The 72,089-nt window shown below is 45.1% G+C and overlaps 1 protein-coding gene across 2 annotated transcripts; it reads left to right on the top strand.

Moving 5' to 3' along the window:
* The first annotated feature begins 17,195 nt into the window (after positions 1–17,195).
* Positions 17,196–44,863, top strand: LOC144097290 (uncharacterized). 2 transcript variants are annotated; one of them, XM_077630036.1, is made up of 5 exons: positions 17,196–17,310; positions 30,988–31,139; positions 33,839–33,912; positions 43,469–43,558; positions 44,696–44,854. In XM_077630036.1, the coding sequence occupies exons 1-5, from the start codon at positions 17,212–17,214 to the stop codon at positions 44,815–44,817; spliced, it is 537 nt and encodes a 178-aa protein (XP_077486162.1). In that variant the 5' UTR covers positions 17,196–17,211; the 3' UTR covers positions 44,818–44,854. The 2 variants fall into 2 exon arrangements, with proteins under 2 accessions (XP_077486162.1, XP_077486163.1); XM_077630037.1 differs by lacking the exon at positions 17,196–17,310 and adding an exon at positions 17,898–18,016 and having other exon boundaries at positions 44,696–44,863.
* The last annotated feature ends 27,226 nt before the right edge of the window (positions 44,864–72,089 follow it).

The raw sequence follows: 72,089 nt of genomic DNA, 5'->3' as shown, positions 1-72,089 counted from the left end.
ACAAAATCTTCGATTATTTTGCCCCTAGAGTCACAGCGTTCGCTTCCCCAAAACGGGGAGTGAGCGTTAAAATCGCCAACTACCAGATATGGCTCCGGCAATTCATTGATCAGGCCTTCTAAATCTTGTATTGTTAATGTGATGTGTGGGGGGAGATATAAAGAGCAAATTGTTATTGTTTTGTAGGTAACGACGCTAACTGCAACTGCCTCAAGTTTTGTGTAAAGTTTGATTTCTTGAGCAGGGACGCCGCTTTGAAGGACAATCGCGACGCCTCCCGAGAGTCGATTTGCCTGCTCGCGATCGCGTCTAAAAATGTTATAATGTTTAAGGATATGCACATATTGTGGACCAAGATTGGTCTCCTGAAGACATAAAACTGTGGGTAACATTGACTCTAAAATATGTGTTACGTCGCTGTAGTTCCGCATAATTCCTCTACAATTCCACTGAATTAAGAAAGCCATGTTTATTTTTGGGGTGAGAACGCTAAGGCGTTTACTTATGCTCAGGGCCTGTTATGAGGGGTCTGTCTTTTTTTCGCTCAAGAGAGCTGTTCCGCCGCTGCATAGCGGGCAGACTGGGGGTTGTATCCATCACCTCGCCAGAGGTGCTGGAGGACCGCGCAGCCGCGGTTGTGTTAGTTTCAGGCCTCCCCTGACGGGGGGAAGTCCTGCGGGATGCCGACCCATGGACCGGCGCTCCCTGCTGTGAAAATGGCAGGGCAGCTTTCGCTGACCCTGCCTGGGGCGTGGATGGCCCTGCCATAGGCTCGGTGGAAGTGGCCTCGGCAGGTGCCGGAGTGCTGTGTGGTGCTACGCCCCTGGGCACCACATCAGCGAAGTTTGATTTCGCTGTGAACGAGAATGTGTTGGTTAGTGCAAAACGCCTCCTGGCTTCTTTAAATGAAATGTTTTCTTTGGTCTTTATGGTGATAATTTCTTTCTCCTTTTTCCAGGACGGAGACGCCCTGGAGTACGCAGCGTGGTCTCCTTCGCAATTTGCGCAGCGCAGTGCTGCGTCACATTCCTCTGAATTGTGGTCCTTAGAAGCGCATTTCGCACAGGTTTTGCGGCCGCGGCAACTCTGAGAGCCGTGCCCGAATCTCTGACAGTTGAAGCATCTGCGTGGGTTAGGAATGTAGTGCCTGACATTAACTTTAAGATATCCGACTTCGATGGTTTCAGGTAATGTGCTTGTGCTGAATGTGAGTACCAGGTGTTTAGTATCTATTTCTTTGTTGTCTTTGCGGATTTTAATTCGATAGACATCTGTGACATTTTGGTCGCTGAGACCTTCTAGCATTTCTTTTTCTGTTAGATGAATGAAGTCGTTTTCTGAGATGACACCACGGACGGTATTGAGGGATCTGTGGGCTGTTATGGAGACTGGGATGTCTCCAATAGAGAGAATGTCTGAGATCTTGGAGTTTTGGGTATGGTCACGGATTTGTAGTAATAAGTCGCCACTGGCCATTTTCGATAGCTTATATCCGGGGCCCAGTGCATCTGTTAGGCACTTTGACACAAGAAAGGGTGATAGTATTCTCGCCTGTTTTCCTTCTACTGTACTATGTATGACATGGAACTTTGGGAAGGTTGTTTTCTTTTTCGGGAAAAAGTCTGTTGCTTCGTTCCGCCCTCTTTTCAGAGAGCGATCAGGTTTTGAAAAGGGTGGAGCCATAAAGAAAATTTAGTTATTCGGTCATGGTGCCAGCCACCCACCACGGAGACCAACAAGGGGACGGGACCGGAACTTGAAAGCAAGTCCTGCCCACGCCAGCTGTACACCTCAACTATACCCAAATATGACTCAACTCAGGGTAGTTGGTCACACAAGGTTAACCCTCGCCGCCAGGAAAACAGGAAAAACCAAGGAGTGAGTAGGATATAGGAGAGTTGTGAGACAGAGATAGGAAGTGAAAGATGGAGAGGAGGATAGGAAAAGGCTACTGCCGATTCCCCCCGGTCGGGTCAGGCCGGAAGTGCCGTCTGCAGGAAGCTGGGGCCAAAGTGGTGTGTTGCCTTTGCCAAGGGGCCTTAAGGGTCCAAACGCTCGGCATCGGCTCAACCACCAGGATCCCCTTTTCCCCGGACACGGCGATGCCACGCACGGCGAGGCGCGGGTGCTCGGGTCCGTGGTGATGCACAGTTCACCATCATCCCCTTGCGGGGATGTCCCTGCGGATGCTCGGGAACCCGCGGTGTCGCCACTCACCGTCGCGACGCCTGCAAGCTGCAGGCGCCCCCCTGCGGGGCATTTTGTTGTTTGGGTGGGCAGACATCGAAAGAAGCTGGACGCTTCTGGGAAGGACTCGCCATATCGATGTCCGAAGAGCAAGTGGTAGAAAGGTGGGTATCTCCAGCAACATATATTGGCACTGACGAGGACGCAGCGGGAATAGGAGTCTCGGAAAGTCACCAGTGACGCTATGGGAAGGACTAGTATGTGGAGTTCGATGACCAACAGCTGAACGAACGAACTGACAAGAAATAACCTGGTAGAGGGCTTCCCTAAAGGTAGTCAACATGCGATCCACAACGCCTGCGATCGCCTTCTCAATAGGTGAGAACACCTATTGAGAACACATTGTTTGCACCACCTCTACATGAGACGCAGTTGTCCTAGCAAGGCCGGCATAAGAGTGCCTTTTCTTGTGTGATAGTTCATGAGCATCACCTTTGGAACACCTTCTGTGCTGGATGACATCCAGAGCACTCTGCTCGGCAGAAAATTTGGATAGCCTGCATCATCAGCCGGGTGATCGTCGCAGCAGAGACTGCAAGTGGGCAGATGACACCTAAAGAGGCCTAAGGAATGGATGTCCCGCAATGTCGGCAACGCGTCGCTGATTTCCAAGCTGTACCGCTATGTCCAAAGCGCCAGAAAGTTCTGTATTGCAAAGGTCGAGGTTGTAGCGGGTCGACATGGTACACCATGGGCCAAACTTTAAGCAAAGACGGCCACGAAGACCCGGCAAAAGTTGCGGTCACGGACTTTGTCGGCGCACGATAGCCATCAGCATCTCTAGTAGAGCGAAATGCTGATATCACGACAAAACCGGCGTCCTGAAAATCCTGACCTATTTCCGACCAGAGGCCGATCGGTCTACGCCGCGGATCATGCTTTTGGTACAAACAAGTTGCACAGGTATACAAAACTTTATCAAGAAAAGACGTGAAGGATGTTCAATGCAGCAAGTCCGACACCCACTTGCACATCCGAGGATCGGCACAAAATGTCCCTCCTGCCGAAAGGACGCACCTCAGGAATTTCTAAGTGGCGGCTGCTCACAGCTTTCAGCTGCTACTGGATATTTTTGAGATTTTGAGCTTTAGGGCTCCGTCTCCAATCGGTACAAGGGCCACTGGAATCTCATTGGCGCCATTCCGTCCGAATGAATGCAGTGGCAATCTTTGGGATGACAGACTGGCAAACCAGGGTACCGGAGCTCCACACGGGAAAGCTGAAAACATAACTGGAAGCCTAAAAGAATGTTAGGACTAAATACCGCTTACAAAAAAAAACATCTGGCCCAACTACCAAACCCCAGGACGTGCAACTGCCTCACCGCTGAAGAGTGAAGATTGAGTCCGGAGGAGTCAACAAGCTAGAAGACAGGGACCGTGGTATCAACAGCACAAATGTGTGCTTTCACACTGATTGAAATCAAGTAAAGACTCTCTATAGGTTCCAAAATTCTAAAAATTGGCCCTGTCCGCGCCCGAAATTTAACCTTGGCCTATTTTGGCCATAATCAATCTCCCAACGAAATTAAGCATGCCCGACACGATGACGACCTCCAAATTTGGTGCCGACTACAAAATGCTATCGCTCGGCCTTTATGTATACAGCGGTTAAACACAGCATAACTTTTGTTTAGTTCCCCTGGTCACTTGACATCCGAAGTTTTTTCTCTCAGTGGCAGGTACGCGAATATAACTCTTTTTAATGATGAGATATTAAGTTCAAAACACCGCTACAAATTTATCTTACTGTTTTAAAACAAATAACGATTATTCAATGAACTCGCGATTAGGTCCTGTTATTGGATGAAACATTGCAGAAAGGTTCAACATGAAGAAACATCCGCGACGCTTGCGACCTGGACCCCATACTGCCGAGATTCAGGGCGCAGTACTGTACCAATGGATTTGAGCGGCGGCTTTTTCGTCATTTACATTCGAATACTTTTACCTTAAACTGCCGATTCTTAAAGCTTCCTCTTTTGAGCATCTTGCAGTGCCATCCCGATCACCACTGCTGATCATGAAACCTCTTGTTATACCGAACGTACCTCGTGTAATGTAGTTCATCGGGGCAAGCAGAATCTGTCAGAGAACGCTCTTATTGTCCCTAAGCTATGATTTGTACCTGAGGCAAAGCCCTTGCTACTGTGCAGGCATGTCACACAGAATCAATTTTCGACTGTTGGCTCTACTGATAGCGTTTCGAGCCTCCTAGTTATGGTGATTCCACGGATATAATCCAAGATGGCAGCCTCCATAGCAACATTCTATCCCAGTGGTTGCCACGGTAACTAAAGTGGTTACAGAAAGAAATAAAATAATAACAGGCGGCTGCGCGTTAATATTTCCTACAACGCCACCACAACTCAAAACTAAATTATGTCGGGTTATGTCGATTGGATATATATATATATATATATATATATATATATATATATATATATATATATATATATATATATATATATATATATATATATATATATATCCCTCGCTGGCAGGCTTGAAAGTCGGGCACCATAGCACCAACATTCGTGGACATTTTGTGGGCCAACCGTTTACCACAGAATGTTGCGAATGGTGTCATACGATTCAGCGTTTCCTGCTGCATAAACTGTCTTGTTCACTAATAATCTAGCCAGCGGAAGAGATTCGAACCAGCGGCATATGTACTCCCAACTCCACGTCTTTACAAATCTTCGTATGAAAATTGCGCCTCAACCGTTTGTCGCAGTGTGGGGGGGGGGGGGGGGGGGGGGGGTGGCTTAATAATAATAATAATTGGTTTTTGGGGAAAGGAAATGGCGCAGTATCTGTCTCATATATCTTTGGACACCTGAACCGCGCCGTAAGGGAAGGGATAAAGGAGGGAGTGAAAGAAGAAAGGAAGAATAGGTGCCGTAGTGGAGGACTCAGGAATAATTTCGACCACCTGGGGATCTTTAACGTGCACTGACATCGCACAGCACACGGGCGCCTTAGCGTTTTTCCTCCATAAAAACGCAGCCGCCGGGGTCGGGTTCGAACCCGGGAACTCCGGATCAGTAGTCGAGCGCCCTAACCACTGAGCCACCGCGGCGGGGCTTACGATTTACGTTTCGTGCAGCATAAACCGACTAGTTAAGTTAGAGACATGTTCACAGCTGGCATTCGAAACGGTGACCTAGGTTAGGTGTATTATCGCTCGATGTTCGATCTCTGCATCAGCGTCGGCTACCCGACGCGGTGGCTTAGTGTTTTGGGCGCTCGTTTACTGATCCGGAGTACTAGGGTACGAACCCGACCGCGGCGGCCGTCTTTCGAAAGAGGCGAACACAAAAGACGCCTGTGTGCTGTGCGATGTCAGTGCGCGTTAAATATCCCCAAGTGGTCGAAATTATTCCGGAGTCCTCCACTACGGCAACTCTTTCTTTCTTTCTTCTTTCACTCCCTCCTTTATTCCTCCTCTTTCGACGCGGTTCGGAAGTTCAAAGAGATATGTGAGGCAGTTCCTGCGTTATTTATTTTCCTCAAAAACCAATTTTTGTTTTTAGCGGCGGTTCATTTTTGCAAGTATTTGAATATGTAGGACGCAGTCAGCGATTAAAACCGAATAGAAGCTCAAATAAATGTCGTTGTTATTCTAAACTGACAAAAGTTGGCCAGTGAGTTTAGTAGCTGGTTCAAGGGGATATTGTAACTTTTTAAAGCGATTTGAATATTCACGATATCGATTTATCGAGCATATTAAACAGGGCATGTTAAAAATTGTTCCAGGAAAATCAGATATTTTCGCCCTTTCTTTAATTATTTTTCAATTGTTAGCGTAAATTTCAAATAAGACACGTTGTAGCGTTCTTCGACGACTTTTTTTGAAATAAGGTCATCCCTGCATTTGCGCATTCTGCGCAAGGTTATGCATTCCGTTTTGTGACATGGGCTACTCTAGTCGCAGAATTTGTAGTGCTCATGCATGTCCTCTATCATAGGATAGCGGGGCCAGGCTCAGGAAGGTTCAGGTTCAGCAAACCTGCACAACACCTATGTTCGACCTCGGAGGCCATATCTCATAAGTACGTCTCGCTCCTGTCATCTAGTGCGATGTGGAATTAAATCATGTGATGTCCTTGTCAGTACGAAAGAGAATTTTTTATGTGTGTAATTTTGTAACGTAAGGATGTAGTCTTGCTTTGTGGGTATTTTTTTGTTTCCTGTGCCACGATGCTCGCCTAGTTAATGTACTGACTTTTGCAAGAAAGAACTTAAAATGTCATTGTTGTACAAGATTTCAGTTCAAGAAAACGTGCGCAAGTAGCCTGCGCCTACATGCTAACACATTTTCTACGCATCAGTTTCGTTTATCTCTAAATAACTTTTTTTATTTTGGTCGGCTTCCACCTGTGCACGCGTAACATGAATAAGCAGGATGGTCGTGGCTGAGAGGTTTATGGAGGCCAATTCACTGAGCGCGCCATCAGCTAGCGGTGATTCTGCCTAGCCTTCATTTTGAACAAGGCTGTTGTATGAAGGTACAGAAGTGTGCTTCCAGGTGTCGTTCACTCTCTATGTGGAAAATAATTGTGCCGCAACAAGGTAGTCCGAGTTATTCAACTTCAAAGTATACGTATTCCATTGCGGTGGACCGATTTTTAAGGAGAGTATAAATAGTGAGGGTTTCAATTTAGCTTTTGTCAAGTCTATTTGATTACAAAGTGTATTGCAGCCATTGCTTTTTTTATAAGACTCTCAGAGAGAGGAGCGATCGTGGCCCGGAATTTTTGATGGGCGTTTCTAGTCGCTCGCTTTTGTGCAAGTTGATGGTTGATGGAATCGAGAAAAAAGGTCAGGAGCCACGTTTCGTAATGTTTTGTTCTAATTAGTTGTGATATCGATAGTGACAAAAGAACCAAAGTGGAAACAAACCACACTAACAGGCACGCCCTTTCTGGACGCGGCACCATCACCTACCAAACTACCGCAACCACATCTATTCCGGCCGTGTGAGCCGAATCATGTTCTGCCAGTTCGCCGTACAAGAACAGCTCAGGTTCCTTTGCTTAGGTGATAGTGGCGCAAATGAAGCTTATCAGGCGTGTCAGATGCCTCGTCTTGTTCCGTCATTCGTCTGGTTCAGCGCCGATCCGTCGGCGCGGCATGGTTGAGAGCAGCACTTCGTAGAGTAAGTTACTTCATGGGAGTGTTTCTATCGCGGCAACTTCACTGTGAAGAAGTGACCAAACGTAGATGAGAAGTGGCGAAGAAAACGAAATGAAATGTTACAAACTAAATACCGTATTCTCCCGAAAAGCTGCATATTTCAACTCTGGGGCACTCGCCTCTCAATCTAGAAAGATTTGGTATTCCACTTTTGTGTGCCTTGAAGTTATGTGTCTGCAATGTTCCCAGTGGCCCGGTATGCTGCTCGCCTTTGACACTTGTATTCGCGTCGGTATAAAAACAGCATGAAATTCACAGGCAAGCAAATAGACGAAACGAGCGCTATGAACTGAAGGAATAATTCGAGTAGAACACATGCAAAATTTTGTCGCAACCAGGTTAGCATGATTGTTGATAAGATAGCAAGCACCCAAGTTCATTCAAGCTCGTCAATTTATGATATTTCACGATTATGTATAACATCAGATGGAATGCCTACTTATATGTAATGATTCTTGTGGGTCAGGAATGCATCTTTCAGCTTCTTATTAACATATCCTTTTGCTTGTTGAACATCGAAGCCACGCTGTACAGGAGGCTGCAAAGGGGTTCGTAGAGGCACTCTTTACTATGCAGTTCGCAAGAGATCTGAATGATGAATTTCCTGTCAGCAATAATCCTGGCACCTGCGTACGCACCCCATGTGCTTTTATTTATAATCCTGAAATTTCATATCTTGACGAGCCTGAACGAATCTTATCTGCGATCATGCGCGCCTCTTTTCGTGAACATTGTGTACATTGTGTTCTGCTCGAATAAATCCTGCAGTTGGTAGTGGGCGCTCGTCTACTCAATTTGCTTGTTCGTGACTTTCACAGTGTTTTATAGCAATATCCCGTACCAACTAGCTCAACCTCGTATTTCGTATTGGGGCTGCTTTGTCACCACCTGGAAGCATTGAGCGCGTGCGAGTGCTTGTAATATAATTAATAATTCATTGCCGTGAAAAATTGTATCTAAAATGCATTTTGGCAAACGAATGAGCCTGTGTATCCGAAATAAAAATTCATGGAAGGCGCGTTTAACGAAAACATTTATTAGTGCGCTTGCACTTACAGTAGCCATTCTCTGCAACTAGGCGTTGTCTGTTTGTATGAAGCCAATTTTATGGCAGGCTGATCACCTGCCCACCGAGTGGTGACTATGTGGGCAGCCTGCCCATCGTGTCAGGCGGCAAATCAATAAATCATGAGATGCTCCTCGCAAAGAGCAACCTGGATCGCAACCCAAACCAAGCCACCCAAGTCCCACCCATTGTAGCACCTGCCATAGAAGGGCAGTCGCACATCGTTTGACCGCTGCATCACTGCTCTAGGAGTAGTAGGAAGACTCCCCAGGGATCTGTGAATGCAAAGAATGAACAATTTTCCATATATAGACACCAACCCATTAGCGCTGGTACCGATTTGAAAAGCGAACTGATAACGCACCTAATTCGTATTTGGAATAACTACGCAAATCGAACATCATTTATTTATCCACCCGGCCGCCTCGATTAGGACTTACTATGCGTTTCGAGCACGCAAAACAAAGCCTTATATATAGAGGCTGTTTAGAGGTTACGCCAGAATTTATAAAAAGGGGCTCGTCAAATACAGCGATCGTTGCTTCACTATTTAATTACATGTTCTGGCGGATATCGGAAAACGGGTGAACTATGTTGGCTAGTAAGGTCGGTAAATTAGAAGAACTATTATATAATACTCCTAGGCGCTTGGTTTTAAATGTAGCTCTGTAGCAGGCCGCTAGTAGCAGCCGTATCGCCTTTTAGAATTTGCGAAACGTGAGTACCGAAGTTGCTGTCGCAATTGGAATTTTTCTGTCGCGCACCGTTTGCGAACATCATGCGTCTGTTTAGCACGCAGTGCGGCGTCTACCACTGCGCCGCACCCCAGAGCGCATGCAACACAAGGCATTCTCTCTCCCTTGTTCAATTGGAGCAGTGAGCCGAGGCGAGCGCTCTTACACGGGCGGGACGGAGAAAGAAGCGGAGCACCTTCGCCCCCGAGTGACGCGTAGTGGCAGGCGTTGTTTCGCGTGTGCAAGGGCCGCGTGCTTTTTGAAAAGGGTACGCAATGGCTAAAATTTGTCGAAACATTTCTCGGCGAAACTAGACAGCGCATTTAATGAGGGTAACTTCACTTTCCAGTGTCTAAAAAGTGATATCGCGTAACACCAACGGCTGCCTAGAAATATTTAGTAGCAACGAAGCGTATAACTGTATTAGTCAAAAAGAACCATTGCAAACCAATTCCCAGCCCACGAGTAAGCGTGTTTCACCTGTTTTCTGTAGTGCACTAACACTGCTATTGCAGCTCCCAAGCGGTTACCTCTGTAGCTCAAAAATATATAATTTTAAAAGTCGGATTCACCTTCCCTGAAGCATCCTGTGTCCTGCACCGCGCGTGCAAGGCCGTCGCTCTAATGCATTTATTTTTATGTTCACTTCCACAAATTTTTCATTGTGATTGTGATTGAACAGATGTGCGTGGCTGCCATCGTTTGTGCTGCTAGGTTTGCGTCACAGAGCATGATAGCCACACTATCCGTTTGGCTGTGTCGCTAATATCCGAAGTTTCATTTAGGGTTGTGAACGAAAGCGCGCTTGGAATGCCACCATGGCTGTCAAATTACAATTTGGAGTAAAATAATTGCTGTTTTTGTGAGGACTTTTTTTCTTCTGGCAGCTAGGCATCCAGCTTGTATCGTCACAACCCTCGCATAGTTGATACTTCTTTCACCGCACGGTACCCGGCGGCACTGGGGATTAAACCCCGCAGCTGCCGCACGCGAGGCGGATGCTCAACCACTTAGCCACCGCTGAGGTCCCCATTTAAGTGCTGAGATCCTGTCAATTGTTACGCGGCCGTCCCGCCGACCACCTCACTCAGAAGTATTTCAGTTCGGTCTCCTCTATGCGCTTCGGCGCTCTACACACGCTTCGGTGCCTTAGTTGTGCCTTGCTGCTCATCTAGACGATGCGCCTGTCTGGACGGCAGCAGTGTCACAAGTACTATTTGTGTTCCCTCGACTTCCTGTTACCTGCTCGTTGCGAATCGATGCCAACGTGAAATACAATCTTGTCTGCCTCTGGTTCTTATTCCTCTTTACACCTTTGGTCCCGTTCCTCCTCTTTCCTACTAGTCTCAATAACCCGTGACAATGTCGCAGTTTTCTTCTTGACATGACTGGCGTGCCTTACATAGACACTTTACGTCCAAGACATCGCTTGGCGGGCCGCCGCGGTGCCTTAGTGTTTATGATCTCCGGCTTCTGACCGGACACGCACCGGTTCGATCCCGGCCGCGGGAGTCACATTTCACTGGAGGCGAAATTCTAGAGGCCCCTGTACTGTGCCTTGCAAGCGCACGTTCAGAACTTCAGGGGGTCGCAATTAACAGGAGGCTTCCACTACGACGTCCTTCATAGACGGAGTTGCTTTACGACGTAAACACCATAAAACCAAACCAAACGATTGTTTGGGTGTGGACAGATCCTTTGTTCTAGCTACGGTGATATTTTTCTGAAAAAATGTAATTTTTAATGAGATAGCACTAAAATCATATCAGAGAAAAACTCTCGGGGTGCCTGGTGCCGTCTGTTATAAATGTCGCTGATTTGTAGACGGGGTGGGGTGTGTGACGTCATTATAGCTCCTGGTATGGCCTAGTTGTCAGGTGCTGTGGTGGTTGGTAAGTGTACTGATTATGTGACGTAGACGAGGATGTGGCCTTATTTGCGTCAGTTGACAGCTGGGCTTGGCTGCGTGCATACCTGCCCAGACAGGTGCGCGCATTATGCCGGAATAGAGCTAGAATCAGCGGCGCGTGTCTCGACCACGATGGAAAATCTCTGTAAGTATATAGGCTGACCACAAAAGTATGTCGCTGATGATCGAGTATCGGCTGCACTGGCTAGTCGTATGAAAATGCAGAAATGACGGGGGTTGAGAAGCAGGCCGAGTGAACTTCAGATTTTATTGCTTTCAGATTTCAACATGCAATGTCATTAAGTGTACAATAAATTTTTGCTCCTGATGAAAATGAGAGGTGAAATTTTGCTCCTAACAAGATTCAAACGTGTGACGTCGCTGCTGTTTTTTATTCCGTGACCACCGTATGGAAGTGAATAGTGCTCAGCACCGAAATCCATCTCGATTGATCCCAATGTAAAAGAGCGCCATTGCACATGGAATTTCTTCTTCTCAAAGTGGGGTCAAAGACCCGTTTCCAAAGTACTTCACCCTGAATAAGCCGATCACCAAACCAGGGGAAAGCGTGCACCAATTGTCTCTCCGGTGGGTATCCGGTGGCAGTGGGAATCGAACCTCGCACTTCCCTCATGCGAGGTGGACGCTCAAACCTCTAGGCCACCGCAGGGTTTTTTTTTCATATTTTATGTTTTATTGAAGCTGTCTTCTCTGTAAAAGTAGTGCCATTTTCTTCCGTAAAATTCTGTTATCTGTCCATGCAGTACCTACCCGCCGCGGTGGCTCAGTGGTTAGGGCGCTCGACTACTGATCCGGAGTTCCCGGGTTCGAACCCGACCGCGGCGGCTGCGTTTTTATGGAGGAAAAACGCTAAGGCGCCCGTGTGCTGTGCGATGTCAGTGCACGTTAAAGATCCCCAGGTGGTCGAAATTATTCCGGAGCCCTCCACTACGGCACCTCTCTCTTCCTTTCTCTTTTCACTCCCTCCTTTACCCTTCCCTTACGGCGCGGTTCAGGTGTCCAACGATATATGAGACAGATACTGCGCCATTTCCTTTCCCCCCAAAACCAATTATTATTATGCAGTACCACATTAATTAGCCCTCAGAGTTCCTTTGTTGTAAACGTAATCCATAACAGCAGAAGTCCTGAGGCTCACGGGCTAAGCTCACCCTTTCATCTAGCCCTTTTTGAACTCACGTTCAGCCGCGCCTATGCATTCTTTGTCGACTAGTGCAAGAAGCGATGTACAAATGTCCAGAGCTGTCGTCTACTCTCAATGAGGCCGAAAAACGTCAGCCAGTGGGATGGCCCGAGAACTCTCAGTTCGCACTTTTGGCATTCGTGAGCGGTCGTGAAGTTTTGCGCATCTCTTCACTCATCTGCTCAAAGTATTGGCGGTCAAACTAGGTCTGGTGCTTTCTCTCTGGGGATCTGTGTTTTCGGTGCGCACTAATAAACAATGAAATATAACCTCCAAGGCGGTTTTCTCTGAATTAGTGAAATACGAAAAACCCAGAAATTGAACAATCCTTCAAAAAAAAATGCCAGCTTTACGTAAAGAAATATAATATAAAAATTGTACAATTGTTATTTAATTTTCGCCCAATATCGTCGTAATTTATGAGACAGGTATGACAAAGCCAGAATGACGTTATTGCATCATACAACTTTTTTCAGCATGGAATGTTCGACGGTGCCACATGAGGATCATTCGCTGCGTCAGGTTGCTTCGCTTTTCTATTCCGGAATGATACGAATTCCTCAAATTTCCCAGCGACAGCACTATGTGCGCAAGACTCTGGGTATAGATATGTGTTTGAACAGAATTACAACCTGAAGCATGCTCCTATGCTTCCGAAAAATTATCGCAAGAACAGGCAGTTGGCCTTATCGACTGACCAAGCCTGCCTTCTGAGATTATTTCAACTGATCATATTGAGATGAGCACAGTGCATTATATGAGGGCCAAAAAAGCCTGCAGCGCTGAGAAAAAAATTTCTGATGGCTTAGCTCTGGTTAAACCTGGAGTGACGCGATAGCTACAGCATGCCCAGTGGAACTTCCTAGTTGAATTGCAAAGTCAGTCTTTAACCGCTCCATTTCGCTGGGCGTTTCTTCTGCATCTTCGTCCCACTTCACACGGCGCATGCTCAAAGCTGTGGCAGCTCGGTTTCGCCAGCGCGCCGCGCCGCCGGCAGTAGCAGCTGCTCCGCACCACGTGGCTGGTCATGTGGGGCCACTGGTACCGTAATGTAGCTATCGCTACAAAATGTCGAGACGCTGCTGCAAAAGTGGAGAAGAATGGACTAGAGGTTCACTGAGAGCTTCTTGGACCCCCAGCTTCGGCGGGGTCATGCAGTGGGCCCCGAAAAGGCTTGCGTGTTAAGTACTGACGATTTAGAGTACTTTGAAAATGCATTTTTTTAAATTATTGTCTAAATTTGTAATAAAAAAAAACATATAGTCGCTGATACCTTCACGCAGCACAGAAAGCAGCTCTTCAATAAACATTTTGCGGGAATGAATTGTGCTTTAATGTGATTAGGAACATTGGTTTCTATATAGTGTAAAAAATGTGACCTTGTCTTTGCTCCAACGCCATGTGCAAATTTTTGTGTGGCAAGTACAGTATCTTTTTTCACTACTTTCTATTCGGGAAGCTAGAGTCTCATTTCATGGGGCTGTTTGAATTACCCGTGCGAAGACATGTGGTTTTGACGTCATGAAGGGGTCGAAACAATTTACGCTATTAATCCGCCGTTTATAAATACCACTAACGAAAAAAAATGCATTCCTTGTGCTCCTTAGTTTCGCTGACTGTTGGCTTTATTCCCTTTAGCCCCTTTATTCCGTTCCCTTGTATGCTCAATAGCGTAACGAGGGCCTCGATTCTGGCTCTCTTGATGCTGTAGTTAGTATAAAGGGTTCTCGCACAGTTTCCACCCTCACCGTTCGATCACTTAAAAACGCGGAACTCGGGTTAATACAGGGCGTACTACATGCGCCGCTATATACGATGCTGGCGCTGGTGAACACTATCGAAGTTCCGTTACACTGCACATAAATGACCCCGAACACAGCAGATTGGACAGCTGTCGCCGTACCTCAGTTGATAGAGCACCAGATACAAAATACGGAGGTCGTGGGTTGGGACCCAACTGGAGGCATGTGGGTGTTTTTTCTTCTGCTCTCTAATCAATTATATTTAAGCGATAAACGGACTACGGTATTCTCTCCTCATTGATCAACACCACAAACTGAAAAAAGAAACATGCCTTATGCTCCTTGGTTTCGGTGATTATTGCCTTGCTTCACGAATGTATTGATGTGGCTACTCGAGCGAATAGCAAACTATTTAAAATAAATTCATGATGGGTTAAGATAAACGACATTAAACTAGATTTTGCGATTGCAAGGTTGTTATATCTCAATATCGTCACGAATATGTCCAACTGCCCAATTTTATTAAACAATACCGAAGCTGAAAGCGCAAAAACGTTTATATCCGTAGGCGCGCATTCCTACGAAAACATCACATGGGATGGGCATGTGAGCTACATTATTAAGCAGTCTTGGGCGACCTGCCTTATGTGCCGCCGCTGCTATAATTTCTCTGCGTTTGTTAACATACTCTTATACAACTCTTTGTTTTCGTCTTTATTAAACTACACGCTTATTGTATGCTCCACATCAACAGCTGGAAAGATTAACAAACTTGCCGTCTTGCAAAAAAGAAATGTTCGCCTCGCCTGCTAAGTCCCAGGTCGTTCCCACAATGGAGACTTTTTGAAAAAAACACAAGGCTGTTCTCATTACAAGCATGTATGATTACAAACTATGCCACCTATAATAATTCTGATGATAAAAATGCTGACGCTATAACTATTCTAGCAATAAACCCTCCGCCTGAATTTCCCTCTCCTCTACAGTCTACATACACAACCTAGAACCCTGGAATGGAACCAAATGCAGAAAAAATTACGGTACATCATGTTAAATTCTCTATTGCGTATGCTGCTCAAAAAAGCATTTAACCGCCGCGGTGGCTAAGTGGTTATTGCGCTCGGCTGCTAACCCAAAAGACGCGGCTCGGTCCCGGTTGCGGCGGTAGAATTTTGATGGAGGCAAAATTCTAGATGACCGGGTACTGTGCAATCTCAGTGCCCGTTAAAGAACCACAGAAGGTCGAAATTTCCGGGGCACATCACTACGGCGTCCCTCATAGCCTGAGTCAACTTAGGATGTTAAACCCCCATAACACACCAAAATACTTAAAGAAATGAATCATTTCTTATCCACAGCACCGGCAAAATATTTTTGCGTATATAGGTTGCAGTTCCTTACTTCTCGCATGATGCAGTTACACTGGCATATATTTCGAATGAGTATTGCTGCTTCCGTAGCCGCACGCAAATGTATCGCCATGTGTGCGGGAAGGGGGTGGGGCGAGGATCTAGAAGCTGTTCTTAGAGCATCTACCTGGCCTCCCCTCATTATATTTTTTGTTGCTCCGGAATACATTTAAACTTCAATTACCGATTACCACAGTCCTACTATGAGCTATTTTTGCGCTAATTCGCATAATTTAAATATTTATTGCCGACTGTACTCGACACGCTGGCATGCGTGCCTGCTTTTGATGTTCCGAAAATTCTGTGTATCCTGCCCGTCATAGTTCGTAATAACCTTTCGCCTATGAAGCTAATATATGAGATGGTACGATGGCCGCTAACCAGAACAAAGCTCCTCTTCTCTGTGTTAGGCAACCAATTAAAAATCGGAGTCAACACTACGTTTGAGAGAAATATACTCGTGCTTGCAACGGGTCCCGCATCTATTGTCGCAAGCGCCATGTGCTGCGCAGTTAATCAGTTTCAAGAAAAGCTTGCTTACGCGACCAGACACAGGGAGAGCAAAGTAACCTGCCATCTGTATTAAACAGTTTTGTTGGCGAAAGGAAATGGCGCACTGTCACATCTCGGCGCACAGCTTAACCGCGCCCTAAGGAAAGGGATAAAGGAGGGATCGACAGAAGAAAGGAAGAAAGAGGTGCCAGAGTGGAGGGCTCCGCAATAATTTAGACCACATGGGGATGTTTAACGTCCACTGAGATTGCACCTGCAGCACACGGGCGACTTTACGTTTCGCCTCCATCGAAACGCGGCCGTCACAGTCGGGTTCGAGCCCAGGTACTCCGGATCAGTTCCCGAGCACTCTAACCACTGCGCCACCAGGATAATGCCCCTGCTTGTTTTTTGGTACCAGTCCATCTAGCTCAATAAATAGAGGATTTTGGGCTTTCATTACCAATCATGCACCGCAAAGCGGCTATCTTCGTTTAACCATACAGTGCACAGGCAGAGACTACATTTAGTTTTACCATAAGCTAAGGTCTCCGTGTTTCGGGTTGCAAACACAGCTGATATTTTAAGCGATGCGCAAGGTGGTAATGAATGCAGAAAGTTGCGTAGGACTACTTAGAAAACTCTGGACACCTTGGCCAGAAATTCCAGACAAAAGCTTCTAGTTGCCTCGGCTGCCAGCACGCGGTGCATAGCTTTGAACATTACGTTGACCTAGTGTGTGCCGTAAGAAAGGAAGGGAATGAATGAGTGGCAGCATAGCAGACGTTCATAGGCATAGGGGCACTAGTTAAGCGCTGTCCCGAATTCCTGATGAGGTCAGGCAGCAAGAATTTGAAATAGAAAAATACTGAACTTCTGTTCATTAAATGATACTGACTGGATCAGCGCATATGCTCTCCCTCTGTAGCCTCAAGCTGTCGGAACGACAGGGGCCTTGACTTCACCTTGTTTAAAAACAACGAAATAAATTACAGGGAGACAGACGCGTGCTGTACATCAGTCTTGTGTCAGAACCGGACACGACACGTGCTCTTTTGCGACAACTGTACTCCCTACATGCTCCACTCTGACCTCCCTTCACTCAATTCCACGCGGCACATCCGGTGCATATGACGTTGCAGTGCGTATTTCGTACATCAATATCGAGTGAATAAAAACAGGCTGACACACTTTACGTGAACCTCTTGCTATGGCACGGACGGTAGACTCTAAAACCGCCTTGGCTTCGCTGTTGGTCGTCTTCCTGGCGGCAGGCGTTGCAGGCAGCGAAACGTATTCATTTTGGCGGGTGAGCGTTACGGCACTGCTTTCTGTGTGTGGCTCTCTCAAGGGGGTACTTCACCGTTGAACGCCAAGTAATTGTCTCCTGTTTCACGCATTAGGCTTAACTTGTCTGGCTATCTTGTTGCAAATGCCAGAAATCGTACACGAGGTGATCCACCTAAAGTGTTCGGCAGTTTTTAAATATAGGATTTTAGAGTTAGACGGGCAATTTTTCGGCATAGCATCGCCAGCGGTGTACCTCATCAAAGTGCATCTGATGCTTGCCTACTAGTGGCGTGGTTAACTAATGTTGGGTAGTTGTTCTCTCGACGCCTTCCACAAAAAACGACACGAGGTCGGGGTTCCAATTTTTAATGATACGCCTAGTATACCCAGGCAGCTACTTAAATTCGTTAATGATGCTGGCTTTAACGCCCAGATGCTTCGGAAAGACACCGTTAGGGAAAAAGCCGGTTAAAAATCGACCACCTATTTTACACGCAAACTGCATACGACGAGCTGTGTGGCCCCGCGCGCAATCTCCAATCGCGTTTATATTCCTGTTGGTACATTGGTTTTGCAGACTAACACTGGACAGCAGTGACTTCAACCCCTCGAACGACGTGTTCACCGTCTATAGTTTCTTTGGTTGGGCCCAGATCTCCATGAATTGTGTAATAGTGTGGGGTGAGCCAGGCACTACCAGGACATGTGTCGGCGGATTATGCTGGGTGCATGAGATGTAGTCTATTGAGGTTTGGAAATGAATTCTGTATCTGCCACCAGGAGACAGCGCCTGAGGTGTCTTATTCCCTATGAGGTGGGGCGAAGTGTCTACGCTAAAGACGCTGAAGCACGAGACGTTCGTTATATGTGGAGGTTAAAAGGGTAAATGCTGGCGCGGTGCATGTCCCCGCTCGGTTGACGATGCCTCGAACTGGAGCATGTGCGCACTAGTCTTCCTCTATTTTATCGTGGCCAGGGTTACAGATGATTAGGCGGAGCTTGGGGAGGAGTGTAGTTCCCATGAGTTGGGTCATGTGCTTGGGAACTGGGCCTCGCTGGTAGTTTTAGCAAGCGCGTTGCAAGTCAATGATCAATTGTGATTCGTAATGCCTAATGGCAGTAGCCACAGCTCTGGGGTTTAGCGCATTAAGGGGTTTAGAGCGGGTTTACGGTCGCCGCTGGGGTTTAGGGTGTTCAAAGGCAATGAAGAAGGTCGAGAAGCGGCGGTCCACTTCTGCCACTGCGTGCGCTGCGCCATGGCCCGGGTATGCTGTGGCGGCCACGTACACAGCACGTGATGCGTGTGCTTTGAATCTAATCACTTGCAGCGCTACCTCGCAATGTTGACTCCCGTTCCTCGCACGTGGTGTATTGCTTAATTTGCCTTCTTTTGAATGGCATCGTCTATATTAACTCTGGTCCTCCGATTAAATATCCTGCTTATAGTACATGCCTGCTGATGAGACTTGGAGCGACCGATGCTTATGCGCCAGAGCCAGGCACCATGACAGTCGATGTTGCTGATATTGGTATTGATAAAATAACGCCTTAATTAACACAAATGCAGGAAGTGTTAGCGGGCGACGTTCCAGACAAAGTCATTTCAAAAGTCGTTTGACGAACGTAATAGACGTTCATTAATCTCAAGTGACATCGCTCGAGTTTGCACCGCCGGAACTGTGCGAAAGGCTAAGCGCTGATATTGATTCTTTAACTTTTGCCGTAGCACAGCTAAGAAAAACCATGACCCAGAAAACAAATTTCAGCGCAGTAACATAATCCTGCACAAGCTCCCTAAAACTGAAAAGAGAATGGCGAGGGTTTTTTGGAAAAGCTGTCAAATCTCATTTCCGAGAAATTGAAGATTAAATCTGAGAACAAAGCGCTGTCATACGATTGGTTTAAAACGCGCTGACAGACCGCGTCCTGTTATTCTGAAAAATTTTAACTACTCATAGAGAATCTCTTTACAAAAAACAATCAGAAATTAAGAAGCCCGCATTACTATATAGCCGAAGACTTCTGCAAAGCTCGCTTACGCCGTACAAACTTTGAGAAGCGCCCCAAGTATTTCTTGACAATAGTTCTAAATGGGGCTGAACTTGAATCACATTCTTATTCACAAAGTTTATTGCGTTTGGATTGCTGATCCTGATTCTCTTGAGTTGACTGTAGGTACACCCTAAGCATATCGCCCCGCAGCCTGTACCCGCTCCTTCCCCCGTCACCCCCCCCCCCCCCCCCCAATAACTTCCAAAATGCAGGCATGAACATAAAACGCTAGAAGTATTACAAAATAATTTCTGACTACTGGTCACTAACTTGTTCGCATCCCCGCATTGTTGGGGGTATCACGGAAAGAATATTTGCTCGGCTCAGAGCTTAGAAATCTGCTTAAAGCCAATCCCCGAAAATTTTGGAGCTGTGTCTTACTAACAGAGTCGGCATGGTCTTTGTGTGTCATCATCAGTAATGACACTACAATTAACCCACTAAAAATGGCTGACGCTTTGAGTGCTAACTTCAAATCTGAATTTACATATCACCCTCATAATGAAGCAACCCCATTGATTGACATTACCATTAGCGGGCACGGTGGACACAAAAAAATGATCGGTCATTAACGCATACCCAATTCGTTTCTGGTAACAAACTTTTCTTACCTAACTACAGACCTATTTCATTAACATCATATTGCAGAACGGTGGTTTGGTCTAGTTGGTTTTCCTTCATTATTATGCCACAGAGCTACAGGACGAAGGCAAGAACATAAAGGGACAGACTAAGATTCATGTAGGATGTTGGAGCGCATAGTCCACAAATATATGATTGAATTTCTGGAACCTAATAACATTTTTTTTCAAATTATTTGTTCGGCTTAGGACACGTCCCACCACTGTAACACAAATTATTTAATTTGCACACGATATTTTCTGCGCCCTAGATATCACTGGCCAGGTGAACGCCGTATTTGTGCATTTTTCTAAGGTTTTCCACATTGTACTACATTCCAGTCACTTATAAAAAGTAACGAGATTTTGAGATATCCTGACTTCGTTAGTTGGATTGCTAGTCTTTTTTCAAACGTGTTGCAATTTGTATCTTAGAAGTCAACTAACTCTTGTTCTGTTGACGTGTCATCGGGCGTCCCTTGAAGTTCGGTGCGTAATCATTCAATATTCTTAATATAACACAAATGAGTTACCTCTCAATATCACCTCACACATACTCCTTTATGCGGTGACTGCTTAATGTACCAGATTATTCACACTACGGCAGATAGCCTGTAACAAAGTCCTTCATTTGCTAGCTTTTTTACCTGGTTTAATACCTGGCGAATGGCACTAAATTTAAGAAAACTGCGGTTATGCCTTTCACTAACAGCGCATTTCCTTTACTGGTTAATTACACTTTCAATGACTGGTCACACTATGGGGATTTACATAAAAGTATCGTGGCGTAATATTTATTTTAACACATTTCCGTCGATACAACTTGTTTTAATTCACATAAAATCGATTAACAAGGTTGAGTACTTGAGATGCGACCTCACTAATGTTTCAACAGAGACTAGGATAATAATGCATAAATAATTCGTCCTGTACTAGATTATGCATCTCCCGTCTGGAAACCTTACCCACCGCGGTGGCTCAGTGGATAGGGCGCCCAGCCACTGATCCGGAGTACCTGCGTTCGAACCCAACCGCGGCGGCCGCATTTCGATGGAGGCGAAACGCTAAGGCGCCCGTGTGCTGTGCGATGTCAGTGCACGTTAAAGATCCCCAGGTGGCCGACATTATTCCGGAGCCCTCCACTACGGCACCACTTTCTTCCTTTCTGCTCTTAGTTCCTTCTTTATCCCTTCATTTACGGTGCGGTTCAGGTTTCCACCGATATGTAAGACAGATACTGCGGCATTTCCTTTCCCCAAAAACTAATTTTCATTTTTTCCAACGATATATGAGACAGATACTGCGCCATTTCCTTTTCAAAAACCAATTATTATTATTAATATTATTAGTTTTTCAATTTCTGGAAGCCTCATATATTCTGTGACATAAAACTCGCTGACAGTATTCAAAGAAAATCAATAAGGTTCATATATCGTCGCTATGGTAAACATTGTTCCCGATCCGGTGCTTTGCCTTCTAAGAGCTTAACGCCTATATCCGTTTACCATAACATCGAGTCAGTGAAGTTCTTCCAATGTATCCTCAGTTTTTCTTACTGTGCATATCATAGTCTATATTTTTCCACATATTCCCCGATCAAGTAGGATTCATCATAACCTTAACATTATTACGCACTTCTCTCGTACTAAAAATTTCAAAATTAAGTTTTTTACGTGCATAATTAAATAATGAAACTTTGATGCCTGGAATAATAACGCCTTTCACCTTAAACTTGTTCCTAATAGAAATAACGCCACATCATTTTCTGTATTTTAGGTGTTTACGATCCACTGCTTCAGTTTATTTCATGTTATTACAATTCTGTTATATTTTGTTATATATTTATAATCATTTCTTTTGCTGTACCGCATTCTATGTCACTTTTGAATTTATTGTTTGTTGCTTGTGTAGTAAGTTTATTGCTCGTTTACTCCACTCCTGCATTAGCCCCCTATAGGGCTGCAGTTTGCATAAATAAATGATAATACTAAGAATCCAGTCGACCAGTATTGAGAAAAGCGGATGGAGCATGCAGGTTTTTCTAAAGTTGTAGTTAATTTAATTGGCTGTTCTGACTGTCTACACAAAATATATTTGTGTACCGGATTCTAACCGCTTCTTTTCGGGTTTTACACCGTCGGTGTAGATGGTATGGCAACTCGAAGATAACTTGACTCAAAAAACACTATCAAAGCGTTCTCACAATCATGACGTCTTCAACATGTTTGTTACCCACGTTACTCATACAATACTCATTACTAATTCTCCAAATCACAACGTCATCACGCACAGGTCACTAAGTGATCACCAGGGGCATATAAACCAACGCCGCCTCCGTCTGATGTCAGCGCCATAGAACCGCACATAGGAGCCAGTTAGTGTGCACCGAAATTCCAGCGCACAGAAGCTGAGTATCGACGCCGTCAAGTTGTAGATTTATATGTTGGTTCATACAAGCCAATATAATAAAATTTCTTCGTCAATTCACAGAACTCAACAAGAAGTCTTTCTCTGTAGTAGCGCATTACCTATTATCGAAATCATCTTGAAAGTTTTCATCTACAAACTCGCTTCATTTTAACTTTTAGAAAGCACATTCCGGACGCACGCGTGTCAACTTATAGCAAGCAATTTAAATCTTAATCGATAATCAGTTTGCAATAACTGCATATCTCGCGCCAGCTTCGCATCCAGCTTCTCAGATGTTTACAGACAAAGCACGTAACAGTCGGTTGCAATACCAATTAGAGCAATGCAAACCTGCGGTTGCTACCACTTTTCTGTATTGTAATGCGTTGCTGTTATTTCAACCTTAGAGAATTTTGTGTTGTCCGTATTCACGAACCTAAACATAGCCGTCTCTTTTAGGCACACAGCGCACAGGAGTAGACCACTTTTAGTTTCAACATGCGGCGAGCTGTCACTATCTCACATCGCGGATAGAGCACAATTTTTTTTTTGTGACACGAGACAGAAGGCGGCAGCAAAGGTTTATGTAAATTCAGCAAAATATATCTAACTTTTAGAAACTGTGGACGCCGCAGGGAAGTGTGCATTTTAAAAGTTCAACAACAGTTCTATTATTCCTAAAAAAGTAGTTCAACGCTCCGTTTTGAAGAGAAGCACAAAGACAGACAAAACAGGAAAGCATCCGTTGCTTCACGTCCCTCTGCGTGCTCGTTTGAAAAAAAGTATCGCTGCAATTTTATTTTGGAAACATTGCACAACCAACTGGCCTCGCAATGTATTTTTCCCAGCCAACCCTTAGGTTAACTAGACGTACCTGACAGAGTCAGAACGTGTGCGCTCCCTCTAACCTTAGCGCTGTAGGAGCGGATAGGGCATTCAGTACCGCTAACAAAAATGTCCGAAATAGCCGGTTTCAATTTCGTGCGACGCTAAGGCGCCCGTGTGCTGTGCGATGTCAGTGCTCGTTAAAGATCCCCAGGTAGTCGAAATTATTCCGGAGCCCTCCACTACGGCACCTCTTATTCCTTTCTCCTTTCAATCCCTCCTTTATCTCTTCCTTGACGGCGCAGTTCAGGTGTCCATCGATATATGAGACAGATACTGCGCCATTTCTTTTCCCGCCAAAACCAATTATTATTATTAAATTCGTGCCCACAGGAAAAAAACATGCTATCTCGTTCTTGTTATAGATATGGGACGGAAATGAGCTTTTCGCGACAGTTGTTCGTTCCTGGCGGCGGGGCGACGCAGCCAGCAGAACATATTCAACGAAACGGATTCTCTATGCGCCTCTCCCTAGAGAGCTTACGCAATTTTTAACACGAAACAACGGTCCCCAGTTTTGTTCGTAGTAGGCTTAAGTCGTCTGGCGCTTGATGAAAAGTGTTAAAATTGGTTTCTGCGGCAATGACAGGTTACTGAGATTCTCTTGGGTGCGAGCACCAAGTGAACGCTAGCGTTCTTTAAAAAGAACGCTAGACTTAAAAGTCTCTTCTTGATATATTACACAGCAAAGCGAGAGGTGCTCTAAACTAAATAAAATACTTAGTTATACGCATCCTGTATTGTTTGTTTTCGTGTTACTCACGACGTTTTAATGTCAGAGTACAGTAAAAGAGATCGTGATTCGTAATTCAAAGCCGGAAATGTTACGTCATAGATATGCACTGCCATTCAGTGAAAAAAAATTGGATGGGACACTTAAGCTCTGCCTTAAGGATGTGACGCGGCAGCGTAACGTTTTAATTTATATATTTGCAGAAGGTCATTCTGTATAGACACTGCCCTGCCACTGCCGCATTGCCACTGTCCTGCGATGGTAGGTGCTCCAACTGTGGGCATTGTGCGGCCCGTGTTGCTTCCCGAGCGACCAATTATTAATTTAACCACTACCTGCCACGCTGGACAGCTTGCTCACTATCCTGGGTGCAGGTTGTGAAGGATCCGCAAAGTCGCGCATGTCCAGCATGTCCAGTGAAATTTCAAGTTACGCAATCTTCATCAACTTCCCTATGAGCTGCAGCTATTCTGCTTTTTAATGCGTCTGCTTCTTCTAATGTGTTCGGCCTTTATAAGGAAACTGTGCAAACGGGCGTCCGTAAGGAAGGCTCTGATAACACAGGGCTGTAACGTTTACCTTGTTTCCCTGAAAATAATGCGTTCTCACCATTCAGGTAACATTTTTTAAAGAAACTGGTCCTTCCTAATCAACAATTAAGACTCCTTATCTGGCCAAGTGTTACAACGACGAAACCATGCGATCTGCGTATATCATACTGCGCTTGTATCCGCCTCAACTTGGATATATCATGGATATGAAACGCGTAAAAAATGACGTTAAATGCTGACTCTGCTGCCGTTCCAGAAAATTGCCTCGCCTTCGCGACACTTTAGTGCTAAGCTAGAAGCTGCTCTTGCTCGTCCTTAGCAAGGGAAAGTGAGAAACACGAAACGTTTGAAGAATGACGCTTGTTATTTTGTAGCTCATGTGATCATTTCCTGAGGTCGTACGAATGTAAAGGGTCAGGATTACCGATAACGCTTCAAAAGGTAAACAAACAACACGTGCCTTCCCCGTGCATAATATCTTGTCTTTCAAGCTTTTTTCCTGATTATTGTAATTTTTTCCTGATTTTACATTTTTTTTTGCAGCACCTGCTGCTGCGTTTCTTAGCATTCCTGTCCTTGGTTACACCCACAAGAACGGCTATTTTTATTTTTTAGCTCGACAGCGTAAAAGCTGCTGTTGCGCAGAAAACACGCGGTGCAGAGGTGTCACGAGAATTTGAATCGACGAAGAGGGTCATGACGTCATAGCCATAAAAGGAACTCAGGTAATTCACATAATTGCCCTCGACCACGGAGGAGTTTGATTTAAGGGCAGCGTTAAATTGGTAATAATGTCGCAATTGAATAGACCATGCCGGCGAACAACCGCAAGACGCGGCACTGGTTGCAGTGGTGCCGCCATGCGGTAGCTACAGGAACTACGAGCGCGGCGCCAGATAACGATTTCGCTGCTGCACACCCGCCGCGGTGGCTCAGTTGTTAGAGCGCTCGGCTACTGATCCGGAGTACCCGGGTTCGAACCCGACCGCAGCGGCCGCGTTTCGATGGAGGTGAAACACAAAAACGCCCGTGTGCTGTGCGATGTCAGTGCACATTAAAGATCCCCAGATGGTCGAAATTATTCCGGAGCCGTCCACTACGCCACCTCTTTCTTCCTTTCTCCCCTCAGCCCCTTCTTAATCCCTTCCCTTCATCAGGCCGCCGCGGTGGCTGAGTGGTTACGGCGCTCGGCTGCTGCCCCGAAAGACGCGGGTTCGATCCCGCCCGCGGCGGTTGAATTTCGATGGAGGCGAAATTCTAGAGGCCCGTGTACTGTGTGATGTCAGTGCACGTTAAAGAACCCCAGGTGGTCGAAATTTCCGGAGCCCTTCACTACGGCGTTCCTCATAGCCTGAGTCGGTTTGGGACGTTAAACCCCCATAAACCAAACCAAACCTTCCCTTTATCTCATCCCCTCCAAAGAGACCACCATTGAAATCGGGATCGAAGCCACGTCTTTCGGGTCAGCAGCCGAGCACCATAAACACTGAGCCAGCGGCAGAAGGGGGAACCACCTGCGGATGAAATAGCAATGATAAACCAGAATTGCGTATTTAAAAGAACGTCATCTTAAGCTAGAGGGTGCATACAAATTGAGGCGGAAAATACAAGCGCTGAAGGTAGACAAAGAGAAGTAAGACTGCACAGTAAGTGCTGCGCAGGTGTGCTATACGAGATATCATTGGCCCGCGGAAAATCCTATGTGGGCCAAACAGGGCGGTGCGTAAATGACCGTGCAGCTGAACATGCACGATCGCTAAATGAACTGGGAGGCGCACAGCTTTCACAGCTTTGCGCAGAATGCGTCGTGAGTTTCCGTGTGGCAGAACATGTGCCAGGGGAAAAAAAGATGCATTCACTACAACAAGTGTAAACCACAACTTCAGGAGATAAGGATTCTGGCCAGGAGTAGAGATACGAAGGTACGGGAGGTTATGGAAGCGTTCCAAATAAAACAAAAAAGAGGAAAAGAAAGTGGGAGGGATTCTTGGGGCGCCTTTTCAAGACTGTAATGACAATCTTGAACGGATTGGCTGATGCCTGGTGCTCTTGTTTTCTGCTCATGTCTTGGATTTTATTTACATTTGCTGGCCTTGCAGTGAATAACGTTACATGAAGTTAGCGCTTGTCCCGCGTCGGTCGTACTTCTGTTTGTCCATCTTAAGTGTTTGTGTTTTCAGACTCACAAACAGCCTGCGCGGAATGAAATTCCTTTAAAATCGTCAGGAATCTCTTGTTTTAGCATTTTTTATTAAAAAAGAGTTGAACAATATTTTTCTGTTCACGGTATCATAGACCAAAGCTTTATGCAGTCAAGAAACTGCCGTGGCTTGTATTCACGCAGTGTAATCTTAGGCAGCAAAACTTATAGGAACCCCTAGATTAGCGGCAGTTTCTGCAGTCTATATTTCCTTTCTATCTATATATAACGGTTTTACCAACTTTAAGATAAGAGCAAATGGGCAGGAAGGGCCTTGGAAGGGTGCGTTCCCACATTTTTGCTATTGTAAAAAAATCCTGTTTTAAGGTTAAAGTAACTTTTCATAAAAAAGCTTCTCCGTCAACAATCAAACCTTAAAAACTTCTTATTGAAAAAAGCCTGAAAAGGGCCAAACCATGCTCTTTGTGTTTATCAGGCTTCGTATGTTCTTGCTTTCAGAGTCACCCTTCGTTGAGATAATTGGACTGCAAATATAATACATTGTTTTACGCAAATATGGAACAAGCGTAGCTTCGTGGGCCAGTTGGTGCATGCTTACGATAAAGAAACAACAGCAGAAAATGACGCGTTCGAAAGAATAAGCAGTAGACAGGACTACGCCCCACCGTCGTCCTGCCTGCTGCTTCATCTGAACGCGTCCTTTTCAGCTTTTTGTTTTCCTAATATACACAAGCATACCTATGAAATGAAGAAAGTTATGTTTATATGTTGTTTAGATGACGAAATATATTATCCGGAAGTTTAAAAAGAAAGTAGAAATAAGATATATTTCACGATGCTGTAAAAATAGTTTTCATCTTTTTAAACGTTTTCCACATTTTGTTTGCAATTCCGCACAGGGAAGCCTCAGAACATGTTCCATTATTATGACGCTGTAATAGCTACATATTTTAAGAATCGACCCTTACGTAAGGCTTGGCACGGCTTAAAAATTTGAGCTTTCTGTCACACCCAACAATTCTGAACAAAAGCATTATTGAGCGGGAAACCGGTTTTTAACGCAATTTTCTAATAGAGAGCGGTAGTAGCCGGAGCCGCCATGCAGCACTAACCTTTCCTGTATTGTTCATGTAAATAAATAAAAACAGATTTCACTATAACAATAAAGGCACCTGCAGATCGCCAAACGGCAGTCATGCTTTTTTTTCTACTACCGCTTTTGCTATCGCAAAAGCCTTCCCCATTCGTTTTCTAGGAAGTCTTATCTGTTCGATGCGATCAGTATAAAAAGTTTAAAAATAATTTTGCTGCATATCAGAACAATGAACCACTGGCTTCAATACTTCTGAAACAGTATCCTAAAAATTTTAAAATTTCAACATTTTTTCTCGGAAATCAACGGAGACGAATGTAATGTGTACTATAAATTTTCTCTTTTGGTAACAAGTAGTATATGGTCTTTAGTGTCCCTATACTGCAAATGAGCTCTTTAAGACGCAGTAGTAGACTACTCCGGATTAATTAAGACCACGTGGGGTTCTCAGCCAGTATTAACTTCTCTCTGTATAGGGGACTTTCTCGCAGTTCGTCTCCAACGAAATGTAGTCGGAATTTGATACCGCGACTCTACGAGCACAAAGCGAATTTAAAGTAAGATACATAAACAGATTTTATTAATTTGTGAGTGAAATGAACCAATTGAAGTAGCGCGTGGAAAACTGTTGCATTGAAAAGCATAGGTTTGTAGGCTGCAAAGGTTTGTTCGACTATTTTCACGAACCACGACGCCTGATTTCCTGCACACACAGGGCTCCTTTTATGCAGACCAGGCTGTGTGTGCTACGTAGCACTGACAATGTGGTTCTCTTCATGAAGTGAACAGTTGGACAGCAGTTTCAGTAACGTGCACACACCACACTGCCTTCCACTCTCTCTTTTTAAAGTCGCAGAATGCAGCAACTTATTTTTGCTCCCCGGCAGAGAGAACGCAGCAAACCTTTTGTTTCCAGTGCTTGCTGTCGGGTCGTGCAGCACTGCATATCATTTGACGAGTGTTCCAACTCCCCTGGATGCTTTCTTTCGATTTGCATTTGCGCAGAATGCCCATTGGATCAATCGCCCTTTCAGGAATGGCGGCTTCGGCACAGGCATATTTTACCAGAGTGTAATTTCAGAAAGGGTGACGGGCGGACCGGTCCTAGTAGGCGGGCTCCTCAGCCCACGGCTCCTTGAGCTTCTGCTATCCTGCGGGCCCGCGCAATAAGGCGTTGGTGGTCACTCAGTTTAGAGCTGGACAGGGAAGTTCTCATTGAGATGAAATGGGGTGGGCTGTGGATAGTTGCAAGTGAGGGGGGTTTGTTTGGGGCACTTCTACAAGGAGCGGTATGAAGCAGGTTCAGCACTTTTGCATTACGGACAGCGTACGAAGTATTATGACGGAAAGAAGCTCGGCATGTGGTTCACCCGCTCTATTGCTCTTAAAGCAGGTGCAAGGGCGTCATGCCGAAATCGTCCCCGACCATGGCGAAACTGCACGTCGATTTGGGCGTCGTGACCACAAATGGAAATATTGATATCTGTTGGCCTGAAATGAACCTGGCCGGGAAGCACATGAGCAGTTTTCAGCAGTCTGATTGGAATGCAATGCTTCCGTGGTGTGCATATTAATCTTTCTAGTGGATAGCTTCACCTTGTCTGTTCTTCACACCAAACCAAAGCTGTGATCTAGTTTTTCATGCGCTCTACAGCCGTCAAAGACAAAGAGTGTACTCACTGCAAGCGGTGTGTCGAGCCTCGCGCAAGGGTATCTTTGAAGGGGATGTACGCACTACAACGTATGCTGCATGCAAATAGTATTGAAAGGTTTTGAACATAAATATAACACGAAGGTCGTGTGCCCAAGGTTTGGAAAAAAATTAAAAGCTTTCCTTTTAACTTTCCTCAGCAATCTGCTCTTGAGTGTTTATTTTCAACTGCACCCCATTATATCATGTTATCTATGCCACTTCCAAAATGAACTTTTACAATTTGATCGACACGTATAGAGCCCTAGTATAATAATGGCATCTCTGCCACAGTAATTCCTTATAATAAAAGCGTGCAAAGTAAACAAGTAACGTTTATTAGGCTACGTTAGGCAGACTGTACAGAGAGAACTAAACTTTTTAACCATACAAAGTATAATGCGCCGACTAAACCTTCCAGAGTTTGTCTACAATTTTCCGGGTACTCTCTATATCTGTATTTATTGAAAAGCTTAACCAAATTTTGGCCGAAACAGCGGAGCATGTCCGCATGGACTCAGCCCTTTCATGACAAAAAATTTTGCGTGCTTCGAAGAAATTGTTTCGCACGAAACCAATTCCAGATACCTTTATCAGGAGAAGAAATAAAGATAGCAAGTAAATTTAAGATGCTGGATAGCCACCATTGGAATGATGTTATGTTGAACCACCACATTTATGACTGCACTGGACATTAGAAGGCTAGTTGAACTGCACTTATAAATCACTCGGAGCGACTTGGGTAACATTTACCTTAAAACTCCTTCTGTCACACGCCTTCAACGCCGACCTATGTGGAAACCTGGTCATGAACAATCATTACTATGACAAGATTTTCATTTTTTTGTTCGGTATTTAGAGCTATTAGTAATTTTAAGAGTTTCCTGGTGACTCTTTAAAAGGCTACACGATGTCGATGTCAGCGTCGTATTAGCCAAAAATTCTTCATTTACTTCTAGTCTGAACAGAGCGTAGCACAAGTAGGCCTGGGGCTATGGTGTACATACAGGCAATAGAGTAGCTCTTTTCTAGATTTCATCCCCTTGGCCCTCAAGTGGTACAGTGGTCTGGGCGTGAAATATACAGCCTGGTATATTGGCTGTGCTTTGTATGATGGACTTCGTGCCTAAGTGGTCTTATCAGAGCTAGGAAAGAAGCGCCGTACAGCTAACACTGTAAATTCAAAAACACTTCTGTTGGGCCTAGTTGGTGCATGGTTATAATACAGATGATCGATGTGCGCAAAAAAATAGTTGTTAGTTTTAGTGTTGCGCCAGTCCTTGTGTTTCTTCCGCGTACGTGGTTTGTCTAATGCTTTGCGCACATCGATCATGTGCATTAACACTGTAATTTATTTGTTACTAAGCAGTACATGCTTCTATGTTCAAGTGCAACCTCGCATGGTGCCATAAAAATATTTCACGAAGCAGAATTATTTGTTTCATACCCCCACTGTCGTCAGCAAGTGGGATGTGTCGAGGAATGCTGCGATAATTTTCCAGATACTGGCAAGCATGCCCCATACAGCCACAGTGTACGCTTCTATAGAGGATCCGACACTGCCATGTGCGACCGCACTGAGAACGGAACATGACCTGCCTGAAAAAACGGCAACATACCTCGTCCACTTGAAAGGGCTCAATGGAACTGAAGAGTAAGATCATAATAAAAACATTTAACTTGTCTGCTTTGAAACAGGAGTGTTCGCCTGTAAAATTAAAATATCAGCTGCATCAGAGAATTAGGGCGGATTTGGCGGCGTAGTTGCGTTGTCGCTGCAGCACAGAAGCATAACGGAGGTTTTGGTGACTTCTTAACCAAAAATGTGACGTCAGCTCGTTTTAAATCCACCGATAAAAATGGTCCACGAAACGAACGTCCGCAGGGAAAGCTGCAACTGGGAATTGTGATACTGATAGCAGCCGTAATTAGGGAGCAATGGCAGATATATGACGTGCGGCGGGCGTAACCTGGCTGGTGGTCGTAACAAGGGACGTGATTCATGACACCAATGCTTCGATTCCCTGTGGCTCTCTGTGGTTTTTAAAATGAACTCTTCCTGTGTCCGCCCCTCACTTCCCCGTCCTCAGGTTAAGTATGCCATGGAGGGAAAGCGGAATGCAAGTGCCGTTCTTTTACTCTGACAGCAGTGTAAATGGTACTTGGCGAAAGTGGTACCATGAGAGAAGTCTCCTCACTCGGGAAGTTCCACACACCAGCCATCTGCCCACCGCAAGCCCCTAGCTAGCGGGATAATCAACCCCCCCACCGACACCTTCGATCCCCTTCACCCGGCACTCACCCACCATCACCCTCCGAAAGCGCAGTCCACCACCTATCCACCAAAGTGTTCGAATTGCTAACCCCAAGCAGAAGCACCAGCTGCCACCGATCTGTCTGTTGTTGCCAGGAAGAAAGAAAAGGTAAGTGCAACAGGCCTGCTCACTGGCTCTAGCCGAGCCTCAATCGCTACCACGTGCAGATAGTAGGAGAGTTGAAAGATGGGATAGAAAGACAGGAGAGTAAAGACGAGACAACGCCGATCCCGGAGGTAGTGCAATACCGGGCCAACCGATGGCGGGGGTGAAGCATCCTTCAAAGTCTCCGCCACATTTCCAAAAATAAGTCCAACTGGACCCGTAACACATACTCTACGGGATCCGGACATTCGCAGAGCTGCACCGCCCCACCTACCTGCATTTTTTAGAAGGCCCCGCAGCAGCGGAGCGGAAACGAGACAACTAAATCGAAAACAAAGATGAAGTGGGAAAGCCGGCTGCCCTCCATAATCGCCACCCACCAGTCACTCCTAACCCAACCCCGGACACTATCTCTAACCACCCATTTGAAGTGTTCATTAGAGTAAAGGCATCAGAGTAATAATTAAGGGTAAGCCAAGAAGCTATCGCAGCTTCTCCCACCCACTTTCAATTTTTTTCCGGCCCCGAGACAGGCTACAATGTGTACAAACCTTTCCTATTACGGAAATTCATTTTTGGAGCATCATTTACATTCTAATGTAAGTGCCAGCCTTGCGGGAATTTTTTTTTCTGTGCAGCCTTCTATTACATTGTGTTTCCTAACTAGGAAGATGAGTTGATGCGGTAGCGGCAGCGCTGTCGCTGTGCGTGACTTGCTGGTTGGCTCTGAAACGACCGCCGAGGGACAGATAAACGCCGTTTAGTGCTTGGTGTTTTTAAGGCCACTGAACCACTTTGCGACTGGTGGAGGTTGCATCTGATCCCGTCGTGTAGCTGCCCAGCGGCACTGTAACATCCAAAACGCCAAATGACGTCCCCGTGACGCCCCACTCCCCTCTCCTGTGACGGTTTCGTGCGCCGGCGCGCCTCGACAGCTGGTCCCGGCCGTCTTCAGTGGCAACTGCGACTCTGACATCGAGGACGGGCTGGCTTCCTACGACCGGGTCAGCACGCATAACCACTGGGACGACAACACTAAACTAAAAAACGCCGTGTTTTACCGCGCTGATGTCGCAGACCTCTGATTCCGCAACCATGAAGTGGATGTCGCCACCTGGTAGACGTTCAGAGCTAGCTTCACCCATGTATTTGGCTGTCTTGGAGTGCGCGAGCTACGCGCCTAACAGCGCTTGCGAGAGCGGGCCCAGCAGTGGGCGAGGCATTTACGAACTACACTGGGGACATGGTGTATCTCGGCAACCCTGGGAATGATCAGATGCGAGAGGCCGATATGACAACGAGTATCTTCAAAGAGATCGTTTAGGGTCCCTTTAAATGCTTCTGGCCAAGGAGCCGGATACCAGGGCCTCGGTTATCAGCTTGTGCCCCACGGCAGGCAGATGTCCTGTCTTCTGATGCCTTGGTAACAGGAGGACCGCAGCTCATGCATGGTATTAAGCAGTTTATCCGAGATTAGGTCCTTTAAGTCCACTGGCGCTCATACATGCAGTTACGAACCCCCCCCCCCCCCCCCCCCCCGCTTTCGCCTTCAGAAGACGATCCAAATTCAGATTGCGCAGGCTCTTCCTCAGTAAGCTTTGGCCGTCCCTGCAACGTACGCCTCTGTTCTGTACAGGCCACCGTCCAATCCCATGGGCCTACATTGACATCCCACGGTTGTCAATAGCAACATCCAACGGCGCGCGCTCAGCGAGAGCACTGCTGCTACCGCGTTGAGTCGTTTTTTCGTTACAGCTTTTGAGCATATTTTTGCACATATACGTTGGAAGCATTAGGAAATCACGCTGGTGAAAGCTACGCGACACAAAGACACCTATCCCATGGAGCCAGAGCTGTTAAAGTCAGTAAACCATTAGCTGACTTCAGTCGATAGGAGTGGAGAGGCTAACATCCACATGACTCTCTTTTACAGGCAGTTCCTCACCTACGATTATTCAATAGCCACACCCGATGTTCCCAATAAGGCCACGCTCGTGGTCGACAAAGGTAAGACAAACAGGCATAAAAGCCTTCGTCAGGCGTGGACGGAATCCGTCAAAGCTTCCTACATTATTATATCTGTGACATTATTCGGATAATATATCGATATTTCTGCCATATAATGCTTCATAGGACACGAATTGAAGAAGCTATATTTTTATTGGCGACAATGATGCTACCATCGTTGTTCCAAGTTGCAAAAAGCAAAATTAGGGGATGTTAAGATCCACTCTTAAGGGTTTGACACCATAGCATTAATATCTTCAGGGCGGTCTGGCATTACAGAGTGGAGTGACTAAAATGATAACAACTTAAAACAAAAGCAAGCAACGCAACAAAAACTAAAATTAGAATTTGTTAGGCTCTTAATGGTACAAAGAGAGCTAGTGCATTTTTAAAACGATGACGCTCTTCAATGGCGGCGATAAGTCCGGGAAGGCGGTTCCAATCCTGTGATGTGTGGGATATAAAACTGTAGGAACAGGTATTAGTGCGGCAAGAAAAAATACCAACTTTGTGAGAGCAGTAAAAGCGGGCAGAACGATAGGACACATTAGAGAGTAGTTCATTCCGCAGGTGGGTGTTATGGAAGTATACTTTTGTGAGAAAGGAAGAAGCGAGAATTATAGCGGCGAGAGGAAAGTGACGGTAGACTTAAGGTTTGTTTCATGGTGGAGATACTGGCAGTCCGATTGTAGTTCTGAAGAATGAATCGAGTAGAATTATTATGAACAAGTTCGAGTGAGTTACCCTAGCATAGCTCGGGTCCCATACTTAGGAGGCACACTCAAGTTTTGTGCAGACTAATGTTTTGTAAAGGAGCAATTTTAGGGATACTGGGACAGAAGAAATATTACGTCTCAGATATCCGAGCATTCGATCCGCTTTAGATATTGCATAGTTAGTATGAAGGGACCACGTAAGGTCTGACGTATTATGCACAGCAAAATAGCGGTAAGATGTTACCGACTCAAGAATAGTGTTATTAAGAAGGTGAGCAGCTGGACCAGAGTCTATACTAGATACGCGCAAGACTTTACATTTATTGATATTAAGTGACACGAGCGAGTGACTGCACCAATCCAAAATAGCGTTAAGAACAGTTTGTAACGTAGCATCCTGATGACTAGTAATTTCTCTGAGCACAAAACAGTCATTTGACAATAGATGCATGTTAGAAGTAACGTTCTGGGGTAAGTCCTTAATGTAGATTGAGAAAAGAAGGGGACCCAAAACCGAGCCTTGAGGCACTGCATAGTTTACCGCGCTAGATGATTAATTACGATCGTTACAAGATACAAAGTGAGAACGATAATATATATATATATATATATATATATATATATATATATATATATATATATATATATATATATATATATATATATATATATATATATATATATTAGCAGACATGGTAAAGTAAATGAGGGCTCGTTTGACAAACTTATGAAGGGAGCCAACAGTCATCGAAACTAAGGTGCATAGGGGCATGTTTAGCCTTTTTAATGTTCTGATCAGTGGGATAATAATACATTAATCTATCGCTTAAATATAATTATTTATAAAGCAGCAGAAAAACAACCATGCCCCCGATGGGATCCGAACCCACGACCTCCGAATATCGCGTCCGGTGCTCTACCAACTGAGCTACGGCGACGGCGGTCCAATCTGCTGGTCTCGTGGGTATTTATGTTTATTGGGTGTAAGCGAACCTTGCGAGTGTTCACCAGTGCCTATGGACCTTGGTTTCCATGACTGTTGGCTCCCTTCATAAGTTTGTCGAACGAGCCCCTCATTTCCTTTACCTTGCCTGCTAATAGCTTAACGAGGGTGTTGGTTCTGGCAGTTTTAATGCCATAGGTAGCATAAGAGGGCTCTCGCAAAGTTTCCGCCCTCGCCGTTAGATGACGTTCCACGTCACACTGGCGGTAATGCAGGACGTGCTACGTCCACCGCTATGGACGAGGGTGGCGCTGGTGAACTCTGAAAGTTCCCTTGAGCCCCGGCCAGCTAGTGCGCCTCCGCGCAACCGCTGGAACCTTCTCGGATCCCGGCCACTGTTTAAAGATGGGAAGGACTGAGCAGCGCTAACAGACAGGGCGGTAGAGAACACAAACACATCCACTGTACTTGTATTCTTCTATCCTGTGCTGTCTGTTACGACAGTTCAGTCGTTTCCATAAACATGCACCAAAAAGCCCTGCTAAGACCTCTTAACTCCATTTGGGCTGGTCGGGCTCGAAAACGCTGACCCTGCTGACCGCCACCACTCCCATGCGGTGAGCTTTGAAGCGCGGTGAACTCTGTATCTGTCGGTCTGCAAGCCGTGCGAAATTCTAGCCTCCGTCAGCCAAAGTGCTGGCCTTCACTGGGCTATCCCTCTGGAGAAACCAAGCGGCGGGATATGCCAGTATCGTAATATAGTGATTATATGTATGAATCGATCTTCCCGACTGCCACTTCGGCAAATTTGCCCTCGCTTGCAGTGAGCGACCAAGTCTACCCCGCGACGATGCACTAGCAGGCCTGATGACTGAATCCGCGGCTTCATCAAGAACGGTATCCCTGGCTATGCACTAGAGCAGATATTCGCCGAACTCCGTGCACCTGGCTACACCATTGTGGACGCCCGGCTCATGGGCGACTATGTATTCGCACTCGTGACCTCTGAAGGACGTTAAATGCGCTTACCGTGCGCAACACAGCGGTCCCGTCCTTTCTGGCCTGTCCGTCAAATATATGCCACAGGCAACTCCGTGGGTCATCATGGCGATGCTTATCCAACCCTCAATGCTTGCGTTTGTCCCAAATTTGGCGTCGCTAATCCGCCTGCCTCCCACACTTGCGCTCCTTACTGCCTGAAATGTCACGGACTCCACCTAACTATGGATCGCAATTTTGCCCGCCGCTTCATTCATTTGTCCAAAGCGACAACCTGAAGGGGCGGAACGCAGTTCTGAACCAAAGTACTCCTCGGACATCTGCTGCAGTCGGCCGTGCGCACGCGTACCGCGTCCCAGGACTATCAGCCACTCCTCGGTCTCTTCAGGCCAGCCGGGTGGCTAACGCTCACGCTCTCGGTCATCGTCGTGCCCCTACATTAAAATTTCTGCTTGGACGAGATGGTAGTTCATCTTCATGTAAAGCTGTTTATAGCGCCAAGACAACGATAAGAGACGAAACCTACACAGGCGTTTTCGAGTTTGTGTTTCGTCTCTCTTATCCTTGGTTTTCCTAGCGCTATAAGCTCATCTACGTCTTGCGTCTCCTCACAGAAATTCTTCCGGGTGCTCATGACCGATCAAGTATTCTTGCCCTCAACATCTATAGCCACCTCTCCATATTCGGGAATATTTTGGCAGTATCTTCGTGCTGGCACTAAGTACGCCTGAGCAACGTCTCGTTATGTTGGGAGACATTAACGCCCATCACAACCATGGGGTTATGCCTATGTCAAACCTAAGGGCCTCCGCCTATAACAGGCACTCCAGGGATTTAGGCTCAGGATCTTTAACGGCCCTTCAGCCCCCATTCGCCTTGATAGTAGCGTTACTCACAAAACCTACAGATATCTGACATCGGTGAAATACTACACGCTGGCTGCGTGGACAAACATGGCAGAAACCATAGGTAGTGATCGGCGTGCTTTTCAAACAGCGAGGCATGACGTCAAGGCGCACTGTAAGCGGCTATTGCTGTCGCACACTGCAAAGTAACCCGGGGAAACCCTCAGTGCGTAGCCAACAAAATTCAATTTCTCGTTCTACAACCCACTTCCGGACCCAAAGCAGCTCATATCCTAACAGAAGGCTCTTTTTTAACGAGGAAACTATTCCGCGAGTGCGCTTGCTACGTGTATTTAGCTGAAATCGAATGACGGTGCGTCCCATACTATGAGGACGCTCCTGGACACCTCCAACCAGGTACTACGCAAGGTTGCCCTGGTCACCGGCAGAGGACATGCGCTCACTAAATGTAGCAACTTTCGTTAAATTTAATGCAGGCCAGCATTCCCAGCCGCCTCACTTATGGGGCTTCATATCTGTCCTGAACTCGCACTCAAATTGATCAGTTGGACTGCATTCTTCGAAAAGCATTTAAGTCAGCCCTAGGTACGCAGCTGGACTATCCCACGCTGCGGCGCTGGCTATGGGAGTCAGCACTTTTCAAGAGCTGTTGGAAGCACGCTGGGCAAAGCAAAACGAACGTCTTTCCTTCCCTCAAGCCGGGCGAGTCGCCCTCATACTCCTGGGCATACCCCTGTTGGTTGGTTCCCGGCCGCTACAATTTCTTTCTATTATTATTTTCAGCATCATCATCAGCCTGACTACACCCACTGCAGAGAAAAGGCCTCCCCCAAGTCTCCACAAATAACCCTTCCCTTTCCCACCAGCGCACACACTAAGCCTGCAAACTTTTTAATCACATCCGCCCACCTAACCTTCGGCCATAACCCGCTACGCTTGCCTTTTTTTGGAATCTACTCCTTTACCATCAATGACCAGCGATTACCTTGCCTTCAGATTACATGCCCTGTCCAAGCCCATTTATTCCAGTTAATGTTGACGACTAGGATATCATTAACCCGCGTTTGTTACCTCATCCACTCTGCCCGCCTCCGGTCTCATAACGTTACATCTATCATTTTTCTTTCCATGACCCGTTAGGTTGTCCTTAAATTAAACCTAAACTTTTTCGTTGGCCTCTAGGTTTCCGCCCCGTACGCGAGTACCGGGAAAATACAGCTGTTGTACACGTTTCTCTTGAGTGATATTGCTAAACTCCCATCCATGATCTTAGGGAACCCGCCATATGCTCGCCAGCCCATTCTTACCATTCTAGTTATTTCCCTCTCATGATCTGGGTCAGGTGTAATTACGTGCCCTAAGTAGACGTACTCCTTTACCACTTCCACCATCTCGCTACCCTTTGTGAACTGCTGTTCCCTTGCTAGACTGTTGAACATTATTTCGTTTGATACATGTTAATTTTTCCGCCTTCTGTTTTGCTCTGCCTGCCCAACTCATTGATCATGATTTTCAGTTCACCTCCTTAGTGACTCAGCAAGAAAAAGTAATCAGTGAATCGCAGATTATTTGTGCATTCTCCATTACCTTTTATCCTCAACTGTTCCCAATTCAGGCCTCGGAATACCTCTTGTAAACAGGCGGTGAATATCATTGGAGAGATCGAGTCTCCTTGCCTGTCGGCCTTGATTATTTGATTGCTGACTTTATGGAGGACTCCGGTAGCTCTGCAGATGCTATATATAACTTCCAGTAGTTTGAGATAAGGCTCTTCTACACCTTGATTCCGCAATGTCTTTATGAAATGCTTAGGTCTCCACTGAGCCAAATGTTTTCTCGTAATCAACGAAGGCTAAATATAGGGATTGGTTGTATTCCGCGCATTTCTCTGTCACTTGACTGATAGTGTGAATTTGAACTTTTGTGGAATATATTTTACGAAAGCCTGCCTGATGATTTCGTTGATTAAAGTCTAAGGTTTCTCTGACTCCATTACCGGTTACCTTGGTAAACACCTTATGGGCAACGGACAGTGAGCTGATCGGTCTCTAATTATTCAAGTCCAATTGGCATCTGCATTCTTATGCATTAAGATAATGTTGGAATTCTTCCAAGCTTATGGTATGGTTAAGGTCATAAGGAATATCGTATACAAGGTGGCTAGTATTCATAGCACAATCTCCCCTCCGTCCCTCGATGGATGTGCTTTTACCTGATCCTGACCAGCAGCGTTTCCTTTTTGTATTGCTCCTAAGGCTTTCTTTACTTTCTCGTTCGTTACTGGTGGGATGACGCACTGCTGTGCGCTACTGTCTCTCTGAAAAACGTTCTTATTACATTGCCTACTGTAGATATTTGTGTAGAACCCTTCGGCTACTTAACTATCTTTTCCAGATTGCCAATGGTATTACCCTCCTTGTCTCTTAACGCATATATCTGGTTTTTACCTATGCCCAGATTCCTCTTCACCGCTTTTAGGCTGCCTACTTTCTTTAGAGCGTGCTCGGTTCCCTCTATAATAAACTTCCTTAAGTCGCCTACCTTGTGCTTCTTTTTAACTACGATAGCTCTGCTAGTTCTATCCTGCCAGTAAGAATAGACGCCCTCATGATTTTCGCGTTTATAAATCAGATCTTTCGTCTCTTGATACAGCACACCGTTATCCTCTCAAACCGTCCTACCACCTACTTCTACTGCTCACTCCGTAATGATAGCTGTCAGATTATCGTTCACTGTATGAAGAATAAAACTGACTTCCTCGGTTAAAGCTCAATATCTGTTCTGCAGCGATATTCAGAATTCCTTTATTTCCCTCTTACCGCCAACTCGTTAGCGGGCTCCCTCTTCACTAGCTTCTTCTGTTCCCTCTACAAGTCTAAGCTAATTAGAGACGTTACCTTTCTGTGGTCGCTACCATGCACCTCTCCGAGGACATCCACATCCTGAACGGTACCAGGTTGAGTGCATAGTATGAAATACTTTTCGTTTTTAGGCTCACCATTGGGGTTCTTCCAGGTCAACTTCCTGTTCTCTCATTTGTGGAAAAAGTATTCATGATCCGGAAATCATTTTTGTCCGCGAACTCTGATAATAATTCCGCCCTGCTATTCCTAGAACATATCCCATAGTCGCCTACCGCCTAGTCGGTAGCCTGCGCATTGACGTCACCCATCATTAGATTGTACTGTGATTTTACTTTGTCCATTGCCGATTACACGTTTTTATTGAAGCTTTAAACGGTCTGATATTCATGGCTGGATGTAGGCGCGTACGCCTGCACCACCTTCAGCTTGTACCTCCTATTGAGCCTAATTACGATAGCTGCCACCCTCTCGTTTACGCAATAGATCTCCTCTGCGTTCCCTGCGATATCCTGATTGCTGAGGAAACCCACACCTAGTTCTCGTCTGTCAGCTAATTCGCGATAGCACAATACGTGCCCGTCTTTCAGTACTGTATGCGCCTCACCTGTCCTCCTAACTTCACTAAGCCCTATGAGATCCCATTTATTACCCACTGGTTCATCAAAGAGCACTGCTAGTCTAGCCTCACTAGATAAGTTCTATCGCTAAAAATAGCCAGGTTCAGATTCCAATGGTGGCCTATCCGGAGCCAGAGATTCTCAGCACCCATCGCTGCGTGTCAGGTCTGACAGCCGCCTTGCTCAGTTGCGACGCAGCCGTGGGGGACTGAGGGCCGAGGGTTAGTTGGTTTGTTCATAGAAGGTTGTGCCCAAGTTCTATCCCAGGGTGGCCAAATCCTGTTGTGAGGAGGGTGTGCGTGGTCGGCTCTGGTCACCAAGATTAGGCCGCATCCCCGGCGGAGTATTTTTTTCAAACCCGGTAGATAAATACGCCACACCGGGATTCTAATCCCGGTTCTCTCCACGTCATCGCTGCGTCTTTAACGTGAAAGTATTTTATGCTTAAAAGATTGACGACAATGGAAGATATTTTGGCAGGAGCAGAAAACAAAGAACGAATAAAAACTAATAATAAGCCTATGCGAATCAAAATGTGGTATATTATGAGAAGTTCGATAGACATGAGTGACAACTTTGGTCATGGACCTCTTCTGTAATAGGCGGCATTCTGTAATATTCGTTGACCTATATATATCGATGGAAAGTATGCAAAAGTATTTTTCAACAGTGTTTTTCTTAATAGGCATATATAAATTCTGTACATTACCATGAGCAGCACGAGTCACCGTCACTCCTAAGCATGCATTGTCACCCTGCGTTGGACACAACCGTATTCCGTGCCGGCCTCTCATTACCTATGTAGCAGTAAAGTATGTATGTATGTATGTATGTATGTATGTATGTATGTATGTATGTATGTATGTATGTATGTATGTATGTATGTATGTATGTATGTATGTATGTATGTATGTATGTATGTATGTATGTATGTATGTATGTATGTATGTATGTATGTATGTATGTATGTATGTATGTATGTATGTATGTATGCATGCATGCATGCATGTATGTATGTATGTATGTATGTATGTATGTATGTATGTATGTATGTATGTATGTATGTATGTATGTATGTATGTATGTATGTATGTATGTGTGTGTGTGTGTGCATGCATGCATGTATGTATGTATGTATGTATGTATGTATGTATGTATGTATGTATGTATGTATGTATGTATGTATGTATGTATGTATGTATGTATGTGTTTAACATCCCAAAGAAACTCAGGCTTTGAGGGACGGCGTACTGAAGGCCTCCGGAAATTTCGAACACCTGGGGTTCTTAAACGTACATACACTGACATTGCACAGTACACGGGCCTCTAGGATTTCGCCTCCATCAAAATTCGACCGCCGCGGCTGGGATCGAACCCGCGTGTTTCGGTCAGCGGTCGAGCGCCATAGCCAATGATCCACCGCGATAGCTGTATGTATGTATGTATGTATGTATGTATGTATGTATGTATGTATGTATGTATGTATGTATGTATGTATGTATGTATGTATGTATGTATGTATGTATGTATGTATGTATGTATGTATGTATGTATGTATGTATGTATGTATGTATGTATGTATGTATGTATGTATGTATGTATGTATGTATGTATATTTCTATGTATGTATGTGTGTATGTATGAATGTATGTAGGTTTGCATGAATATATGTATGTAGCTACATACTTGAGTTTGTACGTATGTACCTTTTAGTTCTTTCATTATGTGTGCGGTCACCGGTGGTGGCTAAGTGGCTGCAGTGTTCGGCTGCTGATCGTTCGGATTACTTGAAAACAACATTTTATCTAGTCTGTGTAATCTACAATGCGTTTTTTTATCAGCAACAATACGCATCGCTGTCTTCTTTGTGAATAAACGTATGAATCTCTGTTCAAATAAACTTAGATGGAGTCAGTTCCCGTCCTGTCATGCCTCTCTGAGTGCTCGTCTGAGATAAGGAGAGCGGAATTACTCTTCCCGAAACTAGGCATCACCAACTAGCCCCCCTACGTGTTTCATTATCTGAGTGTGCCCTCGATGCATCCTTATAAGATAGTTCATGTTTCTTGGCGATACCTAACGTTTGTTCTTGTGTTTTTTTTGTGGACCCGTCTGCAAAAAGTGGCCTGCTCATAGTTGGTCGCCAAAGAATGCTCTTCTATAAATCACCGGTTTAAGTCAACACAGCTCTTCAACTCTGCATTCAGCCTACGTGTAGCTCCTGCCTTTTTGCTGTCAATTCAGTGCCGAAACCTCGCCACTTGGGAGAATGTTCATATAATCGTCATTCACTTCATTATTCCCCACGCAATAAACCATTCAGCTATTCACCTCGCAGTATTTTGTGGAGGAGCTGATTGCAGTGCCAGCTTTGGTAATTTCTCTTCTTTTCGTGCTTTAATAACCATGTGGGTACACCAGTTCTTATTAATCAAGGCTATACAATTCTAAGGAAGTTATTACTTTGAGCGACGTTCACAGAGTGCAAAAGATTATGTTTGAGGAAAATTTGAGGAGATTTTGTAAATCACCACTGTCTTTTTTCTTCCAGACTACAGCAATCCGGTCATCATCACGGTATTGTTCACAGACTACCAGACCTGTTTTGTAGGCATACTACCTTTCGGAGATCAAGCAGAGCGTAAGAAACAACAGCGATGCATAATTGCCGTTTCTATCAAGTTTCCTGGAGTTGATTCAGAAAGAAGCTACCAAAATATGGTCGGCAGATATCGAAGTTCACAGGTGTTTGCTGGGTCGATGTAGGCTTTCGGGGCACAAGGTGGAGCTTCCATTCAAGAACAGATTCCGACCAACTTCACGCTACCAACCCAATTCCCCAAGTTGAAAGGCCCTTGAGACTTTCCTGTCTATTCAGTAATTTAAACAGTTATCGAGTGGCCAACGCATGATAGACACATTTGGGAATAATGAGGTGTGGCACTTTACCTCGTAAAGCATACAATAGTAGCTGATAACAGTTCGGTGCACAATCCAAAAGTAAATTATCGTCATGTTCGCAAAGCGTGAAGAATGCCTGGAACGAGAAAAAAGTTAGCGCTCACTTCTCTCACTAACCGCTCATCACATCTCAGCCGCCCAGCCTGCTCTGGCACCACGAGTCTTGTTTGGCTCGTGCTATGTACATCGGCAGTTCACCGTCTCAACCTCTGGCCAGCAAGGGAACGGGAGAGCATTCTCAAAGACGCGTCGCACTTCGCAGAATACTATTATTGCAGTAATGTTAGAGGTCCCGTCCGACGAAATATCTGATGGCTGCATGAAATTCCCAGTGGTTGACGGGTTGTGATGTCGCAATCACATCACGTCGCGTGGGCATTTCAAGCAGTCCACAACAGTTAGCCAGCAAACAAGTGATGATATCACTGCACAATACGCCATTGTTCGACAGGGTCTTAACGTCATCGCCCCACCACTACGTAGTGGCTCTGAAAGAGGACAAGCTATTATGCTGAAATGAAACATAATTTGACTGGACTCGAACCGCTACTCCTTGGGTCGTGAGCGGCACGCGCTACCTCTAGATCATTGAGGAAAGTTCGTTCAGTGTGGCAGTTCGGACTTTTTATGCGACTACCAAATACCGCAGAACAACTCTATAGGATTACATCCTTAGAGCTACATAGACATCCTTAGAGCTACATAGAATACTTCAGAAATTATTTTACACAAATTCTTGCAGCTGGCGCTTTCTTAATAATTAAATTATTTTTCAGGACTTCTAACATAATTTAGCCTTGTTTTTTTTTCTTTTCAGAGTGCATGCTTTGGGTTGAAGTAGAATACTTGGAAAGAATTCCTCAGCGATGCAACGATGCGTTCAAAGATTCGTGCGGCTCTGGATTTCTTCTTTACAGCAAAAAACTCTGCCATTTTTAACGCGGCACTGATCGAAACAAGAGCAAAAACTTCAAGATTATGCCGGCGGGAAACTCTACAATTAGTTCAAAGGAATCTTTACGCAACGAAGGATTTAACAAACGCCTGTTAAGCAGTGTGTGCCTTTCGCGCTGTGTGAATTTATGTACGAGCGTTCCAGCCGCATATATATTGTTCTTTGATAATACTCCGGAATGTTATGTTTTCTTCCCGTCAAGTGTTTGTCAGTTCATCTCCACGGGTTGTTGCAAAGCTACTGATTGCAAGATTTGAAAGAAATGCTTCAGAGTGGACATTCCTTGGCTGCTTACTATCGGCTAGTTGGTTTCCTTCTTTGTTGGTAAAATAGACAACGACTGCAGCTAATGATTGTTTGGCGATTTTTAATCCAAACATATGCTCTCATTTGCCAGCAAAATCAGTGAAAAATTCTATACCTGTATATTCTGCCAACGTTTGAAGCAGAAGGATTCCCAAAAAACGTGAAGAGAAAGGAAAGTACTAGGCATCAAATATCAGGTTAGCGTGATATCAGCACAGTAGCCCACACAGGTAAACATTTGGTCGAATTGGTAGCTGGTCCATGCGCAATGTTATGCCACGTCAAGGCTATGCGTATTGTCTGTATGCATTCCTCGGCTCATGATCTGATAATCCTAATTAGGAGTTTTTTGTAATAAGGGCACATGGGCAAAGAAGCGCAGCGGCACAAGCTAATTTATGGTCTTCACAAGGAGGGAAAAAACAGCCATTCTTTCTTTCTCTTCTTTCTTTCTTTATTTTTTTCTTAGACATTTGTTTAAGAAAGGGCAGAGACTAAAGGCTTGGTATCGCCTGACGAGGCCTCAGCTCCCTTTGCATTACAAAGAGGCAGAAATTATATATATATATACAACAGTTCGGCTGGGCGGCACACAGACGATATCATTGGTCAAAACACAAAGGCATACAATGCATACTACAAGAAACACAAAGATAGATACATCTGTAAAAGGAAAGGGCACTCAACGAAAAGTTGCACTATAAATGTAAAATGGGTACAGCATAAAAATTGTAAGAATCATGAAAAATATGCAACATAATACACTAAATCAAATTTTTCCTCATTTTTTCCCGTTCCTCTTCCCCTTCAAGCAAAGAAGGAAAATATGTCCATGAACAAATATCCGCACATATACGAATAGTACAGGCATCGCAACTAAGAAAAGTGGGAGATGGCAAAGGGAACGTGATTAATTGCAAAAGAGACAAAACATCTATACACTACACTTCAACGGAAAAGATATTAGTGAGAAGAGTAGACAACATCACTGAACAAAAGAGCTCTCTTAGAATTCTTTTTGAAGCCAGGGAACGGTTTATTGTAATTAACGAGAATGTCTCTTCTATTGAGCATCTTGGTAACCTGAAAGGGTAGTGTTGCCGGCCATAGTTTGTTCTAACTATTGACATTCTTATTTTCGGATCTCTGATGTCGTACGTTTCGCCCCGATAAAGCCCTGCTAGAAGCATGGATTCTAGCATCTCGTCCCGAAAACGCCCTGCTAGAAGAAACGGTAGACCAAAAGTGGAGAATACATGCCGCCCTTGCGAAGCCGAGCACCAAGCCAAGGGAAAGCTTTCACCTATGGGAAAAGCGGTGGATATCCGGTGGAAGTGTGTACCGAACCCTGCACGTCCCACTTACGGGGATGATGCCAAAACCACGAGGCCACACTTACAGACCTTTTTCCTTAAGCACGGCATTTATTTTAGCGAAATAATGTTCTATGACCGCACGGCCTTTGTCAAACGTTTAGAGCCCAAGTGGTTTGGTTTGGCCCCATGCTGTGTCGCTAGTTAAGCATCGCCGACATTTCCAAACTCACGAAGGCGAGGTACACAATGGCCCTCAGGGTTTGGTCTTGGTTAGTTTGTTCATCGCTTTCAACAGCTTAATCCAGCGCGAAGGAAAGCGGACACCAAGAAACACGCACCGCCCGAGCTTTGTTGCGTGTTTTCCCGTGTCCTCGTGCCTTCGCTCCGGATTAACCTTTTCGTATGGTCGTGACCCCACAGAAAGTTACGGATTCCGTGAATGCTTCAAGATCCCCTCTGGAAGGCTTAAACACAGAGTTTGGCTGTTTCCTTGTGACAAAGGCTGTACATGAACTGCATGTGCATGGATGTGCTTTTACCTGATCCTGACCAGCAGCGTTTCCTTTTTGTATTGCTCCTAAGGCTTTCTTTACTTTCTCGTTCGTTACTGGTGGGATGACGCACTGCTGTGCGCTACTGTCTCTCTGAAAAACGTTCTTATTACATTGCCTACTGTAGATATTTGTGTAGAACCCTTCGGCTACTTAACTATCTTTTCCAGATTGCCAATGGTATTACCCTCCTTGTCTCTTAACGCATATATCTGGTTTTTACCTATGCCCAGATTCCTCTTCACCGCTTTTAGGCTGCCTACTTTCTTTAGAGCGTGCTCGGTTCCCTCTATAATAAACTTCCTTAAGTCGCCTACCTTGTGCTTCTTTTTAACTACGATAGCTCTGCTAGTTCTATCCTGCCAGTAAGAATAGACGCCCTCATGATTTTCGCGTTTATAAATCAGATCTTTCGTCTCTTGATACAGCACACCGTTATCCTCTCAAACCGTCCTACCACCTACTTCTACTGCTCACTCCGTAATGATAGCTGTCAGATTATCGTTCACTGTATGAAGAATAAAACTGACTTCCTCGGTTAAAGCTCAATATCTGTTCTGCAGCGATATTCAGAATTCCTTTATTTCCCTCTTACCGCCAACTCGTTAGCGGGCTCCCTCTTCACTAGCTTCTTCTGTTCCCTCTACAAGTCTAAGCTAATTAGAGACGTTACCTTTCTGTGGTCGCTACCATGCACCTCTCCGAGGACATCCACATCCTGAACGGTACCAGGTTGAGTGCATAGTATGAAATACTTTTCGTTTTTAGGCTCACCATTGGGGTTCTTCCAGGTCAACTTCCTGTTCTCTCATTTGTGGAAAAAGTATTCATGATCCGGAAATCATTTTTGTCCGCGAACTCTGATAATAATTCCGCCCTGCTATTCCTAGAACATATCCCATAGTCGCCTACCGCCTAGTCGGTAGCCTGCGCATTGACGTCACCCATCATTAGATTGTACTGTGATTTTACTTTGTCCATTGCCGATTACACGTTTTTATTGAAGCTTTAAACGGTCTGATATTCATGGCTGGATGTAGGCGCGTACGCCTGCACCACCTTCAGCTTGTACCTCCTATTGAGCCTAATTACGATAGCTGCCACCCTCTCGTTTACGCAATAGATCTCCTCTGCGTTCCCTGCGATATCCTGATTGCTGAGGAAACCCACACCTAGTTCTCGTCTGTCAGCTAATTCGCGATAGCACAATACGTGCCCGTCTTTCAGTACTGTATGCGCCTCACCTGTCCTCCTAACTTCACTAAGCCCTATGAGATCCCATTTATTACCCACTGGTTCATCAAAGAGCACTGCTAGTCTAGCCTCACTAGATAAGTTCTATCGCTAAAAATAGCCAGGTTCAGATTCCAATGGTGGCCTATCCGGAGCCAGAGATTCTCAGCACCCATCGCTGCGTGTCAGGTCTGACAGCCGCCTTGCTCAGTTGCGACGCAGCCGTGGGGGACTGAGGGCCGAGGGTTAGTTGGTTTGTTCATAGAAGGTTGTGCCCAAGTTCTATCCCAGGGTGGCCAAATCCTGTTGTGAGGAGGGTGTGCGTGGTCGGCTCTGGTCACCAAGATTAGGCCGCATCCCCGGCGGAGTATTTTTTTCAAACCCGGTAGATAAATACGCCACACCGGGATTCTAATCCCGGTTCTCTCCACGTCATCGCTGCGTCTTTAACGTGAAAGTATTTTATGCTTAAAAGATTGACGACAATGGAAGATATTTTGGCAGGAGCAGAAAACAAAGAACGAATAAAAACTAATAATAAGCCTATGCGAATCAAAATGTGGTATATTATGAGAAGTTCGATAGACATGAGTGACAACTTTGGTCATGGACCTCTTCTGTAATAGGCGGCATTCTGTAATATTCGTTGACCTATATATATCGATGGAAAGTATGCAAAAGTATTTTTCAACAGTGTTTTTCTTAATAGGCATATATAAATTCTGTACATTACCATGAGCAGCACGAGTCACCGTCACTCCTAAGCATGCATTGTCACCCTGCGTTGGACACAACCGTATTCCGTGCCGGCCTCTCATTACCTATGTAGCAGTAAAGTATGTATGTATGTATGTATGTATGTATGTATGTATGTATGTATGTATGTATGTATGTATGTATGTATGTATGTATGTATGTATGTATGTATGTATGTATGTATGTATGTATGTATGTATGTATGTATGTATGTATGTATGTATGTATGTATGTATGTATGTATGTATGTATGTATGTATGCATGCATGCATGCATGTATGTATGTATGTATGTATGTATGTATGTATGTATGTATGTATGTATGTATGTATGTATGTATGTATGTATGTATGTATGTGTGTGTGTGTGTGCATGCATGCATGTATGTATGTATGTATGTATGTATGTATGTATGTATGTATGTATGTATGTATGTATGTATGTATGTATGTATGTATGTATGTATGTGTTTAACATCCCAAAGAAACTCAGGCTTTGAGGGACGGCGTACTGAAGGCCTCCGGAAATTTCGAACACCTGGGGTTCTTAAACGTACATACACTGACATTGCACAGTACACGGGCCTCTAGGATTTCGCCTCCATCAAAATTCGACCGCCGCGGCTGGGATCGAACCCGCGTGTTTCGGTCAGCGGTCGAGCGCCATAGCCAATGATCCACCGCGATAGCTGTATGTATGTATGTATGTATGTATGTATGTATGTATGTATGTATGTATGTATGTATGTATGTATGTATGTATGTATGTATGTATGTATGTATGTATGTATGTATGTATGTATGTATGTATGTATGTATGTATGTATGTATGTATGTATGTATGTATGTATGTATGTATGTATGTATGTATGTATATTTCTATGTATGTATGTGTGTATGTATGAATGTATGTAGGTTTGCATGAATATATGTATGTAGCTACATACTTGAGTTTGTACGTATGTACCTTTTAGTTCTTTCATTATGTGTGCGGTCACCGGTGGTGGCTAAGTGGCTGCAGTGTTCGGCTGCTGATCGTTCGGATTACTTGAAAACAACATTTTATCTAGTCTGTGTAATCTACAATGCGTTTTTTTATCAGCAACAATACGCATCGCTGTCTTCTTTGTGAATAAACGTATGAATCTCTGTTCAAATAAACTTAGATGGAGTCAGTTCCCGTCCTGTCATGCCTCTCTGAGTGCTCGTCTGAGATAAGGAGAGCGGAATTACTCTTCCCGAAACTAGGCATCACCAACTAGCCCCCCTACGTGTTTCATTATCTGAGTGTGCCCTCGATGCATCCTTATAAGATAGTTCATGTTTCTTGGCGATACCTAACGTTTGTTCTTGTGTTTTTTTTGTGGACCCGTCTGCAAAAAGTGGCCTGCTCATAGTTGGTCGCCAAAGAATGCTCTTCTATAAATCACCGGTTTAAGTCAACACAGCTCTTCAACTCTGCATTCAGCCTACGTGTAGCTCCTGCCTTTTTGCTGTCAATTCAGTGCCGAAACCTCGCCACTTGGGAGAATGTTCATATAATCGTCATTCACTTCATTATTCCCCACGCAATAAACCATTCAGCTATTCACCTCGCAGTATTTTGTGGAGGAGCTGATTGCAGTGCCAGCTTTGGTAATTTCTCTTCTTTTCGTGCTTTAATAACCATGTGGGTACACCAGTTCTTATTAATCAAGGCTATACAATTCTAAGGAAGTTATTACTTTGAGCGACGTTCACAGAGTGCAAAAGATTATGTTTGAGGAAAATTTGAGGAGATTTTGTAAATCACCACTGTCTTTTTTCTTCCAGACTACAGCAATCCGGTCATCATCACGGTATTGTTCACAGACTACCAGACCTGTTTTGTAGGCATACTACCTTTCGGAGATCAAGCAGAGCGTAAGAAACAACAGCGATGCATAATTGCCGTTTCTATCAAGTTTCCTGGAGTTGATTCAGAAAGAAGCTACCAAAATATGGTCGGCAGATATCGAAGTTCACAGGTGTTTGCTGGGTCGATGTAGGCTTTCGGGGCACAAGGTGGAGCTTCCATTCAAGAACAGATTCCGACCAACTTCACGCTACCAACCCAATTCCCCAAGTTGAAAGGCCCTTGAGACTTTCCTGTCTATTCAGTAATTTAAACAGTTATCGAGTGGCCAACGCATGATAGACACATTTGGGAATAATGAGGTGTGGCACTTTACCTCGTAAAGCATACAATAGTAGCTGATAACAGTTCGGTGCACAATCCAAAAGTAAATTATCGTCATGTTCGCAAAGCGTGAAGAATGCCTGGAACGAGAAAAAAGTTAGCGCTCACTTCTCTCACTAACCGCTCATCACATCTCAGCCGCCCAGCCTGCTCTGGCACCACGAGTCTTGTTTGGCTCGTGCTATGTACATCGGCAGTTCACCGTCTCAACCTCTGGCCAGCAAGGGAACGGGAGAGCATTCTCAAAGACGCGTCGCACTTCGCAGAATACTATTATTGCAGTAATGTTAGAGGTCCCGTCCGACGAAATATCTGATGGCTGCATGAAATTCCCAGTGGTTGACGGGTTGTGATGTCGCAATCACATCACGTCGCGTGGGCATTTCAAGCAGTCCACAACAGTTAGCCAGCAAACAAGTGATGATATCACTGCACAATACGCCATTGTTCGACAGGGTCTTAACGTCATCGCCCCACCACTACGTAGTGGCTCTGAAAGAGGACAAGCTATTATGCTGAAATGAAACATAATTTGACTGGACTCGAACCGCTACTCCTTGGGTCGTGAGCGGCACGCGCTACCTCTAGATCATTGAGGAAAGTTCGTTCAGTGTGGCAGTTCGGACTTTTTATGCGACTACCAAATACCGCAGAACAACTCTATAGGATTACATCCTTAGAGCTACATAGACATCCTTAGAGCTACATAGAATACTTCAGAAATTATTTTACACAAATTCTTGCAGCTGGCGCTTTCTTAATAATTAAATTATTTTTCAGGACTTCTAACATAATTTAGCCTTGTTTTTTTTTCTTTTCAGAGTGCATGCTTTGGGTTGAAGTAGAATACTTGGAAAGAATTCCTCAGCGATGCAACGATGCGTTCAAAGATTCGTGCGGCTCTGGATTTCTTCTTTACAGCAAAAAACTCTGCCATTTTTAACGCGGCACTGATCGAAACAAGAGCAAAAACTTCAAGATTATGCCGGCGGGAAACTCTACAATTAGTTCAAAGGAATCTTTACGCAACGAAGGATTTAACAAACGCCTGTTAAGCAGTGTGTGCCTTTCGCGCTGTGTGAATTTATGTACGAGCGTTCCAGCCGCATATATATTGTTCTTTGATAATACTCCGGAATGTTATGTTTTCTTCCCGTCAAGTGTTTGTCAGTTCATCTCCACGGGTTGTTGCAAAGCTACTGATTGCAAGATTTGAAAGAAATGCTTCAGAGTGGACATTCCTTGGCTGCTTACTATCGGCTAGTTGGTTTCCTTCTTTGTTGGTAAAATAGACAACGACTGCAGCTAATGATTGTTTGGCGATTTTTAATCCAAACATATGCTCTCATTTGCCAGCAAAATCAGTGAAAAATTCTATACCTGTATATTCTGCCAACGTTTGAAGCAGAAGGATTCCCAAAAAACGTGAAGAGAAAGGAAAGTACTAGGCATCAAATATCAGGTTAGCGTGATATCAGCACAGTAGCCCACACAGGTAAACATTTGGTCGAATTGGTAGCTGGTCCATGCGCAATGTTATGCCACGTCAAGGCTATGCGTATTGTCTGTATGCATTCCTCGGCTCATGATCTGATAATCCTAATTAGGAGTTTTTTGTAATAAGGGCACATGGGCAAAGAAGCGCAGCGGCACAAGCTAATTTATGGTCTTCACAAGGAGGGAAAAAACAGCCATTCTTTCTTTCTCTTCTTTCTTTCTTTATTTTTTTCTTAGACATTTGTTTAAGAAAGGGCAGAGACTAAAGGCTTGGTATCGCCTGACGAGGCCTCAGCTCCCTTTGCATTACAAAGAGGCAGAAATTATATATATATATACAACAGTTCGGCTGGGCGGCACACAGACGATATCATTGGTCAAAACACAAAGGCATACAATGCATACTACAAGAAACACAAAGATAGATACATCTGTAAAAGGAAAGGGCACTCAACGAAAAGTTGCACTATAAATGTAAAATGGGTACAGCATAAAAATTGTAAGAATCATGAAAAATATGCAACATAATACACTAAATCAAATTTTTCCTCATTTTTTCCCGTTCCTCTTCCCCTTCAAGCAAAGAAGGAAAATATGTCCATGAACAAATATCCGCACATATACGAATAGTACAGGCATCGCAACTAAGAAAAGTGGGAGATGGCAAAGGGAACGTGATTAATTGCAAAAGAGACAAAACATCTATACACTACACTTCAACGGAAAAGATATTAGTGAGAAGAGTAGACAACATCACTGAACAAAAGAGCTCTCTTAGAATTCTTTTTGAAGCCAGGGAACGGTTTATTGTAATTAACGAGAATGTCTCTTCTATTGAGCATCTTGGTAACCTGAAAGGGTAGTGTTGCCGGCCATAGTTTGTTCTAACTATTGACATTCTTATTTTCGGATCTCTGATGTCGTACGTTTCGCCCCGATAAAGCCCTGCTAGAAGCATGGATTCTAGCATCTCGTCCCGAAAACGCCCTGCTAGAAGAAACGGTAGACCAAAAGTGGAGAATACATGCCGCCCTTGCGAAGCCGAGCACCAAGCCAAGGGAAAGCTTTCACCTATGGGAAAAGCGGTGGATATCCGGTGGAAGTGTGTACCGAACCCTGCACGTCCCACTTACGGGGATGATGCCAAAACCACGAGGCCACACTTACAGACCTTTTTCCTTAAGCACGGCATTTATTTTAGCGAAATAATGTTCTATGACCGCACGGCCTTTGTCAAACGTTTAGAGCCCAAGTGGTTTGGTTTGGCCCCATGCTGTGTCGCTAGTTAAGCATCGCCGACATTTCCAAACTCACGAAGGCGAGGTACACAATGGCCCTCAGGGTTTGGTCTTGGTTAGTTTGTTCATCGCTTTCAACAGCTTAATCCAGCGCGAAGGAAAGCGGACACCAAGAAACACGCACCGCCCGAGCTTTGTTGCGTGTTTTCCCGTGTCCTCGTGCCTTCGCTCCGGATTAACCTTTTCGTATGGTCGTGACCCCACAGAAAGTTACGGATTCCGTGAATGCTTCAAGATCCCCTCTGGAAGGCTTAAACACAGAGTTTGGCTGTTTCCTTGTGACAAAGGCTGTACATGAACTGCATACAAATCCAATAGGAAGCTACATGGAAACCAGTTCCAAACAAGGGAAAAACCACGAGAACAAAAACAATGATAAAAACGTCAGCACAACTAAGTGCTCACTTTGTTTGAAGCCTGTCAGGGCATTCACTTCTCTGGGACGAACAATAAATCCTCCCAAGTTTGATATTGTACAAACAACAAAAGCCCAGTGACGGTAAATGAAGGGAATTTTCAGTACTCTGTGCTGACCAATGAGAGGGTGCATGCCTATTTATTCGTCAACATATTGCAGAGCAGTAAAGCATCTTACTCTATGAGACGTGGAATTACTGTCTTTCTTCAATGACTTCTGTAGAACACCACTGAAGAGTATTGCATCTCTACAGCTGATGAAGCAATGCTCAGAGGTGTCAGTAGCAGCACAAAGTAGCAATTTAGCAAAACCACAAAAATGCCTTTTTTGTTCCAGCCATGTTTAAAAAGGCAATATCTGTGTGTGTAGGTTCTGGATGAAACTCTTTTGAGAAACCGGCAAAGGAATTTACAATGGTACACAAATAGAGGGCTGACCATAGGAATCAAACCTTTTTAGGACGATTGCCGCGACACTAGAAACAAGAAAGCAAAAAAGGAGCCAGATAAAACAAACACACCAATAACCCCTATGAATTAATCCCCATATAAAAAGACGATTAAACACTAATGAAGGCACAATATGAGTCGAAAAACAATAATTAAATTGGCTTCCAAGAATGGCTACCCTGGGTAGGAAATGTCTCGAAAAAGCTCAGAACAGGAAAGAATGCATAGCACATAAATATGGACCATATGAATGCCGCCAGCGCTGACAGGCCGGGAAGGTTATCACGTCTCATAGATTAAAAAAAAAATAAAATCCCAGACTGAGTGCGCATTCTTTCGAAGCGGTGCTTAAAGATTTACCACAAGGAATAATTCGTACGGCACATTAAATTTTAGAGGCGAGGAGTTGGTTATAGGCAGTTATCAGACAAAATACAGAGAGATTATGGAGGGCAGACGCCTGGGCTTTGAGCTGCGCAGCTCGCACGCTTTCTTTCCTATAATGTGCACTGAATTATTGGCGTGTACTGGGAATCCAAGGTGCTTTGGTTCATGTATTTTGCGCGTTATTACTAATGACTAGGAGAATTAAGGCTACAGACTGGCCTCATTACGCACCCCGGCACATAAGGCCGGCCTACGTTTCACAGGAATAAGCTGAATGCAAAACCACAGCTTAGTGGTATCTCGCGACAACACATCAAGCGTGTTGGCCATGCTGTCGCTTCTTAGTTGTGCTGTTTCTGGCGGCGTCCGACGAAGGAAGCACTGGCTGGGTGTTGAGCACAATTCACAGGAAAAACAGATGATTTGAAAATAATCGTTTTTCAAAGCGGACAAGGAACAGGCAGCTGTCCTTAGCTGCGTCCCGCTGAATCACCTATCAATGATGAACAAGAGAGAAAAGTCAAATTTCCATCGATATTGAAGACAAGCGACGCCCTCCAGCGCCTGCCGCCTGCCGTTGTGCAATTAGGGGGAACCACATACTGATTTTCAGGAAGTTAGCAGCGCCAAGTGCTTTCGAAACATCTTAAACACGACAATGTCTTCCAGTACCTTCTGTTTCATAAATTTCAATTTAATTCGTGCCAGAAACAACTATATATACTTTATTGTCCAGTTAAATGCTGAAATAACCCGTTCTATATACATGCTATGCGCTTGAACCTGAAATCGACCGGTCAAACAACGAGCGAACAGGCATTACGCTATCTAAAACCAAAAATCTCTCAAACAAAAAAAAAACTCATCTCGTCCTATGATCTCTTGCACTCTTCTTCACAGGCTTCCATGGTTATGCCGCACTTTCCGAAGAACATAACAATAGGAAAACAGCAGTCATTTTGGTTCAAGTAAAGCTCTTCCGCTATTACATACAGGGTGTTTCACGTAATTACAACCAAGGAATTTAAAAAAAACTGGCCTGCTGTTCCTGGCTAGAAATAACGGCATATTGTTTCCTGTAGTGTGGCGCTCCTCTCAGTATTTTTTAAAATTGCACTTAGTGAATTAGCTAGGATTATTTATGGAAAATTTTTAATATTCACTTTAGGGACACCTGCGTTTCTTTAAGCTGTAGAGGGGGGAGGGGGTTGCGAAACAATTGATTTCGTTGTTGGTACCAATGTATTTACTCATGGTTCTTTTTTCCAGCATTTAAAGAAAACGTGCGAAATATGAACAAAAACCACGTTATTGCACTCTTTCGCTACCGTATTGTAGCACGCGTCCTGGGTGAACGAAGCGTACGCGCTCACCATCTCGAAGGACGCGCGCTGGCGAGATTGATTGAATGAATGAATGAACTTTATTCCCGTCATCATGGGGCCTCCCGGTCTGGGCGCAAGATTTAGGAGGGGGTGCCTCCCAGCCGGACCTCAGCACCGGAGACCGCGGAGAGAGTCTTGTAGTAAGCTGTCTCTGCCTGACGGATGAGGAGCCTTTGCTGATCCAGATCGCAGCATCCGATCAATTTTTTCTAGGTGGCAAGGTCTGGGATGCTTTGTGATTTAGCCCCAGGAGAATCCTGACACTCCCAATTTACGTAATTCTGCGAAGTCATTCTGTGGCATCTACTGCAGAGCTCAGGCTCCCCAGTGTCTTCAACGTGTAGTATAGTGTACGGAAAGAATGCGCCGACCTGAAGCCTCCTCATGGCCCTGCACTCTTTTGGAGTGAGGTACCTATACGGAAGTGAGAGTAGTCTCCTATCCTGGCTAGGTTATTCAGTTATTTCTTTTTACGTTACCAGAGGGCATTTTTTCCCACTTAGGTGCACTTCCAGATCAGCTAGCACGTATAATTCTCGAGCAAGGCTGTAAGCAGCCTCATTAACCAGAATTCCTTCATGAGCAGGAACCCATATGTGGGAGACCTCTCTGCTTGAGGGGTATCTTCTTAATGATTTGGTTTAAGCTCGGCCTAATTTGGCTTAAGAAATTTGGCCAGTATACCTAAGAACATGCACCCGGAGCATGATAAAGAAAGTAGAAGACCGAGCTCAAAAATATAATCAGCAATCTTGCCCAGGTACCGCCGGGGAACATTTTCTTATGTGACGCAGCCTGTGGGTTCAGTTGCGCCTCCGTCCTTGCCGACGTTGATGGGAATGGGGAGAACGTGACTGTAGCATCGATTAACACTAGGAATGCGTTAGTGGCAGAGGAGTTGGCTATTGCCCTAGCGTGCGTCGGTGCCAAAGCCAAGATCATCTTGTCTGATAATAAGGCAGCTCTTCAAACCATTTTTAAGGGGTGGACTCCAGTCTGGCGAGGTTGCTTCCGCACCGTGCCGGCTTCCAGAATGTGCGCGAAATTTTGTGACACTGCTCTACCTTTAAAAATGATGTCCTACAATATTCTTAGAACACAGAAGTCGCCCGCGCATGCATTCGATGAGAAACTCAAATGAGAAATACAGAGATTGATGCAAGAATACAATATGTGTCTACGTACGTAACACTTGACAGTTGTCAAAATGGACTCCGAAACACGCCACAATCTGGCAATACATTAACAAAATATTCCACACAGGGAGCGTTCAAATACAAGGCACGCTTTCGCTTATACTTCCACGTTTGCCTTACATAAGTATGGGACAGGTCTGTTTCCCTCAAGCTTTCGGTAGCACTTTTGATTCTCGTTCACACGCGACTGCAGCTGTTTTTTTTTTACTGTAGCTGGTTTTGATCTTCTTTCTCCTTCTAGTAAGGTTTTTATTTTGAACGTGCTTTCGGCACCGCTTCCTACTTGCAATCCTGTCCGGGTTTCTTCCCAGTCTTCGGATCCTTCTTTTCATGTCGCGAGGGCCTCTGTTGCGAACAAAAGAACGCCAATTCCCTCATCGTGGCTCCACTTTGCGTGTCTTCTTTCTTCATGAGCTGCTTTGATGTGTTTGTGCGTTCACCTCCAGTTCTTCGGTATGGCGTCCTTACTGGAAGGCGCTCGGCTTGCAGGCGATTCAACCTGAACTGTTGCAACCGTTTCCTTTTCGACACTAGCCTTGATGTCATAGTGACACTCGCTTTTCGAACGTGCATTACCAGCTCGGTCTTTTAGTTTTCCTTTTGCTTTCACTACAGTTTTCTCTCGTTTCCACCCCGCAGGGGGGCATCTGCTTCATGCATTTGTTGGTGAGTGGTGACACCACGGGTTCCTGAGCATCCGCAGGGACATCCCTACAGAGGGTGATGGTGAACAGTGCCTCACCACGGACTCGAGCACCCACGCTTAGCCGAGCGCGGCATCGCCGTGTACGGAAGAAAGGAGTTCCTGGTGGTTAAGCCTATGCTGAGTGTTCGAACCTTTAAGGCCCCTCGGCAGAGGCAACACACCACTTTGGCCCCAGCTTCCCGTAGATGGCAACTCCGGCTTGACCCGACTGAGGGAAATCGTCAGTCGGCTTTTCCTATCCTCCCCTTCGTCTTTCACCTTCCTATCGCTTTCTTACAACTCTCCTGTCTCCTCCTCTCTTCTTGGTTTTTCCTTTTCTTGCTGGCGGCTAGGGATAACCTTGTGTGGCTAACTAACCTGGGTTTCGTCATACTGTGTTATGGTTGAGGTGTACAGCTGGCGTTGACAGAAATTGCTTGCAAGTCCCTGTCCCGACCCCTTGCTGAACTCCATGGTGAGGAGCTGGCAACATGGCTGAACAACCCACCTATTCCATGGCTCGTGCCCCTTCACAAAATGATTACCCTCTCAAGAGAGAGAGGTGCGATGCAACCAAAGAATTCTTCCAGAAAACAAATAAAGTCTTTCTGAAATACCACGTGGCCCACCGTCATGAGCATGTAAAACCAGCAAGGAAAATATTTTTTTTTTAATTTTAAAGGACCACTTCATTCATTTGCATTTATTTCAGTCATGTACAATGGCTGAGGAGAAAGGAAAAAAAGCCGCGCACGCGGCTTGACAAAGCTCCCATCTCCCGTAGCGGCTTGGCACGGCGATGACAGGCAGCAGTAAAACAATAACAAGAGAATGCATGAAATAACAAATATGTACAATATCGTCATAAAAGATCACCAGAATAGTCTCGGTACTGTTACACACACGCAAATGATAGTTTAATCACAGCACATGGATACTTAGTTTATTTTACCGTTGGATATGATTCACTGTTTTGTAAGAACATATTTCTGACAGCCTTATATGAAACGGAAAGAATGGATTGATTAGTGAAAGCATTTTTATTAAGGAAAGATGGCAACACATACCTGAGTGTTTGAAAACCGTAATTTGTGCGTGGACAAGGTACATACCAATATTCGTAGTGTCTTGTGTTGTGAACAGCGGTATTTTCCCGTAGATTCGCAAGGTCAGAAAAAAATGTGCTGTCACTATGTACCTGAGATTTGTACTGCTGAATTACACGGTACTGATGAATAACCCTTGCATCCATAATGCGGTATTTTGCAAATAGAGCACTCGTATGTGCTAAGTATGTGGCACCCGCAATTGCTCTGACTGCATTTTTTTGTAATGTCAAAACCTTTTGAATATTAGTTTGCGTCGTTGTACCCCAAACCAAATGACAATATTTAACATGAGAGTTTTAACATGAGAGATATTTAACATGAGAGATATTTAACATGTTCATCCTTCTTCTCTTCCTTCTTCCTTTCTTTGGCTGTGTGCCGTTGCGCAGAAAAAAATTAGTTGCAAGAGCGAAGTACCGTGCTAGGTTCCTGGCATTCTGCATAAAGAAGAGAGTGACGCCCGCAGAAGTGAGTGCCATGTTTAGTGCTGTTTCGCCGTCGTGGGGGTATGTGAAACGCGTTTGCAAACTCTTAACGGCTGAACTGGGGAGACAAGTAAGGTTATACACCGACTGGCTACGCGCGGCATGTTTTGCGCACAACCCGGAATGGATTGCTTCATGAGAGTTTCATCGCCTAAGAAGTGAAGTAGCAAGGTTGACGGAAGGTTGGAAGCTTCAATAAAGACTACCAACTAGCCCAAGAACTAACTCTGTCAAAATATCCTCGTTCATAGTTGCGAACTGTCTGAAACAAGCCTTGGGCCCCACTTTCAAGGTGAACAAACTAGCAAGTGGAAACTAGTTCCTTGAGATCCTCGATAAAGTTAGTTTCGAAATTTTTCCAACATTCTGACATGTCTTGCCATTCATGTCTCTGTAACACCCCATAGGTCTCTAAAGACAGTCCGCGATGTCATCCCGCAAATTGATTTTCTTGATCTCTCCGAGGAGGACATGCTCGAAGGCATCGCCGATCAACATGTCAATAAAGTCCAAAGAATCCAAAGAAGCAAAAAGACAAAGGGATCCCAACGAAGCTGCGTGCACTTACATTCACTTGTTAAAAAATTCCTGCCTCCATTCAAGTGGGGTAACAAAGATTGCAGTGAGATCATAGATTCCCAACCCCAGACACTGTTTAAAATGGCAAACATTTGGACGTGGTTCCTTGAATTAACGAGGCCGTAAATAATGCGCAAAATGTGCTTCCAAAGAACACGCCTCTAAAAACCGCGAAGCAGCATACTGCTGCGCTAACAGTGAAGCTGAGCAGTCAGCCTACATATCAGAATGGCAAACAATTTTTATTAATCTGCACACAACCTTCGCAAATGAGGTGCGACGGGGCGATCCATCACACAGGCATCTGTCACCTGCCCAGACCTCACGTAGTGAGGCTGCAGCAGGGCCATCCTCGCCCCAGGTGGAAGTAGCTAACACTACTGCACTACCTCCAAACCAGGTCATGCTGCCTCTCGAGGCAGCGGGCCTCAAGACCTTTGCCCACGAGGCGAGGTCTCACAAAAAGACCCACGTACAGTCTGCACGATCGTACAGCGCCTCTGAGGAGGTGACGGACACGAGCCGGGGTAGCTCCGTGCCGTCGACGCCACAGGTACGGCGGAACTCCTTTAATGGAAAAAAAAAGTGGCAAACCCTGAATCAAGGGGCGAACCTAAACCTCGTTTCTAAACCAACACACATAAAAGAAGATGGCATTCATTATCATTACCATCATCAGCCTGAAAAAAACCCACTGCATGGCGAAGGCCTCTTCCATGTCTCTCCAATTACCGTGTCCTTTGTCAGCTGCGCCCACCCTATGCCTGTAAACTTCCGGATCTCATCCGCCGACCTAACCTTCTGCCGGCTCCTGCTACGCTTGCCTTCTCTTGGAATCCACTCCGCTGCCTTCGCATCACATGAATTGCCCAAGCCCATTTTTTCCTCTTCATTTCGACTATATTGTCAATAACAGGCGTTTGTTCCCTCACCCACTCTGCCCGCTTCCGGTCTCTTAACGTTACACCTATCATTTTTCTTTCCCTTGCTCTCTGCGTTGTCCTTAACTTAAGCTGAACCTTTTTCGTTACAGTCTACGTTTCTGCCCCGTAGGTGAGTACCAGTAAGATACAGCTGTTGTATACTTTTTTGTTGAAAGATATTTGTAAACTGCTATTCATGATCTGAGAAAACCGGCCATATGCGTCCCACATAATTTTATCCTTCCAGTTATTTCCCTCTCATTATCCGGATCAGCTGTCACTACCTGCGTTTACCACTTCCAGCACCTCGCTTCCATTTGTTAACCGCTGTTCCCTTGCTAGGTTGTTGAACATTACTTTGGTTTTCTGCAGGTTAATTTTTACACCCACCACTCTGCTCTGTTTGTCTAACTCATTGATTATGATTTCCAGTTCATCTCCTGAGTGACTCAGCAAGGCAACGTCATCAGGGAATCGCAGATTATTTAATTATTCTCCATTTTTTCTTATTCCCAACTGTTCCCAATTCAGGCCTCGGAATACCTCCTTTAAACAGGTGGTGAATAGCATTGGCAAGGTCGTGTCTAATTGCCTGACGCCCTTCCTTATTGGAATTTTATTGCTTGCTTTATGAAGAACTATGGTAGCTGTGCAGTGTATATATATATATATATATATATATATATATATATATATATATATATATATATATATATATATATATATATATATATATATATATATATATATATATATATCATTAAATTGACATAAGGCTCATCTACACCCCGATTCCGCATTGCCTGCATGACTGCTGAGGTTTCCACTCAGTAAATTGAATGCTTTTTCGTAATCAATGAAGGTTATGTATAGGGTTTGGTTTTATTCTGCGCATTCCTCTCTCACATCATTGATAGTGTGAATATGATCTATTGTGGAATATCCTTCTGGAAAGCCTGCTCTATCATTTGATTGATTCAAGTCTATGGCTGACCTGACTACCTTAGCGATTACCTTAGTAGACAATTTGTATGCAACGGACGGTAAGCTGATCGATCTGCAATTTTTCAAATCTCTGGCGTCTCCTTTCTTATGAATTAAGAATTGTTTGGTTGCATCGTACCGCTCTCTCTTGAGAGGGCGATCATTTTGTGAAGGGGCATGAGCAATGGAATAGGTGTGTTGTTCAGCTGTGGTGCAAGCCACCCACCATGGTGCCCAGCAAGGAGACGGGACAGGGACTTGCAAGCAAGTTCTGCCTGAGTTAAGGAAGTTTAATAAGGATATAATCGAGCATGCTCTAAAGAAAGAAGTTAGCCTGCAAGCAGTGAGGAGAAAACGGAAAAATCAGGTATATGCGTTACGAGACAAAGAGGGCAATTTCATTAGCAAAATGAATAACGTAGTTAAAGTAGCCGAAGAGTCCTACACAAAATTTTACAGTAGCAAACGTAACGTCAACATAAATATCAGGTAACAGCAGATAAGTTGAAAGACAGAGGCTGGAATTTGCTCGGAAAATTAGCTTCAATGTGTACGCAATGCATTTTGACCTCAGGTGCAGTGGTCGGTTGGAAGAAAAGAGACATTATCTTCAGCCACAGGACAGCTCATCTTAAGGACTCCAAAAGTTGCCGACCGATCAGCTTACTGTGCGTTGCGTACAATGCATTTAGTAAGTTCATAGCTAATAGACTCAGGACTACCTCAGACTTCAATCACTCAAATAATCAGGCAAGCTTTCGTGAAGAATACTCCACAATAGACTATATTCACACTATCAACCAGGTGATGTAAAAATGCGCAGAATATATCCAAACACGTATATTCTCCTAAGTTAAAAAAATAATGTCCCTCAGTCGACACCTCAGCCTTCATGCAGGCACTGCAGAATCAGGGTGTTGAAGACGCTTTCGTAAAAATGCTCGAAGATATCAATAAGTGCTGCACAGCTAGCATAGCTCTGCCTAAAATGAGCAGTATAATTCCAAGAAGCAAGAGTGTAAGGTAGGGAGACAGAATCTCGGCATTGCTATTCACCGCCTGCCCACAGAAGGCATTGGGAGGTCTGGATTGGGAACATTTGGGGATAAAAGCTATAGGAGAATACCTTAGTAATGTGTGATTCGATGACGACATTTCTTTGCTAATTCATTCAAGAGATGAACTACAAAACAATATCAATGAGTTAAACAGGCAGAGCAGTGCGGTGAGTCTAAAAATATTATGCAGAAAAGGTCAAAGTCAAGGTTTTTTGTTGCAGCCAAATACATGGCTGAGGAGGAGAAAAAAACCGCCATTGTGGCTTGACAAAGTTCCCAACCCCTATGTTGCTTCGGTTAGCAGTTAGGTGGCAAGTGGACAATGCACGACAACTACAATGGCGAGCATTCATAGCTCCTTATAATAAAAACTCTAATGCCATTCACAACGAATTACTTACTAAAATCTAAGAAATTAAGCTCTGATATTGACCAAACAGCGAACAATAAAATCATTTCACACAATACACTGAACAAGAATAGCAAAGTAATTTTCAACAGTCGCGCAAGGAAAGAGAAGTACACAATTGCTCGAAAGGTGCTAGAAGTGGTAAGGGAATACGTCTACTTAGGGCAGGTGGTGACCGCAGATCCGAATCAAGGTAGCTAAATAACTTGAAAAACACTAATGAGGTGGGGCACATTTCGCCGCTTATCTCAGATCATGAATGACATCTAACCAATATCCCCCAAGAGAAAAGTATGCAATAGCTGTATCTAACCGGGGTAAACAAAATTTCTGCCTCATTGGTGAATACCTATGAGGCATAAATTTTGTGGCTAATGAAACGTGTTCAACTAATTGAGGCAAGCGCCGCCAGCAAAAGAAAGGAAAATAATAGGTGTACAGCTGAGAGACAGGGAGAGGGCCGAGTTAGTCAGAGAACCAACGCTGGTTAGTGATATTGTTGTTGAAACCAGGAGGAAGAAATGGGCTTGAGCATGGCTTGTAATGCGAAGATAAGGAATAGTCCTTAAAAGCAACGGAATGAATTCCAACAGAATTCAAGCATAGCAGGAGCTCGCAGGAATTTATATGCGCGTAGAAATTAAGAAGTTCGCAATGAATAGGATGGCAACAGCTGGGACTGGACAAGGTTATTACATGCAGTTGGTGCTATAAGGGTAATGATGACTGCGTTGTTCCTTGTGGGTGTCATAGTCGGAGTCACGGTTCGCCTCTGTAGTTACTATCCAAAGTTGTATGATGGCCACTGAACAAAAGCACACACCGCATTCCAACATAGCTCGTTTGTCAAACAATGTAAATTAAATCCTCGAAAGTGTTGTAAAAAAATTAAATTAAATTCTTGCAAGCTATGTAAATAATTCAAATTAAATTCTCGTAAGGTTTGTAAACAATGTATAACTCGGGCAAACTTCTTCCGTCGCAAGAACAATATTGATTTTGCGGCGGAAAGCAGTGCTTACATGATACAGAGAGGGGACACGACGCTGAATATCCATGAGAATTTTTTGCACGCTCGTCGCTTATATACATATGATTCGTACAAGAAACGAAAGGGAAAATACACACATAAAAACACACAAGGTGTAAAAATGGTGGAACATTATGACGTCGCAAGCAGATAATGAACTTCACTCTCGCGAAGTGTCATTAAAGGTATGCTGAGGCATACATCGCTAATTTCACCAATGTTAATGGCTCCAATTTCTCGGGTCCGTTGATCCATGTATGACGAGATGACTTAGGTGTCTCTAAGCTGGGGAAAACATTCATGCTGCCTTGAGTGTGTTGCTAGTTCCCTGGTGATAACGCCCTTAAGAAATTTCTTGCGGTCTTTAAGCCGTTCGTTCAAATGGCGCCCTGTTTTACTGATGTAGGGAACCCCGTAACGGTGTTACTTCGTACACCACATTTTTTACACTATGCCACCGTGGTGGCATGGCGCTCGGCTGCTGACGAGAAAGACGCAGGTTCGATTCCGGCCGTGGCGGTTGTCAGTGCACGTTAATAAAACCCAAGTGGTCGAAATTTACTGAGCCCTTCACTATGGCGTTCTTCAAAGCCTTAGTAATTTTGGGATGTTAAATCCTTTCAAGCAAACATTTTTACACGTTTCACGTGCTTGTTCTGGTGCTTCTTCTGACACTGATATTTTTATGTTCGCTCAGCCTTGACCATGGCACACAGACTCCTTAATTTTACGCCTGCTCACCACCTATCTTCATGAGGTTGTGGGAGTGGAATTGCTGTGAATGTGTGAAATAAGAGCAAACGGCCTCCTTTCTTCTGGCCCTCTGTGAGAAGCGCAACAGTGATAGAAGAAGAAAAAAATGAGCGCCGAAAGAAGCACCAGAACAAGGATGTGAAATGCGTAAAAAAATATAGTCTATGAAATACCACTCTCATGCGGGTGCCTCAAAATTGGTCTAACATGCCGCTGTTTGAACGAACGGCTCCGAGGGCACAATAGATCCCTTAAGGGTGCCATTAGCACTGAACTAGCTACACTCCGTTTTATACATAGCAGGCAACGCTGCCAAAGCTAGCGCGCCTGTACGCGCAGGCTAAGTACGCGGCCAAAAAGTAGTTCGCCCTACAGCGAAAGTGAGCACAAGAATATTTAGTTGCTAGAGATCTTAAGTGCCGTGAATGGCAATTTCCTGGACTTCGCTTTACCTCTTGCCACATTTTCGTCCTTCAACTCATCCAGACTTCGAGAAGTAAGAATGCCTTTAGCGGTCCGATAGACGCCTGGTAAGGCGAATCACCTTTACTCCATCCGCGTCTAAAAAGTAATTCACACACAGTGAAAATTATAGCCGGAAGATCCGAGTACTGGGAGCATTACAGCTTCGACCGTAATATTCAGTGCCACCACTTCGTTTTATACCGTTCTTTGTTTTCATCCAAGCACTCACCGAGGCTTCCAGAAGGACGAAAGATACGTGGCGGAGTAGTATGGTTTCGCAGACGCACTACACCCGCAGCCTTTGCTGCTCCGTTGGCTTCTATGTATGAAACGGAGTGTAAACACTGCTGACCGCATGAATGTGCTCCCAAGATTAGCAACACCGTAGCCATTTCGTCATATATGAACCAGCGGACCCGGGAAATTGAAGAAGCCATCAACATTCGGCAAAAATGGAACCATACCTTCGATAGGATTTCGTGACAGCGAAATTGATTATCTACGTGAGACGTCATAATCCTACACGGCGTTTACACTTTGTGTGTGTTTTTTGTTCTTGTTTATCTTCGCTTTCCTTTTTTGTACAAACGGAATGTATATAACTAAATAGCGTGCAATAAAATCTTATTGTTAGCGTCATTTTCCCGGTCTTCTCTGTGTTGCGTAAGCTCTGTCTTTCACGAAAAAATTAGGCACCAACCGGACCAACTTTTCACCTTGTTTAGCCATATGGCTAGCCTTCTAGCCATATGGCTAGAAGAGACAGGAAAAGGGCATAGCGGTTCAGGGAATAAACGCGTGTTAATGACGTTCTAGTCGTCTTATCGACTTCAATTTAGGAGTACAAAAATATGTGATAGCTTACCTTTGGGAACAAAAACAGCACGCAATTTTTTCGCACTAGTGAAGAAACACATTGTGTCACGGATCTCTCCAGAGAACACTCAGACCGAGAGAATGGACTAGGCGACGGGTGTACCCACACAAACGCACATTTAATACACCCTAAGTGACAGACACACTAGAAGACAAAACTAACAAAACTAAGAAACACAAAGCACACAGACTATAAATACACACGACCCCGGCACACTGCTACCAGCGTCTATACTACTAGGGTTCTACTATTCGTGGTCGGCGTTCGTGCTCAAGGTTGGTTCGGTGCGGCTGCGGCGTTGTATAGATCCCGTAGCCGGCATCGAGGCGGCGTTCGGCGTGCTTGGGCTAGCGTTGCTGGCGGCGTCGGTGGCTGCGTCGTGCAAGCTCCCGGTCTAAGCGCCCGTGGAGGTGATGCCGGTGTTGTTGGCGTTGGGGCACCACCCGGATGGGTGGAAACAGCGCTGGAGACATCCCTGGCCGTAGCAGGTGGTAGCGTCCTCCGTTGACTCCCCGGAACGGGCTCAGGCACGGCAGGATGTCCACGATGCGATGTCGTAGAACGCGAGCTCACCGGAGCAGTAGCTGGCGTCGCTCTCTTCCAGCCAACGTGTCCCTGATCTGCCGAAGCCTCCGCTTCTCTGCTGCCCCCCCCCAAGTGCCTCGTTCTTACTCGCCCTTTTATAGCCTCGGTGTTAGTCCACGTAAGCCTTGTCGTCGTCGTCTTCTCTTCTCCACCAATCATCTCTCTCCACCTCACCGAATGCTTCTTCCTCTTCTTTATTCTTCGATTAATATACTTTGTCTTCTTCACACCTCTTTCCTTTAAAATTTAATTTAGGCTCCATAATATATGTGACAATAGCCCCCTCTCTCAAGAGTTTTTCCATAAAAACTGCTCACGTCACCCTCATCTCCAAGCCATCCAGCCAACCATCTTCTGTGGCGATTGTGAACCCAGCACACCCCACACCGCAGAGGTCCAGCACACACCAAACGCACAACACTAAGACAGCACACCAAATTGCGTTTTCAGAACACTAACACACACCACTGCCACTGTCCGTACAGAGTCCTTAATAAACATGTTCGTGTCCACAACACACTCTCTTGTATAATCACAGAACAACAACAACAACAATATAGATCCCAGAGATACCTAGAGCGGTTCAGTTGGTTCTACTTAAGAAGTCTGCTCTAACCTTGTTTTCTGTCTTCATTGAAATTGGAGTTTATTTGTACCTTATCCCACCCCCACAATGTCAATAGCCATTATTTGAGATGGTAGGTCAACGGCTGGCATCTTGCCCAGAGGTACGGGACCAACTCTTCCCTTCGGAACTGTGCGCTGGCACACATCACATGAGCGAACAAAGTGTTTAACGTCACTCTGAACACCCAGCCAAATGTACTCCTCAGTGATCCTAGACACCGTTTTTTGAACACCCTGACTTCCGGCTATAACGGCGTCATGTCCTAAGCGTAGCACGGTCTCTCGCATATCTCTTGTTAACACCAGCTGTTGGACACGCATCCCTGAACTAAATATGCATTCCCTGTGCAGTAGACCATTTACCGATTGATACTCGAACGACGACCGACTCTTCCTTCTTTTCACTCTTTCCCCGGCTCTTTCGAAGCAGGTCTTCAGGCTCGGGTCTTCTTTTTGCCTAATTGCAATTTCGCCCGGTGTTACGCTCAAGCACATCGCAACAGGAGCAGAGAGCGGACGCTGCGTTGCTCGGGCTGTCGCTTGAGCTCTTGTCTCCACTGCCGACGAGAAACTGACTGCATCCGTCAGAGCTGTCGCTGGCCTTTCCTCCTTTGGATGTTCTTCAACGTCGAGCATCCTCCACTCGGGATCGCGGTCTTCGACACCTCTTGCACCCGTTATGTTCTTCAGGATGAGATCGTAGATGGGTCGGTCTACGCATTTTACCACTACCTGCCCAGTATGATATGGCGTGGACACTACAATCCTTGCTTCAGGTAGGTACCTCACTACGCTATCTACAAGAGTGACAGCCGACGTTTCCCCTGTAAGATCCTCGTCCTCTACCAGGCTTCTACGAACCAAGACTGTGTTGGCTCCGCTGTCTCTAAGCACCAATATAGGACGGTCCCCTATTTGCCCAACCACTACCGGCATTGCTGCTTTCGACTTGGGTGTTCCACTCACTGCCTCATTTTGCAGCGGCGTTTGCTCTCCTTTCAGCTGTGGAATTTCGGATGGCGTGACAAGTTCTACCTTTGAGTCGACAACGCATGCAGCTCGGTCTTGCGTTTTGTATCGGCACTCATCCAGAGTATGACCCCTCCTCTTACAACTTTGACACACAACCTGTGTTTTTTGGGCAGCACTACTAGTCCGACAGTCAGATGCATGGTGCCCCACCTTGCCGCAGAGAAAACACCTTACTGGCGCCTTAGATGCGCTGCCATATGCTCTTGGTTTTGCCGCATGTCTCTAGGGTCTTTTGGGTTTCCTCTTTTGCCTTACTCAAATTCCTTAACCCTTGAGCCTCGAGGAATTTGTCAGCAGTGTCGGCGAGCTGTTCCAACGAACACAACTTTCTTTTCTTCAGGAATAGCGCCAGCTTTGAGCTGCAACACGCTAAAAATTGTTCTGTGACCAGCTTGTCACGCACTCCTTCAACACTCTTTTCTATGTTTGACATATCAAGCCACCTATCAAAATAGTTGGTCACCCAGCAGGAAAACTGCTTCGAGGTTTCCTAATCCTCAGATTTCGCGGTGCGAAATCTCTCACGAAAACCCTCTCCCGTAAGCCTGAATCTTTAGAGGAGTGCCTTTTTGACTTTCTCGTAGTCCGTAATATCAGCAGCAGGCATCCTTCCAAACACATTCAGCGCCTCTCCGACTAAACACATGCTTAATGCCGTGGCCCATTCACTTCGCTCTCAGCTTTGCCCCAAAGCTATCTGTTCGAATCGTTCCAGATATGCATCCAAATCATCTCTCTTGTCATCGAAAGGAGCCATCAGCTTTCTTGGACAAACTCTGGCCGGTCTAGGGGATTCTGTAACCGCTAAGGAACGTTGATCATTGTCTGTGATCTCATATCCTCCCGCGACATGCGCCTGTTTCCACAAAATAAACTCCTTCTCCCGTTCTATCCTTCTTTTCTCCTGTTCTTCTGCCTCGCGGGCTCTTCTAGCTTCTCGCTCTTCTGCCTCGCGAGCTCTTTTCGCCTCGCGCTCTTCTACCTCGCGAGCTCTTTTCGCCTCGCGCTCTAGTGCATCACGAGCTCTTTTCTCTGCTCGCTCTTCCGCCTCGCGAGCTCTTTTCGCCTCGCACTCTTCTGCTTCGCGAGCGTCTGCGCGTGCTTGCGCCCTTTCCTCTTTCTGCCTGTTTGCCTCTTCTTTCTCCTCGTCACAGAGACGCATCACCTCTTCCTTGCTTAACCCTAGCTTGAGCGCCATCTCTAAGGGTTTTGTCAAGTCCATGCTTTCTGCCGTCGAGAGATCGGAAAAATCCGAGACAAAGCAAAAAAGAAAAAGGAAATATATCCTGGCACAGGCTCGCCACTTATCTTTGTCAGAAATCTCTCCGGAGAACACTCAGACCGAAAGAATGGACTAGGCGGCGGGTGTACCCACACAAACGCACATTTAATACAACCTACGTCACACACACACTAGAACACAAAACTAACAAAACTAACAAAAAACACAAATGCTATAAATACACACGACCCGGGCACACTGCTACTAGCGTCTACTACTGGCGTTCTACTATTCGTGGTCGGCGTTCGTGCTCACGGTTGGTTCGGTGCGGCTGCGGCGTTGTATGGATCCCGTAGCCGGCATCGAGGCGGCGTTCGGCGTGATTGGGCTGGCGTTGCTGACGGCGTCGCTGGCTGCGTCGTACAAGCTCCCGGTTCAAGCGCCCGTGGAGGTGATGCCGGTGTTGGCGTTGGGGCACCACAGGGATGGGTGGCAACAGCGCTGGAGACAACCCTGGCCGTAGCAGGTGGTAGCGTCCTCCGTTCACTCCCCAGAACGGGCTCAGGCACGGCAGGATGTCCACGATGCGATGTCGTAGAACGCGAGCTGACCGGAGCAGTAGCCGGCGTCGCTCTCTTCCAACCAAAGTGTCCCTGACCCGCCGGAGCCTCCGCTTCTCTGCTCTTTTCCCCCCTCCCCCAAGTGCCTCGCTCTCACTCGCCCTTTTATAGCCTCGGTGTTAGTCCACGTGAGCATTGTCGTTGTCGTCTTCTCTTCTCCACCAGTAGTCTCTCTCCACCTCACCGAATGCTTCTTCCTCTTCTTTATTCTTCGATTATTATACTTCGTCTTCACACCTCTTTCCTTTAAAATTTAATTTTGGCTCCTTAATAAATGTGACACATTGCTTCCTTCATTTCTGGTGTCTAAAAATCACAACACAACGGATAAGTGTTTTCAGTTACAAGGTGTTTGGTTTGGTTTATGGGGGTTTAACGTCCCAAAGCGACTCAGGCTATGGGAGACGCCGTAGTGAAGGTCTCCAGGAATTTCGACCACCTGGGGTTCTTTAACGTGCACTGACATCGCAAGTTACAAGGTGTCTTTTCTATGTATATATAGTGCGATACTTATACTCCCTCACGTATGGAATATTATCCGTTGTGAATACCTATGTACCTCTGCCTCTTACTTTGAATATTTTGGTTTGTATCCTTACATGTATGCAATGCCTGTTTAATTACACGTCTGATTTGGACCTATTTACAAGCCGTTGGCTAAGGATCCAAACAGTTCTTGTGCCTTTTGTAATTTACGGGGAACCAAATAAACCTTGAACTGAACTGAACTGAAATCCAGGAGGAAGAAATCGGCTTGGGCAGGGCATGTAATGCGATGCCGAGTAATGTCAATATTCAACGAGG

Source organism: Amblyomma americanum, chromosome 7 (genome assembly GCF_052857255.1).
Source record: "Amblyomma americanum isolate KBUSLIRL-KWMA chromosome 7, ASM5285725v1, whole genome shotgun sequence".
Taxonomy (NCBI): Eukaryota; Metazoa; Arthropoda; class Arachnida; order Ixodida; family Ixodidae; genus Amblyomma; species Amblyomma americanum.
The sequence above is the reverse complement of the archived record's forward strand: the minus strand, read 5'-3'. Positions and strand labels throughout refer to the sequence as shown.

What these genes read in the sequence shown, in the direction of transcription:
- LOC144097290 (XM_077630036.1), top strand. Translation starts at nt 17,212, where the DNA reads ATGGCACGGACGGTAGACTCTAAAACCGCCTTGGCTTCGCTGTTGGTC. An exon ending in AAACGTATTCATTTTGGCGG is followed by an intron (nt 17,311 to 30,987) that starts GTGAGCGTTACG and finishes ATAATTTTCCAG; the next exon opens with ATACTGGCAAGCATGCCCCA. An exon ending in CACGCTCGTGGTCGACAAAG is followed by an intron (nt 33,913 to 43,468) that starts GTAAGACAAACA and finishes TTTTTCTTCCAG; the next exon opens with ACTACAGCAATCCGGTCATC.